This window comes from Gossypium hirsutum, chromosome D13 (assembly GCF_007990345.1).
Source record: "Gossypium hirsutum isolate 1008001.06 chromosome D13, Gossypium_hirsutum_v2.1, whole genome shotgun sequence".
Lineage (NCBI taxonomy): Eukaryota > Viridiplantae > Streptophyta > Magnoliopsida > Malvales > Malvaceae > Gossypium > Gossypium hirsutum.
This window is the reverse complement of record NC_053449.1, coordinates 14,818,447-14,890,535: the sequence shown is the minus strand read 5'-3', so window position 1 is coordinate 14,890,535 and position 72,089 is coordinate 14,818,447. Positions and strand designations below refer to the sequence as shown.

Sequence of the window (72,089 nt, the reverse complement as noted above, 5' to 3'; positions counted from 1 at the left end):
CGGATCTTCGAGCACCGTCGCATCACTGTAAACTCAAACATGCCTTAAAATTATCACAATTTCTCCCTAAAACACACACGCAAATAAATCTTTCTTCCCAAATTTTCAATGCCTAACAAAAAAAATAATTTTTAGAAGGAAGAAAACGCGTCTTGCTGAAAACGTTTTCAGCTGAGGTGGCAGTATAGAGGTTGAAAGCGCAACGCATTTTTGCAGCTAACAAATTTTTTTTGTTAAAATGAACTAACAAATTTTTGTAGCTAAAGGAGATCGCCGAGTATTAAAGTACGCCTTTTACCTTTTATTTGTGTGAATGGGATGATTAATTTAGAAAAGTAAGCACTTAGGACTAATTTCCTATATAAAATATTTTGCAATTGTGTGGTGTCTATGGTTGGTTGGTGTGGTTCATATGGTTTTAAATGGATAGTTACCTCGGTGGCTAATGTGATGTTCTAAATTTGGGTCGGACCATCGTGGTAGGGTTTGGGGCGTCACACTCAAAGACCCACACATTTCATTTTTGTGTGGGGAGTGCATCATCACCTTAGAAGATGTTGCATTGCAACTCGAGCTGCTAGTTCACAATGGTTATACAGTCACAGGTTGAAGTATAACTCAAGCTCCTAGTTGACAGTGGTTATACGATCACAAGTTCAAGTTTCACGTCACCAGGAGATGATGCTTTATAAACCTCATATATAAGTTTGAGATCGTAATTATAGGGGGAAAAGGTTCACTAGTATAATCAACTTATTCTTTTTCTCCATCAAAGTAATATCCTTAACCACATTGTCCAATACCTGTGGCAGATTTGGAGGCAATAAGACTTTCCGAGGGAAGAGTGATTGTGATTATGGAGAAAAGCTAAAATGTGACTCAAGTCGGTAACTGTTGCTGTGATTAAATAATAACTACACTCATTGTCACCGTGACTCAAGTTTTAACTTTTTCTCCACCGTCACAGTCACTCCCCCTGAAAGTTTTCTTACCCCTACCACTAACATAGGTTTCAGACAATGAGGTTAAGGGTACTACTTTGATGGGGAAAAAGAATAAGTTGATAATACTGGTTAGCCCCTTTTTCCCCTATAAATATGAACTCAAACTTAAGTATGGAGTTTATAAAGCATCCTCTTTTGGTGAGATGAAACCTGAACCCATGACCACATAACCATCGTCAACTGGGAGCCCGAGTTATACTTCAACCTGTAATTGTATAACCATCATGAACTAGGAGCCCGAGTTACAATGCAATAGTTTATAACTTGAACCCATGATCACATAACCACCATCAACTAGGGGCTCGAGTTGTACTTGAATCCATGACCGCATAACTACTGTCAACTAGGAGCCCTAGTTATATTTCAACTCGTGACCGTATGACCACCGTGAACTGGGAGCCCGAGTTGCAATGCGACATCTTCTAAGGTGATGGTGCACTCCTCACATGGTAAAGAAAATGTACGGATCTTCGAGCGCCATCGCATCACTGTAAACTCAAACATGCCTTAAAATTATCACAATTTCTCCCTAAAACACACACGCAAATAAATCTTTCTTCCCAAATTTTCAATGCCTAACAAAAAAAAACAATTTTTAGAAGGAAGAAAACGCGTCTTGCTGAAAACATATTCAGCTGATGTGGTAGCATAGAGGTTGAAAGCACAACGCATTTTTTGTTTCTCTCTCCAAAATCAACCCATCTCCCTAAATTTGGGAAAAAACAACTTAATTCCCTACTTAATTATGGAGATAAACCTTTTTAGCTAATTTACCCAATCATTCAACTTGGTCTTTTTTTATGGTTTTGGGAGTTGTGTTAACTACTTAAATTTATTAAGTGTTTTTTATAACATTATAATGTTTTTAGTCAAGGGTTTTTTTACCCAAATAATATAAAAATTAATTAATTATGAAAAATGTATAAAAAATAATTACGAAAATAGGCATTTGTTACAGTGTTCTGACGGTGTCGCTTGACATATTGGCAGCACTAGACTAAAATGTGATGATCTAAAAACTCCGAGGACCTTATATGTAAATTTCTCATTTTAATTAGGTGTTGAAAAAACACTTCAAAGGGTGCCGCTTGACATTATGGCGACACCAAACTTTAAAATGATAAATTGCACCCTAAACCCTCCTTATTTATTATTAATTTTTATCCTCTTTTAACACAAAAAATAGATTAGCCTCTTATCAATTAGTCTAAAAGTTTTTCTACCAAAAATTATTTTTGTAAGTAAGCCGATTACAATTAGAAATAAACTTTATTTACTTTTTAAAAAATATTTATAGTTTTATTATAAATTTGATTTATGAACATGGTATAAAATTATAATTATAAAAGCTTCAGAAAAATCTTATTATGTATAAATTATAATTATTAGTTAAATTTATGGTTTCCAAATATAATGAAAGCAAAAGAAAACTACTATACATACCGTTAACTGTTATGTGAAACATAATTTAAACATTAAAAATATTTTTTTGAAAAATAAATAAAATTTATTTCGAGTTGGATTCGGCTTACTTACAAAAATACTTTTTGGTAGAAAAATATTTTAGAGTAATTGATAAAAGGTCAATCTATTTTTGTTGTTAAAAGAGAATAAAAAGTAATGATAAATAAGGGGTTTAGGGTTCAATTTACCGGGCATTTTAACAAAAAAGCCCCTTTTTTAAAAAATTACTTAAATGGACCCATTATTTAATTATTTACCGGAATGATCCATTTTTTGGAAAATCGGGTCCACGTCAGCACGAGTTGCTGACATGGCAACAAATCGCGCCCTCTAGGACGCGATTTGCTGCCACGTCAGTAAAGCGCGCTGACGTGGCCGCGATTTCCTGGCACATGCCAAAGTCCGGGTGACGCGATTTTACCGTTTTTCCCACGTTAGGTTTTTTTAGCTTTTAGGGCTTAGGGCTTAGGGTCCAGGCTTTTTAGGTCCTGGAAGAAATAATTTCGAGTTGATGTTTCTGATCAAATAGTATAAAATCGCTTCTAGTAGGATGCTATTTGAGAAGAATTTGTGAAATCGCGCCCTAGTGGACGCGCTTTTGCTACAATAGGTCATGGAAGAAATAATTTTTTTTGACGTTTCTGAGAAAATAGTATAAAATCGCTTCTAGCAGGATGCTATTTGAGAAGAATTTGTGAAAATCGCGCCCCCGTGGACGCACTTTTTCTACAGTAGGTCATGGAAGAAATAATTTTTTTAACGTTTCTGAGTAAATAGTATAATATCGCTTCTCGCAGGATGCTATTTGAGAAGAATTTGTGAAAATCGAGCCCTCGTGGACGCGCTTTTGCTATAGTAGCATGTTTGGGCTGAGGCTATAAATTAGGCAGAAAATGTTCTCAGAATGCATAAGTCACAGCAGAAACAATTTAGAGAGGCTAAGAAGGTTAGAGTTTCAAATATGAGTGAACGTATTAGTGCTGTTATTTACTACGATGGTGAGGTTTGCCACACCGAGAATGGTGTTGTTTTTTTGTCGAAGAATATGGTGCGACTAGTTTTTAACCAGAACATAGATTTGACAGAACTTCGTAAAAGAATTAGGCGTAAAATTTTCAGAACGATGCCAATGAAAGTTCTGTCTATCACGTATCGATTTTGTTCTTCTGTTGATCCGGTGACATATGACTCGTTCGATATAAAAGGTGCTCGTAGCTTGGAGGCAATGGTGCAGACTCATCTTACTAGTGAAGCACCTTATATTGAGTTATATGTACAGTTTACATCGCCAACTGATGTATTTGCGATCGTTGTTCGAGATATATACACGACCCCTAGCCGACACTCGGTTAGCGGGTTACAAAATATGAAACAGCCCATGTTCGGCAACGGTGTCGAATGCACATCCCCTGCAAGACACTCTTTCGGTGGATGGGACATGTACGTCGATGGCTCGACGTTTGATGCTGGAAATACGTACTGAGGAGCGGCATCAAGTTCTAGTGGGTGGCAATTTACAAGTAATTGGGGACGTTATCAAATGCCTAGAAGAAGGGATGACATACTCCCTACGACGTCAACCGGTGAGGGGACCTCGTACGCTGCAGATGATTGTGGGTTAGAAGATGACTCCGATGTGGATCCACCTCGAGAGCCCAGGCTGGATGGTGCAGAAGTTGGCTTATTTTCTGAACCGGAGCCTATTCCAACAGAACCTGAAGATGCTGAAAGGAGTTCAGATGAAGAAGAAAATCCACGATTCAGAGCATACTCACCTCCAGCCGACATGCATAACGTCGATCTGTCTGCAGATGATTCGTTAGAGTTTCCAGATCTACGACACTGGATGCGTGATCGTACAAGTTCGGGGGTAGATTCCGGTGAATTTGAAGTTGGTAATCAATTTACCAACAAGGATAGTTTTATTGGTGCTTTGAAACAACATACCATCAAAAACGGTGTTAACTACCACGTCGCTAAATCAAAATCTGATAAGTTTGAGGCGAAGTGTGCGGTCCAAGATGGCACATGTTCATGGAAAATCTATGTCTCGTTAAGGAAAAGGATAGGGTTGTGGGAGATTAAAAAGTACAAAGGTCCACATACATGTGCTGTAGGTATAGTATTGACAGTTTCTGAATAATACTTTTATTTTGCAATGTTGCATTATTTAATGTAGTCAATTTATAGGTGTTTCACAAGATCATCCCAAGATGGATTCAGCTATGTTAGCTAGCTTGATACTGCCCACGGTAAAAGCAGATCTCAAGACTTCAGTGCCGGTGTTAATTGCCAATACCCGTAGCCAAATAGGGTACACGCCCTCTTACCGCAAGGCTTGAATAGCTAATGAAAAGGCTTTGGAGAAGATGCATAGTGGGTGGGATGCCTCATATTATGAAATATGGCAGTGGTGTCAGGTGCTAGAGAGATACGTCCCAGGTGCCATCACAAACCTTGAAACGGAACATGCGTACTACAACGGCCAATTGCTACGTGGATGCCAAGTGTTCAAACGCCTGTTTGGACCTTTAAGCAATTTCGAGACGCATTTCCATACTGCAAGCCGTTGGGACAAATTGACGGTACCTTTATGTTCGGTAGGTATACTCATCGGCCATTTCTTGCAGTGGCACAGAATGGCGATGGGAGAATTCTTCCAATTGCATTTGCAATAACACCGGGGGAGTCGTCTGATGACTGGGATTTCTTTCTCTCTAGGTTAAGGAGGCATGTGTGCCCCCAACCTGATATCTGTGTTATTTCAGATCGGGGCACCGGTATACTAGCTGCATTTGATCGACAGGGAAGCTTATGGCAGCGCACACACCATAGATATTGCCTAAGACACGTTGCTTCGAACTACTACAGGCAATATCCATCTAAGAGCGAACGACGACAAGTGACCAACATAGGTATTTAGTCTATATCTATGTTATTTCTTTTGTCAATTTGAATTAGTTTTATTGGTAGAAGTGGTATAAATTATTCGCTATGATCTTATATTTGCAGGGTATGAAATAAATAAAGATCGTTTTCACGAGATGTTGGCAATTTTACGTTCAATTAACGGAGAAGGGGCGGACTACCTTTGTAACATATGTTTCGAACAGTGGGCACAATCATACGACGGCGGCCTACGATATGGCCATATGACGTCAGACCTGGCTGAATGCATCAATTCTGTTCTTCAAGGAACGCGCCATCTACCGATAACATCGGTTCTGCGAGAGACATATTTTCGTTTGGCGGCGCTATTTCCAAAGTGAGTAGCAAGTTATGCAGGCTAGATGCATGGAGGACATGTATGGTGCAGTAAGGTAGTTCAAGAAATTAACAAGGACAAGGCGAGGGCAAACACCATGCACATAGTGCGTCACGATCGAGACAATTTATGGTTTCGCGTGACAGAGTTTGACAGACGGCACCAAGGTGTTGTTGGCGGGCAATATCGTGTACACTTGCGAAATAGGACTTGTGATTGTGGGATGTTTGATGCACTTCGTTATCCATGCACGCATGTTATTGCAGCTTGTCAGAATCTCCGTCTGGATCCGATGAGTTATGTGGACGAAGTGTACAAATTAGAAAACATGTACAACGTCTGGAGACACGTTTTCCCACCGGTCCCAGATGAACGTAAGTGGCCGCCCATATCTCTTGCTCCTTTTAAGCTGCTACCGGATAAAGAATTACGTCGCAAACTAAAGGGTCGACCTTGCTCGACTAGAATATGTAACAATATGGATATCTGAGAAACAGCCAGTCAAACGAAGTTGTGCGGATGGTGTAGGAATCCAGGCCATACAAGTCGATCATGCCCTAATCGCAATAGTTGAATGTAATTGTAAAAAAATTAAGTTTGTGAAATTATTAATTGATAAATTGTATTAATAGTTAGTAAAAATTATCAAATTATATAAAATTATTAATTGTTAGTACCAGTCAAAACATTTTTCTAAATCTAACATTATGTGAATGTAAAATTATTAAATGATAAATTGTATTAATGATTAGAAAAATTATCAAATTATATAAAATTATTAATTGTTAGTACCAGGAAAAAACATTTTTCTAAATCTAACATTATGTGAAAGTAAAATTATTAATTTAGTTTAGGGTTTTTAATTAAATTAGGTTAGGGTTTTTAAGTTAAGGGTTAGGGTTTTTAAGTTAAGGGTTTAGTGTTTTTTAGTTAAGGGTTAGGGTTTTGAAGTTAAAGGGGTTAGGATTTTTAAGTTAAGGGTTAGGGTTTTTAAGTTAAGGGTTTAGTGTTTTTAAGTTAAGGAGGTTAGGGTTTTTAAGTTAAGGGTTTAGTGTTTTTAAGTTAAGGGTTAGGGTTTTTAAGTTAATGGGGTTAGGGTTTTTAAGTTAATTAGGTTAGGGTTTTTAAGTTAATTAGGTTAGGGTTTTTAAGTTCAGGGGGTTAGGTTTTTTAAGTTTAGGGTTAGAGTTTTTAATTAAATTAGGTTAGGGTTTTTAAGTTTAGGGTTTAGGATTTTTAATTAAATTAAGTTAGGGTTTTTAATTTAATTAGGTTAGGGTTTTAAAGTTAATTAGGTTAGGGTTTTTAAGTTAAGGGGGTTAGGGTTTTTAAGTTAATTAGGTTAGAGTTTTTAAGTTAAGGGGTTAGGGTTTTTAAGTTTAAGGTTTAGGGTTTTTAATTAAATTAGGTTAGGGTTTTTAAGTTAAGAGTTATGATTTTTAATTTAATTAGGTTAGGGTTTTTAATTAAATTCGGTTAGGGTTTTTAATTTAATTAGGCTAGGGTTTTTAAGTTTATGGTTTAGGGTTTTTAATTAAATTAGGTTAGGGTTTTTAAGTTAATTAGGTTAGGTTTTTAAGTTTAGGGTTTAGGATTTTTAATTAAATTAGGTTAGGGTTTTTAATTTAATTAGGTTTTTTAAGTTAATTAGGTTAGGGTTTTTAAGTTAAGGTGGTTAGTGTTTTTAAGTTTAGGGTTTTTTAATTAAATTAGGTTAGGGTTTTAAAGTTAAAGGGGTTATGGTTTTTAAGTTTAGGGTTTAAAGTTTTTAATTAAATTAGGTTAGGGTTTTTAATTTAATTAGGTTAGGGTTTTTAAGTTAAGGGTTACGATTTTTAATTTAATTAGGTTAGGGTTTTTAAGTTAATTAGGTTAGGGTTTTTAAGTTAAGGGTTTAAGGTTTTTAATTAAATTAGATTAGGGTTTTTAAGTTAAGGGTATTAATGGTTAGTAGAATTCTCAAATAATATCAAAAATTTCTATTTCATTACATAAAATAAACTTCTATTTTATTACATCAAATAATATCAAAATGTTCAAAATATTTGTACAAATAAATTTAAATACGGCAATCAATGTCTATGCCCGAGGGATTCAGTACCACATGGCAGTCGTCGACGGTTACACGCTGGATTCCTCCTTTCTTTAGCTTCCGGCGGCGGTTGTTGTTCCTCCGGCGGGGATTCTGGTTCTTTCGGTACGGCATCTGGTTGTCGGACTTGGGACGATGATCCACCTTCAAAGAATATTGTATGTGGAGGTGTTTGCATCACGAACGGCGATGGTGCTTGAAACCCATACGTTGGTGGGGATTGGTAAAAAGGAGAGCTCCCCGACAGCCCCTCTTGCAATCCCTTGTGTGCCGCTGGCCTATACATCGACGGTCTACTCGGCATAACAGGAAATGGAGCTGAACCGGGCATTTGGCTCTAACTTGTCATAGGACTCGAAAAAGGATACATATAAGGGTTAAGATACATATAAGGGCTAGGAAATGCACCTGGCATCATTTGAAAAGGCGGTTGCGTGGGTATTATCGGTTGAACTGCTGTGTCGGGTGATTGTGTCGGTGCTCTCGTTGGGCTTGGTGATTGCATGGCCGCTGATGATGAGTCGGGTGAATGTCTATGCCTCGTTGAGGGGCTGCCTTCGTCGTCTTGTCGTTTTGGATTTAGAGGCCTGCGCCTTTCCCTTTCGAAACGTATTTGCCGCTGCCTCTCCTCTGGCGTCAGTAAATACGGCTTGCCATGGATCCTAAACCATAGCATGTATTTTGAAACGCACGCTAACTCCGGAACTATGATTGGTTCCCGAGTAGGTATATATTCATACCGATCTTCCCACATTTCCATGTACTCGGACCAGTATCTCATCCAATCCATATTCAATTGCCGAAGGTCGACTTTGAGTTGATCGTCAAACACCTCAAGATCCACGGGAATCGGTTGTCTACATCTAAACTGTCGTAGCACTCTGTCTGTCTGGTGCGGCTCCACGGTTGTGTAGTTGATCAACACGACTTTCACGTGCCAAGCTTGTGGATTTTGTAAGAACTCTTCCGGGATTACTGCTCGAATTTCCGGATCCTCGTATGGTGTCCATTGAAACTATATGAACATGATAGAAATATTAGTTATATACATAATACTAAATACTAAATACTAAATATCAATCGACTAGCGAATGTATGGAAATATTTATTTTATTTAAAACTTACTTGTGCTTCTGACCGTTGGTCCAATAGAAGCTGTATATCTTTAAGAGAGGACGGTAATCGAGCATGACTTGCCGGATGGTTCCACCGAATTAAATAAATTTTTAGCATACTTTTATTTTTAAATATGTACACAATAATTGTAAAATCTAATATAAAATTTACCTCGTTATGAGTGGGAATGTATATGGGTGGTCCACTCGAGGACGTAGAAATGTAAAGCGAAACTGTGCCCATGACTGCAGTAGTGATAGGTAACCTCCGATTTTTGCTCTCCTCGGTCGCGTCACCCCCCACATCTCCCGATATAACGTTGCCAAGATGGCAGACCCCCAACTCAATTCACCGGCTGCTCTAAAATCAACGAGTTTCAGCAGCCATCTTAGACGTACGCGGCTCCGTGATGTGTCGGGCATCAGATAACCTCCAATTAATTGAAGAATGTATGCCCGAGCATATCGGATTCTTTCAATTTCGGTTGAATCTTCATCCGGATCAGGGAATGTGTCACGTAACCAGCCCATCTCGATCTTACCTCCCTCCATTTTCTCCAGAATAGCGCCCAAAAGCTCGTAGCACACCGCCCCCCAATCGCTAGATTGGGCAGACCCAGTGACTGGGCTCCCGTCCACCGGCAATCCCAATTGCAGACTGACATCTTCTAAAGTGATAGTGCACTCTCCACATGGAAGATGGAATGTGTGCGTCTCGGGTCTCCACCTCTCGATCAATGCACTGATTAGTTTCGGGTCCACCTTGCATCCCTGGCCTACCATTGCCACGTGCCAAAAACTCGCTTCTCGCAGGTAGTTCTCTACCAACGGTGATGGAGGAGCATGCATATTCCGGATATTGCATTCCAATACCTGATCTACAGACTTTTATAACAAATAAAAAATTAATAATTATCTAAAAATGCATAAATAAAAAATTATTAAATAATATTTAAAAATTAAATTTAATACTTACCATTTTCATTTGTTCCACCAATATGTGATGCTTATCAAGACAAGTCAATTCTCCGACCATTGCTGAAATCGTACAAATTTTTACGATTTAAAAAAATTTTTAAAAATATTTTTAAAATTATTTAAAAAAAGGGAGTTAAGAGAAACTTAAGAGGAACTTAAGAGAATTTTTGAAGGAAATTGAGAGGAAATTTGAGAGAGGATTAGTTTGTGAAAAAAAAAGGGTGGGGGTATTTATAGTTTTTTTTTACCGTTGTAGGGGCAACGGTCAAATTTTTTATCGTTGGAGCACTGTTCACGCGCGGGTCAAGTCGCGGCCACGTCAGCAAAGCGCGCTGACGTGGCCGCGATTTCCTGGCGCGTCTCCTGACATCGCGCTAACGTGGACGCGATTTTCTGTAAAATGGACCATTCCAGTAAATAATTAAATAATGGGCCCATTTCGGTACTTTTTTTTAAAAAAGGGCTTTTTTCGGTAATTTGCCCCAATTTACCCTTTCAAAATTTGGTGCCGCCATACTGTCAGCGGCACCCTTCAAGCGTTTTTCAATTGCCAATTAAAAAGGAAAATTTACATATAAGGTTCCTGGAGTTTTTCGACCATCAAATTTTATGTCAGGCGGCACCGTTAGAATACTGTAGCAAATGTTTATTTTCGTAATTATTTTGTTTTCTATACCTTTTTCATAATTAATTAATTTTTATATTATTTGGGTAAAAAACCCTTTTAGGAAATTATTTAATTCTTTATAATATAAAGTATTTTTAAAAAAATTTATTCAATTTCTTATAAAATTACTAATAATTGAGTAATATTCAATCTCTAATAAAATTATCAAATCTCTTACAAAATTCTCTTAAACTAGTGGAAAGTTTATTTTTAAGGAGCTTTTTTTTATGAGAGTTGTTTCGTAATGCTTCTTGATTATGTTAATGAATTCTTATTAATTGTTTTTGATTTCTCGTTTATTTAACGACAAATATTCCTCTGTTTAAACTCTAAGCTCATTGTTCTTTATTTGGGCTGTGTTTTCACTTCCAAGCTGACTGTGTGTTGTATTTTCTATTTCTTTTATGTTGTTTACTTGTTTTCTTCTTGCATTTGCACTGCAATGGATTTATGTGCGTCTTTTACAATAATAATACAGAAAAGAAATAAAAAATAAAATGGAGTGAAAAAATAAATTATTTATGAGAATAAATTGTTTTAAACAGTAAAAAGCAATATCGTTAATGTGTCAAATGTATCATCTATAAAAATTAATATTTTAAACAAAAATAAATAAAATAATAAAAAATTAAAAGAAATAATATTTTAATTTCAAAAGGGTGTAGCCATAGAAGGGGGCGGCACCCCTTTTTCACTTCCAGTTGTCTTTTTCTTTTCTTTTTATTTTTTAACAAATGTTATATTTTTTAGTTTTCTATTTATATTTTTTAGTTTTTATAATTTTATTTTATTTAATAAAAAATTTTATTTATTTTATTTTCATAATTTTATATATTTTTTAAATATATTCAGGTTGGATATTGTTATGGAAAGCAAAATAACAAGTCTGACCCAATATGTCCACCCAAAACCAGGAGGCCCGAAACCGATAAAAACAAAGAAAAAGGAAAAAAAATGAAACTTTAGAAAAGAAAACAAAAATCAGACCAGCCTAGACAAAAACTCTTTAGATCCTCTGCATTCTAGAAGCCTCTTCACTATCCCTTTGTCGAATCAGTTCACTAAGTGCAGATCTCTTCACAAGCAATCACCATTTCTGTGCTCCTATACCGATTCAAAGCAATGATGCTACCATCTAGTCAGGTTCTCTTTCCCGATGTGACCCTAGACCCATGAGTCGTCCAACAAAGTCTAGCAATGCTCTCACTAGGTAAACCTCTGTTCCCCTTTTTAGCGATTCCAAAACCACCATATAAGCTAGATGATTAGTTGTTCTGGGTATATGCTTGAAATGAATTTCCTTGAAGTTGTTAGAAAGAAAAAAATAGGTGCTAAAGTATTTGATTGTAAGTACTACTACTTTTTATTCATGTGCTTGACACATAAATATAGTCAAGCTTACTAACAATCTGCAATAAAATACTTTGCTGATTTTTAGCAACTACTTAACTAAGAATAAGGAAGTAGCTAACAACTAAAAACAAGAAAATAGCTAACAACCTCCGGTAACAATTGGAGACTTATTCAAACATATCTAATATTCCCACCCTTAAATTGAATTATCTCAAACATTCAGTTTACATTTGCTACGACTCCTAACTTGCTTCGCATTCAAGCAAAATCTTCCAGCTTGAGTGGCTTGGTCATGACATCAGCTACTTGTTCTTGGGAATTACAGTGTTGCAGCACAATTGTTTTGTTCCTTGTAAGATCTCTTAGAAAATGAAACCGTACATCGATGTGTTTACTTCTCACATGTATAATTGGATTCTTTGATAACTTTATGGCAGAACTATTACACAATATATTACCATAGGACTTGTTTGATTTCTTCCCATTGCCTCAAGTATCCGTCTGAGCCACACGGTTTGACATGAGCTTGCTGCTGCTGCTATAAATTCCGCTTCAGTTCGTTGATAGACTCACCACTGGTTGCTTCTTCGAACTCCATCAGATAGTAGCCTCACTCAACATGAATACATAGCTTGATGTACTTTTTCTGTGTAACACCCCTAACCCGAGCCCGTCATCGGATTAAAGTTATGAGGCATTACCGATCAATACACATCATTATACAATTATTTCACATACATTTATCAATCATTACCACATCGTAGCCATTCAATCCCTATTATCATCAACCAAATATATGCTTATTTTCCATACCAAATTATACCAAATTCATATGCCACAACCATTCATTCATCTATAATCATCATCTCAATTTCAATATTCAATATCATGTTAATATTATACCAAATTCATAATAAAATTTCACACCAACTTACTCAAAATGACTATTTCTCATTAGGATGTATATACATAAAAACATACCAATTATTGTAACACCCCTAACTCATATCCTTCTCTAGAATAGGGTTATAGAGCATTACCGGAGTTTACAAATTAATTTTCAAACATTTCATTTCATGAAGCATTAATATTTATAACGAATCAAAATCACATTTATGAGCTAACATTAACCAATTTAACTTATACAAGTCATTATAACCAGAATCAAATCATCTAAAATTACTAAAATTACCAATAGAACCAATGGATAATGTGATATATCTCCAACAAGCTTCCAACCCAATCGAGCTTCCAATAATCATTTCAAAACATCTAATAATTATACCTATTACTAATAATAATTCAATTCCAATAATAAAACATACATATATATAATATTCATTACCAAATAGTATTCAATTCTATTAAAATTATACAAAATATAGTTCATACGAACTTACCGGGCTAAATTGCGGAAATAGCAAAATTCAAGGACATTTTGGAAAATTTCTATTTTTCTCGAATTTCCACCCAATCTTGATCTGAATTAATATTTCATTCAATTTACTAATTTAAATAATAAAACAATTCATTTCATGCAATTTGGTCACTTTTTGAAATTTTTACAAATTTACCCTTAAAGTTTCACATTTGTTCAATTTAGTCCCTGAACTTAAAACATGTAAATTGATCATTTTTAATGAAAAATCATGCTAGTTGAATAATCATATATTTTTCGTCCTCCTTCTATCCATTACACATCCTTAATGTATATAACATGCTTATGTGTAACATTATCTATAATTTCACCATTTATTTATATATTCATTCAAAGCTGTCCACTTGAGTCATAGTTACTAAATTATTTATATCTTGAGCTACAGAACTCCAAATTGAGATATGTTAATTTTCTCTGAAGCTAGACTCACATATCTTCTTACCATAAAATTTTCTGAATTTTTGGTTTAGCCAATAAGTACATTTTATTCTTTAAAGTCACATCTGTTCTGCTGTTTGACAGTTTCGACCCTTCTTCACTAAAACTCAATTATCTCCTTGTACAAAATTCAGATGATATCCCTATTTATTTCTATTGAAAATAGACTCTTTAATCATTTTAAAAATATAAATTATAACCCATAGTCTCCTTGTTATCTTTCTCTCTTGATGGATATGGAAATTCTTTTGATTTCTAAGTGAAAATGGTAAGTTTTTGGAGGAAGGACCAAATTGTAAAGAAAGTAAAATTTTCCTTCTTTCTCTCTTCTCCTCACGTTGGATGCATGGAAGATAATGGGTTGGTTGCTTTTCATCTTTCTTTCCACATATATATATACTAAATAAATTAATAATAAAATAATAAAATATCATTTAAAAATCAAATTAAAATATTAATAAACTAATATTCATTTAATTAATTAATCTAAAATATCACCAACATCATCATTGCCTTCTAGATTTCTCTCTCTTCTTATTAACCAGTTTGCCCTTTATGTTCTTTTAAAATTCCATCCTTGAGTCGTCACTTAATTTGGTAAAATTACAATTTAGTCCGTCAAAATTCTTCACCTTTTCAATTTGGTCCTAATTAATCCATTTTCCTTGGTTTCTAGATTATTCTACCCTTAAAATATTTGCACTATTGGTCCTTTAACTTTTCATATTTACACTTTAACCCCTTAAATTTTGAATATTTACTCTTGTGCCACAAAACTTTTCTCACTTTTGTGATTTAATCCTTTCTTGAATTAATATGTCATAATATACTTCTCAATGTTGACATAACTCAAAATTACCCTTTTTATCACTTTATTTCCTTATTTTACTATATTAGGAATATTATTTTATTTTCTTACTGTAGTAATTTTTTTTTGGGTATTACAATTCTCAACAACAAGTATATATCAAAATCAAACCATAATCACATTTACTATCATGCCATATCATATGCCAAGATTTACACCTCTCAAAACAAATCCCAAGTTCTCTAGTCTATACATGCCATGCTTTAGTATATACATTTCAAAAAGGTACCAAAATAGATGCCCGATAGTGTGATTGAGTCGCTGACGATCCCTGGATCCGAGCTAGCTTTATAACACTGTAAAATAGAGAAAACTTCACACAGTAAGCTTGGAGCTTAGTAAGTTCATAATATAATACATTTAACTCATCATTTAAAATGCTATATGACATATTTGCTAACACATATTTCACTTTATATCACTACTCAATCTCTTTCATAACTATTACTCATTTCATACCATTTCTTTTAGCTCACATACAAGTATATTTATTTCTACTCATTCCAACTTATTCAACCATGTTCATTCATTCTCATACTCTTGCTTCTATCACATACACAATATCATCAACCGCATAGGTTTTGTACATACATGTACCATCTCGTACTTATCTATTACATTTACAACTTCAACGTTCAATGTACTAATTCGTTCTATCATCTTTTAATGTTCGAGGACATCACACACTTAGTGCCAACAAATTTTACCAAAGCTATAAAATATCGCACACTTAATGCATTTACATTAACCCGAAATTTGGCTTAGTACCGCACACTTAGTGCCAATTATTTAGCCAACGCTGCTTTAGTCTCGCACATTCAGTGCCATTTTAGGTAGCCGTAGCTATTTGATATTCACACACTTAGTGCCGCATTTATTTGATCCACATTTCGCATACTAAATTTCACAATCTCATTTCTACTCATTTCATCTCATTTAAACATTATTTAAAACCATATGCATTATATCCAAACTTACCTCGGCAGTAGCAATAGCGAGATTAGTCGATCAATCGACCACTTTGTTCTTGCCTCGATCTAGATCCGAATTTCTCCTTTCTTGATCTATATACATTTAAATTCGCTTATCCAGTCGCACATTTCATTCACATAAATCCATAAACACATAGTTAGGCATTTCATAAATACACAAAATACACATAATTTCTTTGTACTCATGCTTGGCCAGATATTTATTGAGTCCCTAGCAACCCATATACTTTCTTTATTTCACATCTTAACCCCTCAATTTCTCATTTTCATAATTTAACCCATAATGCTCAAATTCATCAAAAATCCAAATACAAAACATATTTATCTATCACATATCCTTCATATTTCATCAAATATCATCACAAAAATTACAAAATCATTAATGACACATTTCAAAATCATAATCAAATTCTAAAATTAAGGCATGGGCTTGATAGATTATTAAGCAACAACCGCAAAAACATAAAAATTATTAAAAATGGATCAAAACACATATCTTAATCAAGCAAAATTCTAGCTAAAACCTAGCTAGCTTTTTCTTTTCTTTTCTTTCTTTGTATTTTCGGCAAGATGAACACAAAATGGCCACTAATGTATGTTTTGTTTTAATTTAATAAACATTAAAACATCAATTACTATTTTATCCTTAATGAATTAACATAAAAACCATTTAATACAAGCTCATTTATGTCCATTAACCTTATTAAAGGTATAATATCATCATAAGGCCTTTGGTTTAATAAACCATAGCCATTAAACACTTTTAAATACTAGCACACAACTTTTGCATTTTTCGCAATTAAGTTATCCTTTTTTAATCGAGCACACAAACGGTAAAATTTCTACACGAGACTTCCACTCATACCTTATCACATACCATAAACATCAAAAATAATATTAAAATTTTTTTTTTGACCTTGAATTTGTGGTCCCGAGACCACTGTTCTGACTAGGGTCTAAACTGGGTTGTTACAACTCTTCCCTCATTTGGGATTTTCGTCCCCAAAAATCTTACCAGTAAATAGATTCGGGTATTGCTCTCTCATAGCATTCTTGGGCTCCCACGTGGCCTCTTCAACTCTGTGTTTGTTCCACAACACTTTCACTAAGGCAATTTTCTTATTTCTCAACTCTTTGATCTCACGAGCTAAGATTCGAATCGGTTCTTCGCTATATGATAAAACAGACTGAATCTCAACTTCAGCAGGGGCAATCACATGTAATGGGTCAGATCGGTATCGCTGAAGCATCGATACGTGAAAAAAACTATGAATCTTTTCTAGCTTAGGTGGCAACAACAATCTATAAGCATCTTGCCCAATATGCTGGATAATCTCATATGGTCCGATGAATCTCAGACTCGACTTGCATTTTCTGTCGAATCGAAGTATTTCCTTCTACGAAGATACTTTCAAAAACAATTTATCTCCGATCTCAAATTCAATATCTTTCCGTTTCAAATCTGCGTAAGATTTCTAACGATCTGACGCTACTTTCAAACTGTTTCGGATCACTTTCACTTTTTGCTCATTCTCTCTGATCAAATCTATCCCGTGTATCTTATTCTCTCTCAGCTCAGTCCAGTATAACGGTGTTCTGCATTTACGACCATAAAGTGCCTCGTACGGAGCCATTTTTAAGCTCAATTGAAAGCTATTATTACATACAAATTCGATCAATGGTAGATACTTTTCCCACGTACCTTCAAACTCAAGAGTACAACATCTCAACATATCTCCGAGAATCTGAATGATTTGCTCGGATTGACCATCCATTTGCAGATGAAATGCCGTACTGAAATGTAATCTCGTACCCAATGCATCTTGTAATTTCTTCCAAAATCGTGATGTAAATCTCAGATCTCTATCCGACACTATAGAAATAGGCACCCCGTGCAAACGCACAATCTCAGAAATGTGTAATTCAGCTAACTTATCAAGTGAATAATCTATTCTCACCGGAATAAAATGAGCTGATTTTGTCAATCCGTCAACTATCACCCAGATTGCATCTCTTTTTCTCTGAGATAGAGGTAATCCCAACACAAAGTCCATCGTGATTCTCTCCCATTTCGACTCAGGAATCATAATTTGTTGTAATAAGCCCGAAGGTACTTAATGTTCAGCTTTAACTTGTTGACAAATTAAACATCTCGAAACAAACTCTGAGATATTTCTTTTTATGCTAGGCCACCAGTAAAATCGTTTTAGATCGTTGTACATTTCGTACTCCCTAGATGAACCGATAATTGATTACTGTGTGCTTTACTCAAAATCATTTGAATCAACTCTGAATTTCTCGAAACACAGATTCGATCTCGAAATCTCAAGTAATCATCATCACCAACTCGAAACTCTAATTTAAGATTCAATTCAGATTGAGCTCGTTTTGCTAACATTTCATTATCAACTTTTTAGCCTCGATAATCTGCTATAAAAATAATGGCCTCGCTTTCATCTCGGCTACAATCACACCATCATCACACAAAGCTATCTGAGTATTAATCGCTCTCAAAGTGAATAGAGACTTTCGGTTCAAAGCATCAGTGACAACATTAGCTTTTCTCGGATGATAGTCAATTACTAACTCATAGTCTTTTAGCAATTCTAACCATATCCGTTGTCTCAAATTCAAATCTTTCTGAATCATCAAATATTTCAAGCTCTTGTGATCAGTATAAATATGACATTTGTCACCAAATAAATAGTGTTGCCATATCTTCAACGCAAATACAATAGCTGCTAACTCAAGATCGTGCATCGAGTAATTCTTTTCATGCGGTTTTAACTATCTTGAAGCATAGGCTATAACTTTTCCTTATTGCATCAACACACAACCTAAACCATTCAATGATGCATCACTGTAAACTATAAATCCTTTACCTGGTTCAGGTTGAACCAACACTGGTGCCTCTGTTAACAATGCTTTCATTTGCTCAAAACTCTGTTGACACTTTTCTGACCACTCAAATTTAACATCCTTCTGTAGTAATCTCGTTAACAGAGTCACCATCATCGAGAAGCCTTTCACAAATCGTCTATAGTATCTTGCTAGTCCCAAAGAACTACAGACCTCTGAAACATTTCTCGGAGGCTTCCATTCTAAAATCACTGAAATCTTACTCTGATCGACTCGTATCCCCTCAACTAACATTATATGCCCCAGAAAACCAACCTCGCACAACCAAAACTCACATTTACTAAACTTTGCATACAATTGCTTATCACGCAGAGTCTGTAATATGATTCTCAGGTGCTCGGCATGTTCCATCTCATCACGAGAATAAATTAAAATGTCATCAATAAACACTACAACAAATCGATCTATATACGGCCTGAATATCCGATTCATCAAGTCCATAAAGATTGCAGGGGCATTCGTTAATCAAAAAGGCATAACTAAAAATTCATAGTGTTTATACCTCGTTCGGAAAGTAATTTTCAGCACATCTGGTTCTTTGACTCTCAATTGATAATAACCTGATCTCAAGTCTATTTTCAAAAACACTCTAGCCCTTTTCAACTGATCGATTAAATCATCAATTCGTGGTAGAGGATATTTATTCTTTATCATCACTTTATTCAAATATTTATAGTCAATGCACATTCTCATAGTGCCGTCTTTCTTTTTCACAAACAATACAGGAGCACCCCAGGGCGAGAAACTCGATCGTGCTAATGCCCTGTTTGTCAACTTTGCAACTAAGACTTTAATTCTTTTAGCTCTGTCGGAGCCATTTTGTACAGTGCTAATGAAATTGGAGTCGTTCCCGGCACTAACTCAATGCCAACTTCAACCTCTTGTATTGGTGGTAATCCCGGTAATTCCTCAAGGAATACATCTGAATATTCACACACAACTGGCACTATTTCAATTTTCTTTTCGGTCACTTTCGTATCAAGTACATAAGCAAGATAAGCTTCGCAACTCTTTTTCACATGTCTATGAGCTTTCTCCATGAAATCATCACTAGTAAACTATTTGGATCATCTGACTTAATTTTGAGAATTTCGTTATTCTTGCATTTCAACTCAATAGTCTTTCGTCTACAATTCACTATTGCATCATGTAATGTTAACCAACTCATGCCCAGAATCACATCAAACTCATCGAAGGGTAACAACATCAAATCAGCCAAAAAACAATGACCCCGAATCATTAAAGGGAAATTCTTACAGACTTTATCAACTAAAACACATCTACCTAGGGGGTTTGATACTTTAATCACGAACTCAGTAGACTTTACAGCCAAAGTCTTACTGGACACTAATTTTACACACACATACGAATGAGTAGATCCTGGATCTATCAATGTAATCACATCAGTATCATAAAAAGTGGAAGTACCGGTAATGACATCGGGAGATTACGCTTCTTCACGAGCGCGAATAGCGTAGGCTCTAGGAGGTATTATTACCTCGGATCTCACAGCTATATCCATTGTCCCTCTTTGACTACCACTCACATTACCAATGTTTCTGGGTGGTCTACCCCTAGTTGTTGGGTTACTCGATCTCATACTTTGAACATTATCTTCCTCAGTCAACTCCGGGCAATCCCGAATAAAATGATCTCGCGAGCCACATTTGTAACAAACTCTATTATTATATTTGCCCCAGCATTCACCAATATGATGTCTCTCACACTATCTACACTCAGGCTTATTGTTTCTGACACTGCCAACACTTGATTCCATTGGAGTTTGAGCTTTAGGACTTGTATATTGTTTCACATAATCTCTATTCGAATGTTCAACCGAAGCATTTGAACGACTAGGTGCATCTCTAAACCTTTTTGATGAAGATTGATACGGTTTACTCATTGATCTTTTTCTCTTGTCTCTAGCCTCTGAATCAACGTTCTTCTTTTCTTTACTAAGCTCTTCAGCTTTACAAGCTTTTTCAACTAGCACAACAAATTCTGTCAATTTAAGAATCCCAACTAGAAGTTTAATGTCTTCGTTCAACCCATCAACAAATCATTTACACATGATAGCTTCCGTCGAAACACATTCTCTTGCATATTTACTCAACCTCACGAACTCACGTTCATACTCTGTCACGGTCATACGACCCTATTTCAGCTCAAGGAACTCTTTTCATTTTTGCTCAATAAATCTTTGGCTAATATATTTATTTCTGAACTCTGTCTGAAAGAACTCCTAGGTAACTCGTTCCCTCAGAATCACTGATATTAATGTATTCCACCACTGATACGCAGCATCTCTCAGAAGTGAAATAGCACATTTAAGGCATTCATCAGGGGTACAAGATAACTCATCAAATACTCTTATCGTATTTTCTAGCCAGAAATCAGCTCACTCGGCATTATCATCAACAGTAGCCCTGAACTCTTCAGACCCATATTTCTGAATTTTATCAACAGGAGGTCTATTCAGACATATTGGATCAGTAACTTGTGGTACAACAGGAATTTGCGGGAGTAAAGGTTGTTGAGCAGCCATAAACCACTCATCATCATCTAGAAGAAGGCTTGCTTAGCCTCCCCCTCATGGCTACTACTAACTGGTCTAGAATCATTCTGCGCAACCCCTTGAGTGGGAGTAGGCGCATTACTTTGAACATCATCAGCTACAGCTCGATCGGGAACCATTACTATACGAAAAACACTTTTTAGCTGTCAGGAATCATCACACTATTACAGTCTATATATATGGCATGCATAGCTAGACTCACAAACACTACGTTAGTCCTAGAATCGACTAAGTCATAGCTTTCATACCAACCAAATGTAACACCCCTAACCCGAGTCAGTCACCAGATTAGGGTTATGAGGCATTACCGATCAATACACATCATTATACAATTATTTCACATACATTTATCAATCATTACCACATCGTAACCATTCAATCCCTATTATCATCAACCAAATATATGTTTATTTTCCATACCAAAGTATAGCAAATTCATATGCCACAACCATTCATTCATCTATAATCATCATATCAATTTCAATATTCAATATCATGTTAATATTATACAAAATTCATAATAAAATTTCACACCAACTTACTCAAAATGACTATTTCTCATTAGACTGTATATACATAAAAACATACCAATTCTCAACACCAAGTATATATTAAAATTAAACCATAATCACATTTAATATCATGCTATATCACATGCAAGATCACACCTCTCAAAACAAATCCAAAGTTCTCTAGTCCATACATGCCATACTTTAGTATATACATTTCAAAAAGGTACCAAAATAGATGTCCGATAGTGTGATTGAGTCTCTGACGATCCCTGGATCCGAGCTAGCTTTATAACACTGTAAAACAGAAAAAACTTCACACAGTAAGCTTGGAGCTTAGTACGTTCATAATAAAATACATTTAACTCATATTTCACTCCATATCACTACTCAATCTCAATCATAACTATTACTCATTTCATGCCATTTCTTTTAGCTCACATACAAGTATATTTGTTTCTACTCATTTCAACTTATTCAACCATGTTCATTCATTCTCATACTCTTGCTTCTATCACATACACAATATCATCAACCGCATAGGCTTTGTACATACATGTACCATCTCATACTTATCTATTACATTTACCACTTCAACGTTCAATGTACTAATTCGTTCGGTCATCTTTTAACATTCGAAGACATCGCACACTTAGTGCCAACAAATTTTTCCAAAACTACAAAATATCACACACTTAGTGCGTTTACATTAACCCGAAATTTGGCTTAGTACCGTACACTTAGTGCCAATTATTTAGCCAATGCTACTTTAGTTTCACACATTCAGTGCCATTTTTGGTAACCGTAGCTATTTGATATTCGTACACTTAGTGCCGCATATATTCGATCCACATTTCATATACTAAATTTTACAATCTCATTTCTATTCCTTTCATCTCTTTTAAACATTATTTAAAACCATATGCATTATATCTGAACTTACCTCGGACGTAGCAACGGTGAAATTAGTCGATCAATCGAGCACTTTGTTTTTGCCTCGGTCTAGATCCGAATTTCTCCTTTCTATATCTATATACATTTAAATTCACTTATTCAGTCTCACATTTCATTCACATAAATCCATAAACACACGGTTAGGCATTGTTTTCAAATTAGTACTCATATTTTCACCTTTGGACATTTTAGTCCCAAATTCATAAATACAAAAAATACACATAATTTCTTTGTACTCATGCTTGGCCGAATATTTATTGAGTCCCTAGCAACCCATATACTTTATTTATTTCACATCTTAACCCCTCAATTTCTCATTTTCACAATTTAACCCATAATGCTCAAATTCATCAAAAATCCAAATACAAAACATATTTATCTATCACATATCCTTCATATTTCATCAACTATCGTCACAAAACTTACAAAATCATCAATGACACATTTCAAAATCATAATCAAATTCTAAAATTGAGGCATGGGCTTAATAGATTATTAACCAACAACAACAAAAACATAAAAATCATAAAAAATGGATCAAAACACATACCTTAATCAAGCAAAATTCTAGCCGAAACCTAGCTAGCTTTTTCTTTTCTTTTCTTTCTTTGTATTTTCGGCAAGATGAACACAAAATGGCCACTAATGCATGTTTTGTTTTAATTTAATAAACATTAAAACATCAATTACTATTTTATCCTTAATGAATTAACATGAAAACCATTTAATACAAGCCCATTTATGTCCATTAACCTTATTAAAGGTATAATATCATCATAAGGCCTTTGCTTTAATAAACCATAGCCATTAAACACTTATAAATACTTGCACATAACTTTTGCATTTTTTGCGAGTAAGTTTTTTTTAATCGAGCACACAAACAGTAAAATTTCCACATGAAATTTCCACTCATACCTTATCACATACCATAAACATAAAAAATAATATGAAAATATTTTTTTTGACCTCAGATTTGTGGTTCCGAGACCACTGTTCCGACTAGGGTCTAAATCGGGCTATTACATTCTGTCTTCGACGTCATTAGCATAATCACTATCTGTATAACCTATTAGATCATTCCCTCTATTTCTCTGATAGAACAATCCAAATTCACAAGCTCCTTTGAGATAGCGTATGATTCGCTTTACTGCTGCAAAATGAAACTCTTTTGGATTTTCCATAAAATGACTCACTTGACTAACACTGTACATGATGTCTGGCTATGTGGCAGTTGCGTACATTAAGCTTCCGACCATCTGTTTGTAGAGTGTCTTGTCAACTCCTTTTCCATCTTCATCTTTGCTTAATTTACTTCTTGGAACCTTTGGATTATGAACTGATTTTGAGTTGCTTATTCTGAATCTCTTTAGAAGATCTGTCATGTGCTTCTTTTGGCACACAAAAATACCATCAACTTTTTATGTTGCTTTAAGACCGATGAAGTACTTTATTTTTCCCATATCAGTCATAATAAATCCTATCTTCATGGACCTTTTGAACTCCACCATGAACTCATCATTATTCCATTTTTCAAATCCATGGCTAAGAAAATATCCTTCAATACGACTGTACCAAGCTCGAGGAGCCTGTTTTAAGCCATATAAAGCACGCTTCAGCTTGTAGACTTTTCCTTCTTCCCCTTTTTTCTCAAACCCTTGTGGTTGTTCAACAAAAACATCTTCAGTTAATTCTCCATGCAAGAAAGCAGATTTGACATCCAATTGGTAAATAGACCATCCATGATGAGCAGCTATGGCAATGACCAATCGAATAGTCTCCATACAAGCTACAGGAGCAAACACCTCCGTGTAATCTATACCATATTCTTGAGTATATCCACGAACCACCAATCGTGCTTTATGCTTACTAACATCTCCATTCTCATCATGCTTAGTTTTGAAGATCCACTTGTCTCCAATCTTTTTAGCACCCCTTGGAAACTCAATTAAATCCTATGTTCTATTTCTTTCTATAACTTCAATTTCTTCTTTCATGGCTTTCCTCAAAAATGGATTCTTTTCAGCTTCTTCAAAGTGAACAGGGTCATTTCCTTTGCTGACCATAAGGTGTGATTCGAAATCATCATCAGACAGCCCTTCACTCGTTACATAATCTCGCATCCAAAAAGGTTTATTGTGTTGCTTTCTTGAATATTGTTGTCCTTGGGCTTCTTTTTGCTCGACAACTTCATCATAATCGTCATCAATATCTTTCTCTATTTCCTTCTCCTCCTGATCATCACCCATTTCAGCATTACTTTCACTAGCATTCCAATCCAACTCATATTGAATTGAGCTTGTGAATCATTTTCCCCAATTCCAACTTCTGTCCTCTTTAAATACAACATCTCAACTAATAATTATCTTTCCATTGTTTGGATTATATAGTCGATATGCCTTTGATTCTTCACTAACTCCCAATAAAACGTAGGTTACACTACGTTTATCCAAATTAGTTCGAAAGTTATCTCACACAGACACGTGAGCCACACATCCAAAAACCCTGAAATATCCCACAGAAGGTTTTTCACCACTCCAAGCTTCTTTTGGGGTCTTGTTCTGCACTACTATTGTCAGACTTCTATTGAGAAGATGTACTGCCCAATTGACAGCTTTCGGCCAGAAATTCTTGGGGATACCTTTTGCGATCATCATATTTTGAACCATATTCATAATGGTACAATTTTTTTGCTCGGCAACACCATTTTGTTGTGGCGAATATGGAGTAGTAACCTGCCTTTTATCCTATTTTCATCACAAAAATTTAAAAATTCTGATGAAGTAAATTCACCACCATGATCTGTTCAGAGACACTTAATTTACCGACCCAATTCACATTTGGCCTTAGTTTTGAATTCCTTGAAGAATTTAAATGCTTTTGCTTTCTCATGTAAAAAATAAATCCATGTCTTTCTACTATAATCATCAATGAAAGCGATGAAGTACCTCTTGTTGTTGTTAGACATTGGTTTAATAAGGCCACATAAATCAAAATGAATTAATTGCAGTGGCAACTCAGCTCCCCATAAACTCTTCTTAGGAAATGGATCTCATTGTTGCTTTCTATTCAGACATTCCTTGCACACTCTTGATGGTTTTGTCAACTGTGGTAGACCAAAAACCATCTCCTTATGTTGTAGAGTGTTGAGTCCATTGAAAATCAGATGACCATAGCGGCAATGCCATAATTGACCAATATATTCAGTTATTGTATTGAAGCAAGTTGTACAAATGGTAGAGACAATGTTGCAATTTTGAACATGTGATTTGAAGACATCACAAATTTCATGATAACACCCCTCTCAGGATGATAAACCTTGCAGCTGTTGTGTTGAATAAGAACAACTAAGCCCTTCTCTTGAAGCTGACCAACACTTAAGAAATTATTTTTCAAATCAGACACATAAAAAACTTCTATTATTACCTGTATTTGATTATTGATCTGTAGCCACGCATTCCCTTTACCTTTCACCACCAAGGTAACATCATTTCCTAGCTTCACATTGTTTGCAAATTGCTCATTGAAGTCTGTAAAATATTATTTTCTATTACACATGTGATTGTTACAACCGAAGTCTAAAAACCAATCGTCACTCTCGAGATGACCAACCTACGCCATGAGCAGCATTTCTTCAGAAATCTCTATATGATTGCTTTCCTTGCTTTGACATTCCCACTGAAGTGCCCTAGTTTATGGCAATTAAAGCACTCAACAGTGGATTTGTCAAAGTTTTCCCTTCTACGTCCTCGACCTCGTCCTCGATAGCCACCACGACCTTGTCCTTGAGTAGAAGATTCCTCATATGTCACTTTCAAAACTTGTTCCTTTTCTAAGCTAATCATCCTTTGCTCGTGCACTAGCAAACTACTTTGTAATTCATCTATGGATAGGTTGCTAGTGTCTTGTGCCTTCTTAATAGAACAAACCACATAATTGAATTTCGTTGTCATGGATCGCAATATATTTTCCACAACTTCTCTGTCACTTTTGTTTTCACCATTAACTTTCATTTTGTTCGCAATAGTAAGTGTACGTGCGAAATAATCATTCACAGTCTCACCATCTTTCATGTGGAGTGTCTCAAATTCCTTTCTCAATGCCTATAACTGAGCTCGTTTAACCTTCGTCGAACCTTGATATTTCTTCTTCACAGAGTCCCATATGTCCTTGGGTGTTTCCTTCTTGAGAATCATATTGAGAATGGATTGATCCAAAGCTTGAAAAAGATAATTCTTCGCCTTCAGGTCCTTAAGTCTTTGCTCATCCAATTGACACTACTGCACCTCCATAAGTGTCGTTCCAACAGGTGCAGCTGAAATTCCAGTTTCCACCAAACTCTAGTATTCTTTTGAACATAGAAAATTCTCCATCAATATTTCCCAATGATCATAGTGACCATTGAACTTAGGAATTGCAGGTTGCACGAATGTATTTTCTGTTGCCATTACTCTCTTTCTCTTTTAGTTTTAGCTAGTTGCGGCTATGCTTTACCAGGCCTAAACCTGGCTCGGATACCAGAATGTTAGAAAGAAAAAACAGGTGCTAAAATATTTGATTGAAAGTACTACTACTTTTTATTCATGTGCTTGACACATATATATAGTCAAGCTTACTAACAAATTGCAGTAAAATACTTTGCTGGTTTTTAGCAACTACTCAACTAAGAATAAGGAAGCAGCTAACAACTAGAAACAAGAAAATAGCAAACAACCTCCAGTAACAATTGGAGACTTATTCAAACATATCTAATAGAAGTCTCATTTGTTCTGATGGATATCTTTGATAATATTTCTAATTTTAGATTTGTCATTTTCTTTAGAATTACGTTTTCTAATGACTACTAATGAATCTCCTTTGACTTCAACCATGTCAACTCCCAAACTCCGACCCACCTCGACCGCCTGCGAGCATGTTAGTGCCTCCGCAACAAAAGAGGATGCAACCTCCCCATGCAATGTTGACTTGGTAAGTAGAACCTCCCCTCTTTCATTTTTGACAATAACACCTAAACTTAATCTAAACTCCTTTTGGTCAAAAGTAGTGTCGAATTTTATCCTGATAAAAGGATCTGCTGGAGGAACCCATTCTAAACTGACACAGTTTTTGGTAAGTTCCCAATCTATTAACCAATCAAGTTTGCACAAATAATTTTTTGTGAACTCAGTTGCCCACTGTCCTGAGTTTCTAATCCCCTCATGGAGGGCTTTATTCCATTCGTTCTAGATTACCTACAACGCACAACTAGCCAACGTGCAATCGTCATAATTACCAAACTAGAAAACCCAGGTCATCCATTCTTGAATATTTAATGGATATTGAGATGTTATCCAAGACAGATTAAGTTCACTCCACATCTTCTTTGATACAAGACATTTCTGGAAAGCATGATCAATTGATTCTGGGCCAACTCCATACCTAAGACAGGCTAAAAGAACACCCAATCGTCTGCTATAGAGATTAGCTAAAATAGGCAAATAGTTCCACAAGATTTTCCAAACTTGACTTTCTATTTTGTAGTTAAATTTAAATTCTATAATTTCTTGTATAAGCCTTTTGTGGCATTTAAAAGCACTGTAGATTCAGAATCTCTGTTACTGTTAAGAAGCAATTTGTATGCACTCCTCATCAGAAATGCTCTTGAAGGTTCCCCCTTCATACAACCAATTCCTCATGCTTTATTCTAGCCGACGGAATCCGCAAAATTTTATCGGTATCACTCTCCTCAAAGGTACTTCTAATAAAACCCCCATTCCATTTTCTACAAGAATGATCGATCAAGTCATAAACTTTAATTAAACTGTCGTCACTAATTTTCCCACCAACTTTTTAATTTACTGCCCCAACTAGCCAAGTGTCCTCTCGGATTAAAATTTGGTCCCTTCTACCTACCCGCTATCTAAGGCCCTTATGGAGTAGCCCCTTCGTTGACAATATACTAAGCCAGGTAAAAGAAGGTAAACTTCCTAGTCCAGCCTCCAAAAAATTACAACTCGGGTAGTATTTAGCTTTTAGTACATGATTCAACAAAGAATCTGAATTATTAATAAGACGTCAACCCTGCTTGGCTAATAAGGTAATACTAAAAGAGGATAAACAATGAAAACCCAACCCACCATACTCTTTAAGCTCACACAATTTCGCCCATTGACACTAATGGATACCCTTCCATCCGTGACTTTTTTGCCACCAAAATCGCACTAAAATACTTTCGATTCCTTACAAAGCATCTTAGGCAACAAGAAACATGACATTGTGTATGATGGAATAGCTTGCAAAAATGCTTTAATAAACACTTCCTTCCCACCTTGCGACAACAACCTTATGCTCCAATTATCTATCCTCTTTTCCACTCGATCTTTTAAAGCTTGGAATGATACTCTCTTTTTCCTACCCACCATATTTGGAAGACCCAAATATCTTTCAATCTTATTTGATAATTGAACTCCCCAATAAACTTGACACCCGATTCTGATTGTCTTCTAACACATTCGAATTAAAGTACGCAGTAGACTTGTCATAATTGATACACTGACTAGAACAAAATTCATATTCCATCAATATTTGTTTTATAGCATTGGCCCCTCTATTGTTAACTTCACCAAATAGTACACAATCATCAGTAAATAGGAGGTGTGTAATTTCTAATCCCCTTCTACTAGCCTTTACACCCTTAATCAACCCTTCACCTAAAGCTAGCTTCATGAGAGTAGATAAACCTTCACTACAAATTTGAAAAAGAAAAGTGCTTAAAGGGTTACCTTGTCAAAGTACTCAGCTTGGCACAATCCTCTCCCCCACCTCTCCATTCAATACCACAGAATAAGAGACCGAAGAGATACATCTCATAATAATATCTACCCAATTGCTTGCAAAACCCATTCACTCCATTATTTATTTCACGAAACCCCATTCCACTAGATCAAATACCATACTCATATCAAGTTTATGAGCCATAAAGCCCTTCTACCCCTACCCTTTTTTTATGAAAGGAATGCAAAATTTCATAGGCCAATAAGATATTATCAGATATTAACCGCCCTGGCAAAAAAGCACTTTGGGCCTCATTAATGCAATCCTCCAAAACCCTTTGGAATCGATTAGTTATCATTTTAGCAATCATCTTATAAAGAAACGTGCATAAACTAATAGGCCCAAAGTTCGCTAAATTCAACGGGAAAGGAATTTTAGGAATAAGCACAATATTTGTAAGGTTTAAAGAAGCTAAGGTTTTACACTCATTGAGGATCTCCAAACAGTATGAAGTAATATCCTTACCAATAATATGCCAGCATCTCTGAAAGAATATTGTCGGAAAGCCATCATTGCCAGATGCCTTCATAGGACCCATGCCATTCAAAGCCTCCAAGGCCTCTTTCTTAGTATAAGGCGCTATCAGCAAAACATTAAAGTCATCAGAGATACAATGTCTTACCCTAGAAAAAATATGATCCATCTCCCCTATCCCCTATGATTCAAAGAGAGATTGAAAATAATTCCTCGCGATAATTTCCATCTCCCCCTCCCCCTCACTATCCGTCCGTCCTCCCCTTGCAATCCATTTATTCTATTTTCCCCCTTTGGGAAGCAAAGTTATGAAAGAAAGTTGTATTCTTATCCCCCAAATCTCAGCCAGTTTTCCCTTGCCCTCTGTTCCCAAGAAAAATTCATCCTTATCAATCTCTAAGTTTAACTAAACTTTAGTATCAATCAACTCTGCAAGATTGTCATCATCTTATCTTCTTCTAATAGCACTTCCAGCTTCCTAGACAGCTCTTTTTTAACCCCTCTGTTCTTACATCTAATCTCTTGCGCCCACTTGTCCAAACCTTCCCGAACCCTGTCTAATTTAGTAAGAACATCTTCGTCACCCTCCCCCTAAAGGTCCCTAACTCTTAGTTCAAAAGTCTCCTCCAAAACCCACCAAGACTCGAACTGAAAACACTTAAATTGAGGATTACCTACGTCAATCTCTGTCTGAATAAGAAGTGGGCAATGGTTAGAGAACAAATGTGGGAGATGACGTACTTGTGCATTGGGAAACAGAGCCATCCAACCTTCATTAGCTACCCTTTGTCTAATCTTTCCCTAATATTAGTTTTTAGGAGATTACCTTTCTCCCAAGTAAACCACAGTCCACAATATCTAACATCCATCAATCGACAATCACTCAAAGCTTCTCTAAAAGCCTCCATTCACCTTTCCTTTCTAGGAATCCCCTTTTTCTTTCAAAAGAATATAAAATTTCATTGCAATCACCTCCCACAAATAAGGAAGGTTATGAGACTGACCTAATAATTATATAATTTTTTAATATTTTATAATTATAAAAGTTTAAATATTTAAAATAATAACCAAATTGATAAATTTTTTGATAAAAATGACATAAAAATGTTAGGGTACCTAAATAATCAATTAAGTATTTTTAGCGAGTTCCTGTTTTGATCATCGAATTTTTTAATATTTATAAAAAAATGGTTGATTTGTTTTATTTTTTAAAATATTTTATAATTATAAGTTTTTGAAAATTTACAATAATGATCGAGTTGATAATGCATAAACTTTGAGGGTGAAATTTATTGAATTTTTTAGAAATAGAATCAACTTGATAGAATGTGTAAAATATTAGGGGGTAACTTTGTTATTATACGAATCAAAAGAAGGCCACATCGACATTCTGTTTGGTAACCAAATACATCTTAATGGTGGAGTGAGTAGAATTAGAAATTCACTTAACGGGAGTGATGAAATTAACAAAAAAAATTCCGGTGACCAAAATAAGACCTCACTAAAAAAAAATTGAATGGCTATTTAGGTAGCTTAACCTAATGTTTTTATGTCAATTTTACCAAAAAATTATCAATTTGGTCATTATTCTTTTTTTTTATACAATGCCTAGAACTACATACAATCTCTTCCCACTTGTAAATAGGAGGATAAATGCACTTTAATGCGCTTGAACTCATATCTTCCTGCTCTGACAACAATGTTGATATAAATCGAGTTAAAACTCAGCCGACCAATTTAATCATTATTCTTCATATTCAAAATTTTTTAATTATAAAATATTATAAAATTATGGAAATAAAAAACTTAGCCTTTTATTTATTAATATAAAAATATAAAATATAAATATAAAAGTTATTAAGGGCAAAATACCAAAAAAAGCCACTTTTTTTTTAAAATTTACTGAAATGGGTTCGGTATTTTATTATTTATCGGAATGGGCCCTTTTCCCCTAAAGCGCATCCACGTCGGCGCGAAGTCAGGGGACGTGTCAGCAAATCACGTCCACATCAGCGCGTTTTGCTGATGTGGACACAAATCGCGCTTACGTGGGCCTGATTTGCTGCAACGTCAGCAAAGCGCGCTGACGTGGACGCGATTTGCTGACACGTAGCGCGCCCCTGGGGATGCGTTTTCCCCGTTTTTCCCACGTTAGGTTTTTGGTTTTTAGGGTTAGGGTTTTTAGGGTTTTAGAGAAAAAAGTAAACAAATAAGGGATTAGGGTTTAGGGTTTCCTAATTAAATTAATTATAATTTATTCAAAATTGGATTACGTTTCGTGTTTATGAGTTTTTAAGATAAAATCAAAGCAGGATGCTTTATCAGAAGAATTTCTGAAGTCGCGCCCACGTGCCAAAAACCCGCTTCTCGCAGGTAGTTCTCTACCAACGGTGATGGAGGAGCATGCATATTTTGGATATAGCATTCCAATATCCGATCTACAGACTTTTATAACAAATAATAAATTAATAATTATCTAAAAATGCATAAATAAAAAAATCTTAAATAATATTTAAAAATTAAATTTAACACTTACCATTTTCATTTGTTCGACGGATATGTGCTGCTTATCAAGACGAGTCAATTCTCCGGCCATTGTTGAAATCGTACAAATTTTTACAATTTAAAAAATAAAAAAAAAATATATTTTAAAATTATTTAAAAATAGGGATTTAAGAGAAATTTGGAAGGAATTGGAGAGCAAATTGAGAGGAAATTGAGAAAATAATTGAGAGAGGATTAGTTTGTGAAAAAAAATAAAGAGTGGGGGTATTTATAAATTTTTTTTGACCGTTGGGGGCGCAACAGTAAAAAAAATGACTGTTGCACTGTTCGCGCGAGGGGAAATCGCGTCTCCAGGGGCGCGCTACGTGGCATCAAATCGTGTCCACGTCAGAGTGCTTTGCTGACATGGACACAAATCGCGCTTACGTGTACGTGATTTGTTGCCACGTAAGCAAAGCGCGCTGACGTGGACGCGATTTGCTGACACGTCCCATGACTTCGTGTTGACGTGGACGCGCTTTAGGAGAAAAGGGCCCATTCCGGTAAATAATAAAATACCGGGCCTATTTCGATAAATTTAAAAAAAAATAGGCTTTTAATAGTAAATTGTCCGGTTGTTAAAAAGAAAAAATAAAAGTGCATGTGAAAAATGGGTGCGACTCTTTGTTTGACGACACCCTTTTTTAAATTAAAATAATATTATTTTATTTATTTTTATTAAAATATATTTTACAGGTGACATTCCTCGACACATTTACAATGATTTATTCTTGTAAATAATATACTTTTTACACTATTTTCGTAATTTTTTTCGTATTATTGACGTAAAAAAGTTTATGTTTGTTGTGATGCTTTTCTCTAGTTATGAATATAGCATGTGGATTATTTACTTAAAAAGTTGTACATAAGAATTTATATATATAAGTATATATAAACATGTCTAATAATTGGTGGATCCAGAAATACGACTTAGGGATAGGGGCAAATTTAGACATTTTTTTAAGGGTCAAAATTAAATTATATATTTTTATGATAGTAAAAATGTAATTTTGTCATTTTAATAGCCTATATATTTATAATTTTTAAAAGATGAAATTAAATTATTATTATTTTGGGTCTAATTTTACCATTATTAATTTAAAATCTTATAAACTATAAATAGCCTAAATGGAAAATTTTTCATTTTAGAGGACTTAAATCCTACCAGCTCCTAGATCTACCCTTGTGTCTAAATTCATTCGTTTTAATTTCTTTTTCATAAAAAAATCTAAGAAACTTTTAACATAATATATATATTGATTTTTTTAAAATTTAAATAAATGAATATAAAATTAAAATTAAATTATTATAAAAAAATTATAAAAAATATGAATGAATTAAGAAGGACACAAACACACTATAATAAATTAATTAATATGTAACATGAATACAATTCAAAAGTTAAAATTTATATAAAACCAATAATTATTTGTTACACTACCTTGAGTAAGCAAGCGAGAGAGTTTAAAGAATAATAAAATGAAAGTGCCAAATCTGTCCAACTAAAACATGTTTAAAAATTTTAATTAAAGAAGCTATAATGAGTGTTGAGTTAAAGTCGTATCCTAAAAAATTAATTTAAAAGCTTTACTTATTTGTCAACTGTGCAATGCGAGAAACATTGGAAATTAAGATCATTCGTATAAGTTGAAAACAAAATTTTCATTCTAACTAACATTAATAGGATTCTTTATTTGGTGAATGAAATTTGAATAATTTTCATTTAGACTAAACTTTTTGGTATTGTAAAATTAACTTGCTTTATTTATAGTAATAATAATAAAATATTTACTAATAATAATAATAAGGCTTTATTTTCCTTATTTATTTATTTCAACCTGCATGATCATTATTTAAAAGAAAAGCTACTTACGATGTATCAAAGACGAGCAAACTACAAAGACAGAGAGATAAGCTTGCATGCGTGAAATAAATCAAGTTCCTCTACTGTTGATCCTAGCCGTCAGTCCATGCTTCATGTGGAAGACAACGCTACTCTTGGGTTCAGCTGGGTGATCCTCCTGTATCTCAATATCGTAGTTATAGATAATCGTTGCTGCGGTTGCCTTCATCATCATAAATGCTAACTTCTTCCCTAGACAAATCCTCGGCCCTGCACTGAATGCCGGAAACTGATAATGTGACACGCGTTTAATCTCTCCTTGCTCGGTGATCCATCTCTCTGGCTTGAATTCATGACAATCGTCTCCCCATATCGATGTCATCCTTCCCATTGCGTGTACTGCGATCACAACATTCGTGTTCCCATTGATTCTATGGCCGCTCGGGAGGGTGTCAGGTTCAACAGCTATTCTTGACAGCACTGGTCCTGGAGGGAACAGTCTCAATGTTTCGCATAATGCTGCATGTAGATACACCAATTTGTTCAGTTCTTGTGGGTTATTTTTAAATATTTCATCTCTGATTTTAGCTTCAACAGATGGATGCTTGGCAACACTGTAGAAGAACCATGTAAGAACTGAACTAGTTGTGTCTTGTGTGGCAAATATGAAACTGACAATGTTGTCCCTCAACCCTTTACGAGTAGCAGCTGATCTGAAGGCCTTATCCTCCCCGGTAACGCAGTAAACACCTTCAAAATTGCAGCCCTCCTCATGATCTTCCCCTTTGGCTGATTCTTCTTGCTTCTTAGATATGCAATCTGCAAAGACACGATCAATGGTTTCCCAAGCATGTTTTAGTTTCTTTTCTTTGCCAATTCCTAGCCACCTATGTAACTTCCACAAACTATGGGGCATTAGAAAACGAGAAAAAGCCGCTTCACATGCATCTTCTAAAGCCACGGAGAACGGATCTTTCCGAAACTCGATCCCCAGAAAGTTGGGATTGTAGCCGATGGATATCATCCAAGCAATGTCAAGGATGAGTTTTTGAAACAAATCTTGGAGGTCAACCAGTAGAGCCAGTTTCGAAGCATGTTGAAGCACAGGGATGAGCCCTGTCTGTATTCTGTCCCAAACAATCTTGGTGGTGGCCTGATGGAATTTGTGGTAACTAGTGAGAGAACGTACCAGTTTTCTTTCTTTCTCCCACTCTTTAAAATCGGCACTGAAAAGGGTGTCTCCAAGAACATCTACGTGTTCTCTCCATTTCGACCCCTTGGGGTAGTTGGAAAAGTTAGTGCTTAGTACATGGCAGACGTTTGCAGGGTCACTGGTGAGCAGGACTTTGGTGCCAGTGAACCATGAATATTGATGGATGTGTATTGTTCCCTTGCTTCTTTCAAGCATTTCAGCAGTTCTATCGTGAACGCTTACGTCCAGGTTCGGAAACAATAACGATAACATCCCTAGCAATAGCCTCTTCTGAGGGACTCCATTGCAGGATTTAGAAGAAAAAAAGAGGATTAGTCTTATAATAATAAAAGCTAAGATTGAGATGATAAGAATACTGTAGATAAAGGAATCCATATTGCTCTATTTTGATCCCAAACTTGAGCTGTATTTATAGTCGAAGGTTTCAATTGTAAAGCTGAAACCAACCGAAATAGACAGATAAGGTAATTAATAATGTGAAATAACTTTTCTCAAGGATTGAATAAAAGGCATCGGCTATTAAATAAGATGTGTGCTAAATGGACTCTATATGACATAAATGCAATAATGATTCAGTTGAGGAGAAGGCATGTAATGCAAAGACGGCACAATGCAAAAATGCTTTAATAACGTTCCTATCCCTATATACCCTCTCCCCCTACCTATCCCTATATTCCCCCTCCCCCTACATAAATTAATTAAAACTTGTATCTCTATATGCCCTTACCAATTAATTATTGCTGTTTTGATTTAATGAAATTATTATTTCTCAAAAACAAAAAGAAATTGCCAAATAAGGCATTGATAAGATTGGTTCTTCGGACAAAGCTGATGAAATTCAAGTCTTTGGCTCTTGAATTACTGCAACAACTTATGCAAGACAAAGAAAGTTTATAACTTTATATGAATCTAAAACTTCTTTAAAACACTATAAAAATACATAAACAAAACATGGGTATACAAATTATCACTCTACTTTTGGCTGCGAAAAGCCATTAGTAACAATAGCTTTTCTTTTTGGGTATTAAAAAAAAAAAAGCATTTACTACATCTTTCTGACACTGAATTTGTGAAAGGTATCAGGTTTCTGAAGATTCTTAATGCTGCTGGATTGTCTTCCAAGAAGCTGGATTCAGATTTGCCTTACCTGCTTCTAAGATAGAGATGTTGAAGGTGCTTAAAGCTTAATCATCCTTGCTTGATTCCTCCTCCTCCTCATCATAATTGAAAGGAAGCGGAACCGATTTGAATGCTCGGTACTTGCCAACGTTGTTCAAGTGTTCATTCTCTATCCTAAATCATGGAAACAAAACAAATCAAGTACGCAATTTTCAGACTATGGTAAGGGATGTGAGAAACTAGACATGTTAGTTGATTGCTACATTATGTACCTGAAGAAGCTCCAAATACCGCGACGAGTGATTTCCAGACAAGAAACTACGGTTGTTATTGCCATTCTATGAAGTGAGTGCAACTTAAATTCCAACACCAACTGCATCCAGGCAATTCTCAACACTACATCCAGGGCCTGTTTGCACCGAAGCATCCAGTTATTAGTACTATGAAGAAGATCATAACATCTATCGATAATCCATATTAGTAATTACCATTGCTGCAAAGTAGACACTTTTGTATGGAACTAGAAGTTTATCTCTGAGATAAGGATTCTTCGAATGCCGTCGTAAAAGTCCCCAGTCGAAGACGATATCCCAATATGTAGCGACTATTACTACTACAGATGAGCTTACCAAAGCCAACACCATCCAAGCCATTCCCTTCTTTAGTTCACAAATAGTTCTAATGATAGCTGCAACAATTGTCAAGAGGTAGTTCACGCTGCTGTATCCGTGCATAGCTTCTTTTTCCTCGAACAATCGACGAATGCACTACGAAAAAACGGCAATACGGTAAATGAATAAATGAATCCCTTTTTTCAAATAGGGGTTACGAGATGAAATAATACCTGTAAGAAACGGAGCCAGAACGGTATCACCGGCACGGCGAAATAAAGGACATTGTAAATGCCGTGACCATGACATTTGCTTTCTCGTTGGGAGCGTTCTCCTAAACCATAGTAGCAAATATAAAGGTCGAGACTCCTTATAGCTGTGACCTATTTTCGAATGATCGAAACTTAGTTAACTATATAAACTTAGTTAACTTAGCAAATATAAAGTTCGTAAAATACGATCGGAAACCTGGCTGGTGACATGATCTGCCAAGAAGAAATCTGGTAACGTGACCTGCAGAGAAATGAACAAATTGAAATCCAAGGCTATCAGTTGCCATATCCAACTAATATCATTGTGATTTTTTAACCATTTCATTACCTTGTAAAGAGGAGCGCAAAGGCAGCGAAATAAGGACTTAATGAAGAAGAAACGCGTCGACCGATATATGATGTTGAAAGGGCAAAACAATATGATCATAACAATCTGCAATGTAGAAGCGAAATCATCGGATGTAGCTTCGAGCATGCGTAGCGAGTCGATAATAAATACAAAAATATGAAAGATACTTATAAAATCTTACTGCAACTAAGCCCAAAGGGAAAAGACCAGTTAATGTCTTGTATCTTTGAGTTGTAGAGCCCAAATCTAAGTACAAGTTCCCCAGGAAACAACTTAATGAAAGTACAGCAAGACCTGTACCGAGGAGGAAGACTTCTCGATAGCTTAACTCAGTTCCCGGCTTGAAACCGAAGATAAACGGATAGTTGATTTTAAAACGTCTCCAAAAGTATATGTCTGCAGCATATATGAGCAAATGCAGGACAATATATGCAAAAATACTGCAAAGATATTCAAGTAATTGGTCTATCAGGATGGGGAAGAAAAAACAATCGAAAAGCTAAAACGAATTCGAATAATTTGATGAATATTTAATCAGAAAATTTTATTTATTTGCCTGTAAAGTGGGAAAATGTTAACCGTGTAGGAGGCACCCTCCTTCTCCATTAGTTTCTTTGTCTCTATTCTTAAAGCAACAGCAATGAGCAATGCTGCTGAAAAACCAGAAAAACATCCTGAACACAACAAGTCAACAATTAATAGATGAATGTTTTAATCTCAGGTTTCCATAATATCGGTGTAATCAGCTTACAGAAAGGGCTTCTTGATTTGCAAGTTAACACTTACCAGACCAGAATGTTACACTGTGCTTCTCTTTCTTAGTTTTTGGCCTCAATGATTTCATGCCTTTTTGTATATTTGAATTCGAAAACTGCTTGATAAAGGTAGCTTCAACTCTTTCCAATAGATTATTCACCTAATACAGAACAAAATTTGGTGTTTTAGAAAGTAACTGTGATAATAATTAACAAGATAAAGTATGTTAGTAAGGCAACTGAGACAAAACCTCATCAGAACTTCCGATATAAGAGTTATCGATTTTTTTCATGTATAGTCTTGCTTCCCTTCTTGATGTAATCTGCATCAATGTGGAGTAGTCAGTTTGGGACCAAATTGAATCTAAGCTTCTAAATGCAACATGGATATTTTTAGAAGCATTTGGTCTCTGACCTTTTCATATGATTTCATGATCTTGGATAATGCTGAGAGATTCATGAAACTGGTTTGGCCATATGAAACACATATGTCAATGACAAAAAAACATACGTACAAGTGGTAAATTAACAGATGGTTAAGCTGTTTATTATCACCTGTATTGCTTTACAAGCCTTAGCTTCTGATAGAACTCAATAAAGGCCAGTCTCAGCTTTGCTTCAACTTTCTTCAGTTCATCTTTCTTGAAACACAAGTCATCATGTTTGGAATCCTTGAAAACACCTTTTATGGTATCTAGAGGAGATTCAAGGGTGTTTCTTATCTTCACTCTCTCAAGGATTTCTAGGGGATCACCTTGTTGGTTGGTAGAGTTGTTGCCTACTTCCTCCGGGCGACCATTACTCTTCACAATCGTATTGTTCTCCAAGACACTCGTTGATTCATCATCTTGGTTTATCCCTTGGAGAATCACATCCGTGATTTCACTTCCTGCGAATTCGGACTAAGTAAGTTCTCGAGCTCGATAGTTCCCCCTCGAGTATCAGAAGATTGTAATCATATGATGCATACCACTAAGAGAGTTGGAAGATACTTCTAGTGCACGATGTTCACTCATCTCCACTTCAGAACTTGAATTCAGAGACCCCATTTCTACACCTTTAGCATACCGTAAACATACAGAAGCATTATAACTTATTAGGCTCCATGCACATACACTACATGATATTAGTTACGGTACTTACCCTGATGTTCCGGTGAACAGGCACCATTACTGCAAGAGCTTCGTACCTTGAGCCGCAAGGCAATCAAAGCGTCGAGTTGTTTATTCAGCAAAGTTGATTCATCCATCACTACTTCTATCTGTTCCTTATAAAATGTATTGATCTTGTTGAGTTCTTCATCAAGTTTCCTAAAGAACTCGATCTCGATCTCTCTTCCTTCTCTAGTCACTTGGTTCTCCACATCTCCGTTGGTGTGCCGATGTAAACCGCTAAGAGTTCGATGCAGGGATAACTTCTTCTCCAAGGATTTCAAGGGTGTTTCCCGTTTCTTGCTTAGGTTGTAATGCAAAATCTCTCGTAAAATACGTTTGAGGCCATCGTAATCCACATAGGCTTCTATCCATTCAGGTACCATTTGCCTTTTGAAGTCTTTGCTGAACTTCATCTTTATATTGCAAAAAACGGAAGCTTCACTTCACCCAAATGCTTGTTGAAATCAACAATGGCAGATATATAATAAGACAGCTACATACACATATATACATATACACTTTGTTTAAAATAAGCAAAAAATAGAAACCGTGAGCTGTCATATCTGATGACAAAACATGTCAATGCCTGTTAATGTAGCAATATTGAGGTCTTGACATGTGACAAAGAAGGTGATGTGTATGTTCACATATCATGGAGGTGGTGTCGGTCAATAAATATGTTGTGCTACTTTTTGCATGGTTTCTGCAGTCATCTCATTTGCTTGCAGTTTTACTGGATAAAACAAAGACATAGTATGAGGTGGAACAAATGGAGCAACACGTGTCTTCGCCCTAGGCCAAAAAGGGTGATGATGTGCTACGATTTTTGCAACCTTGCGTAACAGAAAATACGGCATTGGTTGGATTATTTGTATTGTACGATGAACCCCAGTTTCCAATCGGTTTGGTTTTCTTTTTGGGTGAAATCATACTTGAGACAGGATATAGGACAAGTGTTTCATCAACGTTAGCATACAGCCTGGTATGAAAGAACATACCAGGAGAGGCTGCAAATCTTGTCATTATTGGACATCAAGAAGAGATTTTGTAGATGATAGTGACAGACTGAACATGGAAATTTAATGTAATTGGTGTTTTTATATGAACAATTAGACAAGTTCTTGATCTCGAAATTAACGACTTATGAATTAAAAATGTTGAGAATCCTTGTTGTAATATTGAAGCAGAACATGTTACTGGTTCTGCCGCCTGTATCCTTTCTTTACTGGTGATTTCATTAAACTTGTAGAATACTTGACAAGACATACAATAGGCACTAAAATGCTTATGTGACCGTAGTGCATATGATTTTTTTATGGTCCAATGTTCAAATATTGAAAATTATAGAGTTTGATGCTATAGCTATCCATATGTATTATTATTGTTTGATCTTATATTTAAGACACTCGTATTGAATACTCATCTTTATGTTCGGGTAATGCAATTTTTTTTTTATGGTTTGTATGAACAGACTCAAAAGTCAGATGCTGCAGTAAGATAGTAATAAAGTAAAACATATGAATTGATTAGTAGCAAACAGCAGATTTTTTAATTATATAATACAAAAATAAGAAATAAAAACTTAAATGGTATGCCAATACAATTATTTACCAAAATATTATGTTTGCAACAATATCATGTTTGCAACAGTACTAAGGGCTGGTGGACATGAAAGAGGCGGCACCCAATCTTTTTCTGTCACAATATTATGTTTGCAACAGTACTAGTATTTTCTAACTGGAGGGTGAGAGAGAGGGGGCACCAATATTTATTTTTGTATTTATTTATTTTACCATTTGAGTTATTAATTTTTTTTTTGTATTTTTGGAATAACAAAGTCAACAAACAAATATATAATAATTACAAATAAAAATTTAAAAAATTCAAATTCTTGGACATAATAATCGTCTTTATAACAATTAAGTAAATAGCAAAAAAAAAAAGCAAAAAGAACTCTCAAAAATTTCAACACAATGGTATCATTAAGTACATAAACAACAAAAAATTAATGTTAAAAAACAAAACAAAACAAAAAGGGAAACATACATGCTCCCTTTCTTCAAAACACCCTCTCTACAAAATAAACTATCAACAAAAGTTTAACTAATACCTTTCTGTTATTTGCATTTAAATTAAAAAAAAATAGAAACATACATATCTTTCTTTCAAACACACCCTTTCTACAAAATAAAAAATCCAATTAAATCAAAACAACCATTTGTAAAATAAATAAATACAAAAATAAATATTGGTGCCACCTCTCTCTCACCCTCCACCAATTAAACCGTATTTCTACACTAGAAAATATAAGTGCCGCCTCTCTTACACCCTCCACCCTTAAAAAGTATTAAAAAGAAAAACACACATAATTTTGTAATGATGTTTCAATGATTGTGTTAGAAAAAAATTGGGTGTCGCCTCCTCTATGCCCTCCGCCCCTTGGTACTATTGCAAACATAACATTTTGGTAAATAATAGTATTGCCATACCATTTAGGTATTTATTTTTTTATTTTTATATCAAGTAGGTAAAAAAGCCGCAAACATACAACAATCTAGATTTCTACATTTTTACAAAATACATAGATTTATGGTTTTTTTTTAACATTAAAACCTGGGACTTTTCATATAAAAATGGTCCAAGGCCAGAAAACAAAATACAGTAAAGAAAATAACAAGCATCCAAAAAAAGCAAAAACCTAAATAACCCCTAATTCCTAACCCATAATGAAACTAGCAATAAAAAGTCATCCTAAAAGCCTAAATGCACTCACTTTAATTCCTATGCCTAGTTTCTAAAACAAGTCTCTTCTCCTGCTTTAAAGACCAAACATTTGTATTCCATTCCCAAGACTCTCCATTATGCAAACAGAACTTTTAATTTTTTTAATCGGTTAGGGTTCCCGAAGCTTCCTCCCCCTAAACCTACCCAGTCCTCTTCCGTCATATTCAATCGCCCTTGCCGCCGCTACTGGCAGCCAATCATCCAGGTAAGTTCCCACTTGTGTCCTCAAGCCTTCCCTTGCTAGTGCATGTGCTGCTCCATTTCTAGATTTTGAGATTTTCTTGAATTGAAATTCATCAAAACCTTTGCTTATCTCCTTAATGTCCAATAGATATACTCCTAGTACTGATCGATCCTCTTTTTTGTTTTGAGCTCTTTTATTGATGCTGAGCACGTCCCCTTTGTTAAGGATATAGTTAGCCTGTTAGGAATTAGTTAGTGTTAGCTAAGTTTGTTAGCTAGCTGTTAACAAAAGTAGTTTCTTTATATATATGCTATCTTTGTATTGTAAAAAGGAAAGTTAAGAGTTTAGATACAGAATTGAACAGAAAATTTTTCCTAAGCCAATTTAGTTTTTTCATTTAGTTTCAAAATTACCTGTATTTCTTCATGGTATTAGTTGCTCGACGATCCTTGGTCATGGCAACCACAAATTCTGCTACCTCCGATTCTGTTGAACCAAATGGATCTGTGTTTACTGCAGATCGAATCATAAATACATTTCCTCAGCATGAGGTAGTGAAGCTTGATGAGGGAACCTTTGTTCAGTGGAAACAACAGGTTCATTTGATTGTGGCTGGCTGCGATTTGATCGGTTTTCTTGATGGTACTCTTTCTGCTCCAACGAGGTTCATGCAAGCACCTGACGGTGCTCTTGTGCTTAATCCGACCGCTTCGGCTTTTCAACAGCAGGATCATCTTCTAACATCATAGCTGCTCTCCACGATTAGCTCCTCTTTCTTGTCTTCTTTTACAGATGTACACACAGTTGCTGATGTGTGGATGACGGCGAGTGCATTGTTTGCGGCCGATACGGATGCGAAGCAGTCCTGTTTACGTCACGAGTTACATTCTCTCAAGAAAGGGAATCTCTAGAGTCGAGACTATGTTGCGAAATTGAAAGAGCTATGTGTTCTCTTGGAAGCGTCTGGCACTCCAATTTCGGTGGCAGAGCGAAAAGTAGTTTTGCTTGAGGGCCTGCCCTCTGAGTTTGACGTCGTGGTGTCTTCGGCATCTCTGTCTCTGACTCCCTTGCCTCTTCAACGACTTGTTGATGCCTTTGTTGAGTGTGAAAATCATCAGGCACGGACGGTTCAGGAGATTGTTTTTGCTGCAAATCTGGTGGAAGGCTCTTCGTCGTAGGCTTTGGACGGATCTACTTGTGGTGGCCGTTTGTTCTCACGTGGTCGTGGGAGGAGTTTTTGACCTCGCCTCCAGTGTCAAATTTTTTCGAGGTTCGGCCATGTCGCCCAACGATGTTATTATTGTTATCATCGATGTCGAAACCAATTTTTTTTTTAAAAAATGGGGTCAACTTTGAAAATGAAAATGGGGGTCGCCATCGATCTTTTATTAAGGTGTGATCGGTTCACCATTAAAAATAAATTTTAGGTCTGCGAGATTTGAGAAAATGGTCCGGGAGTCGGTTACGCACGAGGAAGGGTTAGCACCCTCGTAACGCCCAAAATTGGTACTGAATTGATTGTTTAATGTCTTAATGTCGAAATTTTGAAAAGATTTTAAAATACGATCCTTTGAAAAGTAAATTTGAGTCAAATGAATTGGACGACGAGACTCACTTATTTTAAAGAAATAAATCGTCACACTCAGTAAGTTAGAGTGCAACATTTTGAATCCTCAAAATTAAATTTATCTCCTTTTTTAAGAAGATCATATGTTTTAAGAAGGTTATTTGATCATCTAAGTCAATCGAGAAATTAGAATCCAGTAAGTTAGGGTTCAATTTCTCGATATTCCTAAACATCAAACATTGCCTTTATTGAGATAACAAAACGTTGTATTAGGATTCGACATTTTAAAATCTTAAGAACTTTATTTTAACAATTGTATAGTTTTAATAAAACCAACACTTGATTATCTAAATTCATCGAAAAGAATTGAAGCCTAGCAAGTTAGGGCACGATTCTCTCGAGAATTATAAATGTTAGGCCCTTTTAAAAATTATGAAATAAAAATGATTTTAGGGTTTTAGTGGAACCGAATATTAAAACATGCAATGGGATGTTAATATACAACTCAAAATAATAGGCCAAAATATACTAATAATCATCAGTAATCAAGAAATACGAATAAACAATATAAAATCTATGCGGAGAATAATATCTAACACACATTATGCAAATACAAATATCAACATTCAACAACTAAATGAATTAATAGTCAATCTTAAAAGAAATGCCAAGTGGAATAACATAGATAAAATATAATAAGTTTTCAACTAAACCAACATGAATATGGAAATATATCAAAAGGTTAAAAGGAATACTATATGAAGTAATATAAAAATAAATTTTAAAATAAATATTGTACGAAAAGATACTCAAAATAATGTATACGCTAATTTAAATAAACAATACCTTCAAAGTAAAAAAAATTTAATAATATATGTATGATAATATACGTAAAAAAATTGAAATAAGTAAAGTATATAAGGGAGTATTTTACAAGAAATAAATTATACATAAGGTTTAAAACATATATACAAATATATTTCAAAATAATTTACTAAAGTTACATGCATATATATAATAATGTAATATGAAAGTATCAACGCATAAATTTTTACATTTGGATTAAATACTAATGTACTAAAAATTTTATGTAAAACGTTTAATGAATAAGAAAACTAATGTATGATGAATTTACATAATATTAATAACAATTTTTTAAAAAAATAATATATTGTATTTTAAAAGTTGTATTAATAATAAGTTTAAAAATGATATCAAACTTAAATATTAAAATAATATATCAAAATAAGATCTAAATATATTTAAAAATTAAGTACAACAAAGAACAAAATTAAAAATACAACCAACATTAAAAGAAAGAAACAAAAATCAAACTAAATTAACAATCGATTCAACACTCAGGGACCAAAACAGCAAATGACCACATAAATCAAGAAGTTCAAATCTCATCAGCGAAAACGACGCCGTCTCACCATAGATTTAGATGAAATTTAAATCAAATTCGAAGTAATAATTAAAAAATGAAGAAAAACTGGATTGGAATGAAAACCGAATGTGAAAGGGCTTATTGCGCAATAATCCTATCAGACCCAAAACGCGCGGATCCTCCTCTTGGGTCGGGTCACCGCACTGGTCGAGGGCACTCAGACGACGCTATTTTGAAGCTATCACATTAGCTACAAACGGCGACGTTTCAAAACCCACAAATAAAACAAAAATAAACCTAAGAAAACCCTAACACATTCGTTAGAAATAATAAAAATAATAATAAAAACTAAAGCCCCTTCCCCGCCGCTCTACTCATCGATCCTTCAAACGGATCTCTAAACCCTCGCTCAAGCTCCGATGGCGATAGAGAGAGCGAGGATTCGACGGCAAGGTACTTTCTTTGCACTTTTTGCTACCACTTTACCTCTTTAATAAACACCTGATGGAATCTTAGATAAAAAAGAACTACGAAAGAAAAGAAAAAGAGAAGGAAGAAGGACCCAGAAATCACCTTTTGGTGTTTTTGATTTTTTTTTTGTATTCAGACCGCCTTTTCTAAAAGGGTACATCGATGGGGTTTTTATAACCCAAAAATAAAAAGAAAAGAATACAAAATTTATTTTTTCTGTTTCTCCTATTTTCTTTTTCTCTGTCGATTTTTACCCTTCTTTTCGTTTGTTGTCTATCTTTTGCTGCTCATTTGTTCGTCTCTTGCAAGTACGGAGAGCAGGGCTGGGGACGTGGCATGTATAGAGGCAAAGCAAGCAGCGGTGGCGCACGTAAGAAGGCGCGCACGCGGGTGGCGGCTCGACACATGGGGACGAAAGCCTTGGTGGTTGCGGCGCTGGAAGCCAAATGCTGCTAGGGTTTCAGTCTCGGTTAGGCTAGGTGTTGGGCCATTGGGCCATTAGGTTTAGGTTAGTGGGCTAGGTGTACTGGGCCTCTATTTAGTGGGTTTCGGGCATGTAATTTTGGTTTTTCAATTTGGGTCAATGTAATGGACATCTGGACTTTGGTTTTTTTCTATTGGTTTTATTTATTTTTAGTGGGCCCGGGTCAAAATTGGGCATTACAATCGAGATGAGTCCTCTCCGGCGGTGCTTCCCACTTCAAATCACAGTAATCCTGGTTCCCATGGGTGGTCTTCGCAGAATACACGACCTAGGTTTCAAAGTTTTGGTCAAAGTTCTTTTGATGATGGTCAAAGGTGGATGGGCCATTATGGTCAACCGAATAGTGGGCTGCCAAATGGTTATGGGCCATATGCGTCAAGTGGGCATATGATGCCATATGCATCTAGGCCTCAATGTAATGGGCCAATTTGGTTTGGTCATAACGGTGGGCCGTATGGTTTTGGCTTCAATAGTAGGCCATCTAATTTTGGGCTTGTTCATGGGACTACAAGACTGCATGCCCCTCCAATGTCGAATGAGCCAGTTTTTAATAATGTTTAATTTGATTCTTCTCTTAATTTTAGGCTGCATAATGGACCATCGGGTGGTGTAACAGTTCTGTGGCGTACTAAACCACGAGCTCGTGTTTACTCTGGGTCTGATCTGTGCATCGGGCTTCCTCGACTTAGTGATATTCATGCATCTGATTACTCTAAAACTTCTAGCTCTCATATCAACACCGCACAACGTGGGACTAGTGATGATGGCATTGACTTATTTATTCCTGTGTCGGTTGGCACTAGGTCTTGGTACCCCGATTCTAGTGCTAGTAATCATGTCTGTCAAGATCCTTCAGTGCTGCATGACGCTACCCCATATTCAAGTATGTCTTCTCTTTTAATGGGTGACGGAATGCCTGCTATAATTTCATCAATTGGTCAGGGTGTTTTACCTATGCGGTCTAAGTTGCTTCGGTTATCTAATGTTTTGTGCGTCCTGACTATACGGAAAAATTTATTGTCGGTATCTCAGTTTGTAACTGATAATGGTGTTTTTTTTTAATTTCACTCCACATATTGTGTTATTAAGGACAATGTAACACAGGAAATCTTGCTGACGTGTCATATTCATAATGGGTTATATCATTTTTCTTTACCGGGAGCATCTGTTTAGTGTACTGTAGATCCGTCTGCCGCTCAAGTTGGACTTCAAAATCAGACTGATGACAGTGAGGTTTTTTTGTTATGGCACAAACGTCTTGGTCATCCGTCTACTTCTGTTGTCAAGACTGTTCTAAATATGTGTCATATCAATTTGAATAAAGTATCTCTTGATAGTGTTTGTACTGCTTGTAAAAAAGGGAAATTTCATAAGTTGCCATTTTCTGCTTCAACTACTGAGTATACTGATCCTTTTGCGTTGATTGTCTCTGATATTTAGGGACCTACGTCAGTTGCTTGTGCTAACAACTGTTACTATGTGTCGTTCATTGATATGTGTAATCGGTTTACTTGGATTTATCTGATTCGACAAAAATCTCAGGCCGTGGATTATTTTCATCAGTTTCAAAAATTAGTTCAGACTCAGCTTGGCAAAACTATAAAATAATTTTAGAGTGATTGAGGTGGCGAGTATCGAGCATTTAGTTCGGTTCTAGCTTCTCAATGCATCATTCATCGCTTAACATGTCCACATACTTCTGAACAAAATGGAGTGGCTGAATGTAAACATCAGCACATTGTGGATATGGGGATTACTCTTCTGGCACAAGCAGGTCTTTCCATAGAGTTTTGGGCTTATGCATTTTCTTGTGCGGTTCATCTGATCAATCGCCTTCCCACGTTAGTGCTAAGTGGACAAACCCTATATAAAGCTCTTTATGGGCATGATCCCAATTATGATCAGTTGCATGTTTTTAAATGTTGATGTTATCCGTACCTGTGACCATTTCAGCATCATAAGTTAGAATTCCGGTCGCAGCCCTGCACTTTCTTGGGTTATAGTTCTCAACACAATGGGTATCAGTGTCTCCTCCCTGATGGTAAGCTTATAATTTCTCATCATGTGGAATTTGATGAACGACGGTTTCTTTTTTCGTCATTTGGTATACAAGGGTTTGATTGTGTGTCGATCGCTATACTAATGTGTGTTCCTCTGGTTAAGATAGTCTCTTCTCGATCTGCAAATTTAACATCTGTACCTGCTTATTGAGGTTCATCTAGTAGGTCTGTAGTTCCTCAGGATGGAGTGGCTATTGATCCGACACTTGTCAGTTCTAACCTGCCAACCGCTGATACAGATGATTCATCATCTACTACACCTACTACTGATGTTCCATCCACTACACCTACTATTAAAGTTCAGTCTGCTCCTATAGGTTTGGAGATTGTTTTGCATACTACAAATGCTCATTCAATGCTTATTCGATCAAAGGTTGGCGTTTTTAAACTAAAAGCCATGACTGGTGAAGCTGTGGAACCATCTACAATTGAGGAGGCTTTTGCTGTTTCTGAGTGGCATGCCGCAGCTTAGGCTGAGTACGATGCCCTTATTCGCAACTCTACTTGGAAACTTGTTCCACTACCACCATATCGCAAGGTTATCAGGTGTAAATGGTTGTTCAAGGTCAAAATAAATCCTGATGGCACTAATGATCGTCATAAAGCTCGATTAGTCGCCAAAGGATGTTCTCAGGTTCTGAGTTGTGATTTTCAGGAAACATTTAGTCCAGTGGTGAAACCTACCACCATCCGAGTCATTTTGTCTATTGCAGTCTCTAGAGGTTGGTCTCTTCATCAAGTCGATGTGAACAACACTTTCTTAAATGGTGATATTAATAGTGAAGTGTTCATGCAACAACCTCCGGCATATGTTCAGTATGATCCTAATGGAAAATCCCTGGTGTGTCGTCTAAAGAAAGCTCTGTATGGTCTCCGTCAGGCTCCTCAGGCCTAGTTTGAAAAGTTAAAGCAATTTCTTGTGTAAGTTGGCTTTGTCGGTTCGAAATCAGATGCTTCCTTGTTCGCTCATGTATGATCTGATTCCACACTCTATGTTCCTGTGTATGTAGATGATATTATCATCACTGGAAGTCTATCTACCTCCATTAACTGGTTTGTTCAATTATTGAATGATGAGTTCTCATTAAAGGATATAGGAGATCTTCATTATTTTCTTGGGATTGAAGTTACTCGTTCTACCTCCGGGTGTCTTCATCTTTCTCAAAAGAAGTATATACATGACCTTCTTGAACGAAGCTCTATGTTTACAGCCAAGAGTGTTCACACACCAGTGGTTAGCTCGTCGAATCTCTCTAAGGATGACGGTGATCCTCTAATAGATCCAACTGCATATAGAAGTATTGCTGGAGCACTACAGTATGTCATTCTTACTAGGCCTAATATTGCATATGCGGTAAACCGAATTTGTCAGTTCATGCATAGTCCTACCATCGTTCATCTGGTTGCGTTGAAACAGATTTTACGATACCTCTGCGGCATACTTGAATATGGGGTTATTTTTCGCCCATCTACTTAGTTGTCTCTGGTTGGGTATGCTGATGCCAATTGGGGGTTGGATTTTGATGATCGGTGATCCACGTCACGGTACTGTGTATATTTTGGTTTGACTCCTGTGTCGTGGAGTTCCAAGAAACAACAAGTGGTTTCTAGGTCTACAGCTAATGCTGAATATCGAAGTCTTGCTGGAGCCACCAGCGATGTCATATGGCTACTGCCGTTACTTAAAGAACTACACGTTCAGTCTGATGATACTCTGAATATTTGGTGTGATAGTTCCAATGCGGTAGCTGTTGCTGCCAATCCTGTGGTACACTTTAAGTTCAAACATGTAGAGCTGGATTTGTTTTTAGTTCACAAAAAGGTTACCGATGGCTCGGTTCTGGTTGGTGAAGTTCCTGCGTGTGACCAAGTTGCTGATGTGTTTACCAAGCCTCTCTCAGTATCTTCTTTCACTCATTTTTAGAATTTTCTTTGGGTCTTACTAGAGGAGAAGATGGATGAATGTTAAGGATATAGTTAGTCTGTTAGGAAATAGTTAGTGTTAGCTAAGTTTGTTAGCTAGCTGTTAACATAAGTAGTTTCTTTATATATATGCTATATTTGTATTGTAAAAAGGAAAGTTAAGAGTCTAGATACAGAATTGAACAAGGAATTTTTTCTAATCCAATTTAGTTTCTTCATTTAGTTTCAAAATTACCTCTATTTTTTCATCCTTCAAACTCAACTCGCTGGAATCTCCTCTCCCTTCCTTACTGGACAGCCTATAAAAAGGCCAATGCTTCTACCGCGAAAGGCGAGGCCACACGAGAGTTCGTCCGTATACAAGTTCCCAAACACATCACCTTTGAGTTTCTACTAATTATACTCGATCCCGATAACTGTCTTTGACTATCAAAAACTTCGTCAAAGTTTATTTTTATTATACTGCCCTCTGGTAGTCGCCAATGCTCCCCTTCGACTTGCTGACCAGGTAATAATGTATTGGCCCTGTCCCATGCCCCTAAATATTTTTGGGTAAATTGCATTGTTTTCCAAGCTTTCTGATGGATTCATTTGTTCAATGCCTTATTTCGGACAAACCAAATAGCCTAGATACAACGAAACAAAATCTTCTTCTGCGCTCATGTGAGTCTGGTAAGCATTTCCTCCATCCATTGTTGGAAGCTTCTATTCTCTCTCTCATCAGTTCTTTGCAAGCCTAACAATCTCCAAATCCCCTGAACCGCAGGATTGTCCCTGAATACATACTTTAGGGACTCTACTCCATTCTTACATTGGAGATAGAGTCGAATTACTAACATGTATGAAGTGTAGATTAGAGAAAGTAGGGATGTAATTATGATAGATTTTCCAATTTGTAATTTTTACTTTCCTTGCTAAATCTGTTTTCCAAAGTTTTTTGTAAAAGTATCTTCATAGATTCTGAGGCATCTATAACTTAATTTAATTCTCCCTGTATTAGCCTCCTGTAACCGCTTCTGACTGTATAATCCCATGTCGACTCGCCACTCCAAACTTGCCAATCATCTTGCAGATTCCTCGCTAAAGGGATGTTTAGAATAGCATTAGCCTCTACTTCATTAAACACTTTGGTAATTACTTTTCTCGTCCATTGTCTTACATTCGGGTGAATAAAGTCATCAAGTATGATAAAGTTATGATTACAAGCTGATTCTTGTATTTTATGATTTTCCAAACTAGAAACCCAAGCATCTTGCCATATCGAGATATTGTCCCCTTTACCAACCCTCTAGATCATCCCATTAAGAAGCACCTTCTTTGCTGCCCAAATACTCCTCCAAGTATATGAAGGGTAATTTCTTAAACATGCATGTTCAAAATTTGTGTTTGGGAAGTATTTGGCTTTTAACGTTCTAGATAACAATGAGTTAGGAAATTCCATTAAATGTCAGCCCTATTTTGCTAAAAGGGCTTGTAGTAGCTTGATTTTCAGTGGTGTCGAAAATAATGGTTCGAGACCACCAAATTTGACGAGTAAGCTTGTAAATTTTATTATTTAATATTTACGAGTCAAATATGATTTTAAAATATTTTTGAATTAATAATTTATGTCTTATAATGAATTATTAGATTCGATTGATAAAACTCTAGTTCAAGTGGTTTTGGAAAATGAGGTATCAGGATCTTATTTCTATCAACCGAGTTGTAAATATTTTATCAATATTTACGGAGTTTCATTAAGTTAGTATTAAAGTTTTGATAGTGAATTAAGAGAAATTAGGTATAATGACTAAATTGCATAAAGGGTGAAAGTTGAGTTATAGATTAAAAAAATTAAAAGGATTAAAGAAGCAATTATACTATTGTTTCTTTATAAGGCGGTATAAGGTAGATTTTTTGTAAATTTATTATATATATTATAAAATAAATCAAGTGTTAAGTATATATATTATATTATATAATAATATATTTATGTATAATAAAACGAAATAATAAAATAAAAGAATTAAAAAGAAACAAAGCAAAACGAAATAGAAAGAAAACAAAAGAAAGAAAGAAAAAGAAAAGGGGGAAAGGATGAGACGAAGGCCTTAGGGGTTTCAAAGTTTCCAAGTTCAATTGATTAGTCAATTTAGTCATTTTTTTGAAATTTTTATGTTTTTGAGATTGTTACAATTAGGTCCAACTAAACATTATCATTGTTTTTGATTTTGTTAAAGATTTTGGATGTTGTCATTGATGAATCTATGTGATTTTTTATATTAAATGATGAATTTGAGATATTAGTTGTTAATTAAAAGTATTTTGTCAAGTGATTTTGATGAATTTTTCGATTAAGGATTAATTTGTTAAATTAGTAAAAATATAAGTGTTTGTTGTAAAATTATTGAAAAAATGGGTTGTATTGAATGCCATGAATATTCAGCTACCATGGGTTTGCATTAAAAATGGTTAATTTGCATGTTTTGGTTTCAAGACTTAAATTGAATAAAAGTAAAACTTTAGGGGTAATTTTGTAAAAATGTCAAAAATGACCAAATTGCATGAAATGAATTATTTTATCGTCTAAATTAATATATTGAATAAAATTATTAATTTAGATCAAGATTGGGTGGAAAATCAAGGAAAATAGAAAAAATTTAAAATGTCCCTAAACTTTGTTATTTCTGCAATTTAGTTAGGTAAGTTCGTGTAACTAAATTGTATGTCTATATTTTTAAATTGAATGTTATGATTGTGAAATGTATGATTGCCATGTATGAACATTGATTACATATTCAAAAAATATATGACAAGTATAAAGTCTCGTTTGAACTTAATAAATTCGATGGATACAAATGACATTGTCATTAAGGGTTCCCAAATGGTTGTGATCCTGTATGTGTTGCGGACACACCACAGCTCTTATGAGCATCCTGATAATAGGCTCTCACGAGCTTCGCATTATTTAGCTCTTATGAGCATCCCGTTATATGGCTCTCTTGAGCTTTTTGTTTATGGCTCGTATGAGCTTCCTAATAATTGACTCTTTAGAGCTTCCCGATAATTGGCTTTCATGAGCTTCCTGATTAATGGCGCTCTGGAGCTTCTTGATATTGGCTCGTATGAGCTTCCCGATTACGACTCTTATAAGCTTCCTGCTATACAGCTCACATGAGCTTCCCGTTATACAGCTCAAATGAGCTTCTCGATTATATACTCGTATAGGCATACCTGTATATGAATTGACAGATTATAGAATCATGTAGTTTATGTGTACTACTCGTGTATCTATCGATATTTAAATGGTTCAACGGACAAAGTTCTGGTATGAGATAATCTAAATTCGAGATGAATCATTATGAAAATAAATTTGAAATATATGGATATGATTTGTACATGTTATATGGACACGTAATGTGGAAAGTATATGTATATGAAAATTTGATTATTATTGAAATGATGGTACATGATATATTGATATAATGAAATGAATGGTATATGATTATGAAGAAATGACAAGAGAATAATATGCATCACGATATGTACATTTAAAGGGTTGGGTAATATGTTTATTTATATGATGCATTTAAAGGGTAAGTACTCAAATGAAAATATGCTAGTGCTCATGAAAGAGTGGTAAGGTTTAAGTTCTGCAATTTCTTATGAAACGACTTATCATGTGATTAATTCTAAAAAAGGCTATGTTTAAATGCACTAGCTTGTGGCTATGGTTGAATGATATGTTTATGACTGGTGTGTTATGCATATGGAATGATTGTGGAAAGTAAAGAAATGCAAATGAAAATAAAGAAATTTGGAAGAGTTAAAGTTGTTTAAAATCCAACCATGCTAGAAATAATATGTATAAGTGATGCTGTGGATTTATTCACCTTGTGAGTTATTGAATATAACTTCACAAGTATTGCGGTGTCAATATTGGATTATTCTTGATATGGATAAATTTCATATTTGAAATGAATTGATATGATTAAAGTTTATATGGGCTTACTAAGCATTCATTGCTTACGTAGTTGTTTTCTTTTACTTTCTAGATTATCGGAAGCTTGATCGGGTTGGTAGTTTGTCGGAGATATATCACACTATCCATCGGTTCTATCGATACTTTTGAATATTTTGAGTTTGGTTATAATGTCATGTATAGGTATTCTGGTTAATATTGACCCATATGTGTTTTGTTAAAATTAGTCACTTATTTGGCTAATGTGTTGACACATTTTGGTTTGGTGCATATTTGCCTTATATGATTGATGTGTGATTTGGTTTTTATGATTGTATGGTAAAAGGTAAAATGTTAGCTAAAAGTGCATTTATATACATGTGTTTTGGAATGTGATAAATTGATCAGGAATCGGTACCTTAATATATAAGGTATAAATATATTTAAATATATTAGTATATAAAATACATTTTGGAACCAGATGGTATGTTTTGGTGGGTAAGTGACTTGGTTTAAAATAATGCAAATTAGCTTGGTAAATCTTGAGTACAATTATACATATACGTTAGTTGTACATATGGATCTATTGAATACATGAACACACATGTTATAATATGTCATCTGAGGTGCCTAAAGAAATATTGGTTGTATGTTAAGATATTGTATATTTAAGGCTTGATTTTTACTTGTTTTGGATGCCATAATATGACTTGTTTGTATGTATGATGATAACCATAGGTACATCCTTGTTGGGTGAGAAAAATGACTTATAAAATAGCCTATTTTCGTTCACACGAGCAGAGACACTTGCGTGTGTCTTAGCCATGTGTGACATACGGCCAGGTGACATGGTTGTGTGTCCCCTGTATCTTTTAAAGAGTGAAAGTTAACATGCTCACACAGCCTAGCACATAGGCATGTGGCTTGGTCGTGTGACCTAAGTTACAGAGCTTCCAAGTTTGGATACAGGCCGGGGCACGGCCGTGTACCCCTATTTCGAATGTCCACACCGCCTAAGACACGAGTGTGCCTCTTAACCGTATGAGACACACGGTTTGACCACATGGGCGTGTGTTCCCTGCATCTTGAAAAAAAATTGATGTTTTTTGAAAAATTCTCTGAGTACTCGATTTAGTCCCGACTTATTTTTAATATGTATTTTGGGCCTCGATGGCTCATATAAGGAACTTTATGATTGATTTCTGATATGAATACTATATGATGTGAAATACTGTTTACTTGATCTGTAAATTTCAGTAATGTTCTGTAACTCTATTTCGGCGACGGATACGGGTTGGGGGTGTTACAAGGCTAAATTGAATTTCGTAAAATCCCTAAACCCCATTCCCCTTTCTTCTTTGCAAATGCAAAGCATCTTCCAACACGTTTTCCTTTCTGTTTTTGCCACCAATACTTACTAATAATTTGTTCCATCTCAATGCATAAAGAATTTGGCAACAAAACGCATGACATAGTATGGGTGGAAATTAATTGTAAAACACTTTTAATAAAAACTTCTTTACCTCCCTGCGATAATGTTTTCACACACCAATTGTTAATGTGTTCCACCATTTTTTCTTTTAGCCCCTGAAAACTTCTTCTCTTTTGTCTCCCAACAATGTTTGACAATCCCAAATATTTTTCGGGATTCGCTAAGCATCTCACGCTCAAAATTTGCATGACTAACTCCTTCATCTATAATGAGCTATTTGAACTGAAAAAAGTGCAAATTTATCATAATTAATTCTTTGTCCAAATATGCTTTCATAACGGCCTAGGCTTCCTTTTAATTCGTTTGCTCCTCTTTCCGTCGCTTCCCTAAATAAAATACAGTCATCTACGAACAAAAGATGGTAATCATCGGACCCTTCCTACTCACCTTAACCCTTTTACTTCTCTTTTCCCTCATTGATACTCTTATTAAAGTCGATAGACCTTCTCTGCATATTAAAAACAAATAAGGGCTAAGGGGGTCTCCTTGTCGAAGGCCACTTGTAGGCTTGAAACTTTCCCATCTTTCTCCGTTTATATATACTGAATGTGATATTGAGTTAACACATCTCAAAACAAAATGGAAACCCATCTTCAGCATAACATCTCTCACAAAGCGTCATCCCACCCTATCATAAACCTTGCTCATATAAAGTTTTAGAGCAAAAGCCCCTTTTTTGCCCATTCTCTTATTTCTCAACATATTCAAAATCTCATAAGCCAATAGTACAATATCTGTTATCATTCTCCCATGAATAAAAGAACTTTGTGCTTCATCTATACATTTATCAAGAACCTTACGAAAACGATTTACCACTGTTTTCGAGATAATCTTGTAAAGAACCAAACATAAGCTAATGAGTAAAGTCCTTCAAGTTATTAAGGTGAGCAATATTTGGAATTCAAACAATAAGGGTTGATTTTATACCTTCTAAAGAAACCCTATTATTTAGCGCATTGAGGCAAAAATCCCCCAGTTCTTTGCTGATGATATGCTAGAATTTTTGAAAGAAAAGTACCGGAATACCATCTTCTCTGGCTGCCTTTCAAGGGGTCATCTCTTTTAACGTAGCTTAGACCTCTTCTATTTTGTAAATCTTTAATAAATTTTGGTTCATCTCATCCGTTATACATTTGTTTACTATTTCCAAACCTTCTTCCAACATCCCTTCCCCTCTTGCCGTGAGCAAGTTAGCAAAATATGTTTTCACAATTTTAGCCATCTCGTTCGTATCACCCGTTATTGTTCCATCTCCTCGTATGAGCTCCTTTATATGATTGATTCTTCGTCTTTGTGAACCGAATTTATGGAAGAAAGTTGTATTTTAATTGCCATTTTTAACCAATTTGCTCTAACCCTTTATTCCCAATATAATTCTTCTTTGTCTATTTTCATGTTAAGGTCCAACTTTGATTTAATTAAGTCCTCGATCGTCTCATTTGTTTTTTCTGATTCAAAAAGTTTCATTACCCTTTCTTCTATGTTTCGCAGTCTACCTCCCTTTTTCCTTTTTCAGTCTTCTCGCCCAAACTTGCAAACCATCACCAAGGTCCTTAAGCCAATTTGGAACTTCTTTGTCACTCCCAATCCATAGTCGATGAACTTCCCCTTCGCATGACTCTTCTACTAACCATCTTGTTCAGAGTGAAACCCTTGTGCTCTAGGACTTTGGATGCTAACGCATGTGTTCACTAACACTGGACAATGATCTGAAAATGAATGTTCTAGATGTTTAATTTTGTAATTAAGGAAAAGAATCCACCAATCTATATTTGTTACAAAACGGTCTAGATGTTCCCTAATATTGTTATTTTCAAAATTTCCCTCTCCCAAGTAAACCACGCTCTAGTAAACCCTAAATCTTCCAGTTGTTAATACTTCAAAGTTTCTCTAAATTTCTCCATTTGCCCTTCCTCTCTAACCACCCTAACTTTTTTTTAAAAGAATATAAGATTTCATTAAAGTCCCCTCCAACCAACCATGGTAACCTGCAACCACTTCTTAGGGTTTTTAATAATTCCTAAGTTATCTCTTTAGTTCACATATCAAGAGACCCATAGAACCCTGTAAATCTTGACTTTGCAACAATATCTTCCTTTTCCACTTCCACATCAATATGGTTAAGTGAGAAACTCTTCAGACTTACTTTAACTCCCTTCTTCCATCCTCTACTCAAACCACCCATTATACCTTTACTTGGTACATCAATTCCATTAAGAAAATCGCATTGAAGACGAACTCATTCCATCCTCTTACCATTCAGTTTTGTCTCCATCAAGAAGACTACATGGGGTCGATTGGTTTTCATCACATGTTGAAATCGTCTTCTAGTTTGAGGACTCCTCAATTCTCGGACATTCCAACTTAAAAGTTTCATTGCTGCCGGTCAGTCTGCTTCATGGCAACCGCCGATCTTCATTGTTGACTTGCTACCTCCTATTCCCTCGTTCATTCCATTGACTCCACTCTATTCTCCAAATCTGTCGCTCCCCTCAAGACTCCCTGTCTCTTCTTCTCTTCCTTCTCCTCTATAGGCATATCTTCCATGTCGGAACAGTGGTTTCGAGACCACAAATCCGATGAGAAAAAATTTATTTTTACTATATTTTTATGGCCTACAATTTCATGGAAAGATTTCGTGAAAATTTCGTTCAAAAATTTTGACGTTTGGGCACTCAATTTAGTCAAAAGGACTAAATTGTAAAAAGTGCAAAAGTTGAGTTTTATATGTTAAAGGTATTTAATTTTTATGGAACTATAAATTAGGGGTCCTTATATGGTAATTAGACCATTAGTTAGTGATGGACAAAAATGGACATGAGATAAGTGAAATAGGATTTTTTTAAGTAAAGGCATTTTAGTCATTTAGTAAATAAATAGAATTAAAAGGGAAAAAGATGTAAAAATTGTGTTCATCATCCTTGCTTGCTGCCAAAACTTGAAGGAAGCCATAGCTAGGGTTTCTTCACTTTCTCAAGCTCATAGTAAGTGATTCCAAGCCCCGTTTTTAATGTTCTTTACGTTTTTGGAATCTCGGTAGCTTATTTTAGCAAATAATTTAACCTAGGGTTCATATTTGAAAAAATACCCATAGGTGAAATATGTTTATTTTGATGTTTTATGGTAGAATATGAAGCTAGAAATTATGTTAAACAACTTTTGCTAGTCGATTTTAAGTGAAAACAAGTATATTGACATAATCGATAAAAATACCTAATGTTCATAAGTGTTAGAGTAAGAATTTGATGTTGTCATAGACGGGAAAAATGTTCAGCATGTTATAAAACATAAGAATAAGAGATGAAGTTTAATTTTCGAGCTTTGGGGCAAAAGTGTATATATGTAAAAGTTTAGGGGCAAAACTGTAATTTTTCAAAATTGAGTCAAGGACTGTTTTGATGAATGTGAGTATTAAATAAGCTAAATTTTCTATTATATATCAAGAAGCACAAAATTTGGAGCTAAACCGGGGAAAGAAAAAGATTGAGGACTAAAGTGCTAGATTTGATCACATTTTTGTACCGAGGTAAGTTTACGGTAAATAAATGCAATAATTCAATAATTATTATTAATGCTGCTATTTTCCAGCAATTATGTATTTATTTAATGAAATTATTTAATGTTGACTTAAGTATGAGATGACAGATAATCAGTGATAAAAGCCCCGTTGAAACATTAGGAGTGTATTGGATACAAATGTCATGACATTTGGGTAAAGAGATCCCATGTAAGACCATGTCTGGGACGTGGCATTGGCATCATTGAGGTTATGAGAGGTCCCATGTAAGACCATGTCTGGGACATGGCGTTGGCACCGAGATGAGAGGTCCCCCGTAAGACCATGTCTGGGACATAACATGGGCACCGATATGAGAACTCCCATGTAAGACCATATCTGGGATATTGTATTGGCAGTACAAGAAACATCCCATGTAGGACCATGTCTGGGACATGGCTTTGGCATGTTATTATCAGAAAAGGGACCCAAGTATCCCTATTATTCCAATGTGGCTCAACGGGCCAGAAAACAGATTATGTTCTATGGAAGTTCAAGTAAAAGTATAATTAGCAACTTCAGGTGAGTTATAAGAGTTAAGAATATGTTATGATATCAGTGAGAACCAATATTTCAGCAAGAGAAGAGTAAGTTGTAATCTTAAGCTATCTAAATAGGTAAGTAAATAAACAAGTAAATGAGAGTAAGTAAATAGGAAACTTAAGAACATGATACTTGCATATCATTATTTGTGTTAAATGTTGTTATTTATTTACTTGTAAAATTACTAAGCTTTATGCTTACTTCTTTTATTTCTTTTTCTTTCATATAGTATTATCAAGCATAGTCAGGATCTTGAAGACGTCGGAGAGCGTTCACACTATCAACCACCACAACTTGGTATTTTAAGACGATAAATGTTTCGAACTATGGCACGTATAAGGACTTAGTCATTTCGATTGAATATTCTTAAATTATGACCAAAATATGATATGTGAATATTTGATGATGAATAGTTATTAAAATGGCTAAGTATGAAGGTGTTTGTTGTTATAAATGTCTAGGTGATAAATTATGCATAGAAATCATGAAAAAGTAAAAATTGGTAGTGAATCAGTTTTGAGACAGCAGTAGTGACATGATTTTGAAAAATCACCAAGGATAATAGAAAATGAATTAGAGGATGGATGAGATATATAATTAAAGCTTATTGAGTCTATTTTCATAGAAAAATAACAGTGTAGACAAAAGAATTATGTATTCTGAGATATTTGCATTTTAGCTAGACAAGGTCAAAGTGGTTTTCGGAATCCCCTGTTCTGAATTCGGAAAATCATTAAAAATTGTAAAAAAATATTTATGAGTTATAATTTATATTTATAGATTCCTTATTGAGTCTGTTTTCTGTAGAAACAAGTTAGAACACCATATTAAGTCTGTACAAAGAGATAATTAAATTTTAGTGACGAGAGGTTAGGACAGTCGAACAGTGAAACAGGGGAGACTTTAACTAATAAAATGTACTAATTGGCTGAACCAAAAATTCTAAAAAATTTATAGTAAAAATATATATGAGTGTAGTTTCAGGAAAAATTTACGGATCTAAATTTTGAGTTTCGTACCTCAATTTATAATTAATTTAGTAACTGCTGCGCAGGTGAACAGCTTTGTTGTGAATAGTGAAATTAATTTCAAAAGTAAAATTTTATGCCCGAACTTTTAAGTTAAGTCAAGTAACGCCTCATACTCGACTCCGGCAACTGTCTTAGGTAAGGGGTGTTACATTCCATCTCTTGTGCCTTTTGTTCCCCCATTCCTTCACCCCATAGTACCTTTTCTTTTTCGAAACTCTCCTTTAATCTCCCTTCGAGATTAAACCCTAAGATAGGGTTAACATGTGACCCTTCCCATGGACGTTGGGTATTCTGTTCTCTAACATGTCCTCCTCTTCGGCTATCCCCTGATTCTGTTTTTCTTCCAAAAGGCCCACTTCCATCATCTTCCCTCATCTATATACTTGGCGTTATCACTGCTTTCTTGCCTAAGGCCTTTAAAGAAAGATCTCACCCTAACGCAAGCTCTTGTTCCTTATGTTGCAGTCTCAAAGAACAAAAGTTGTCTCCATGACCAAGTCGCCCATATAGGAAACAAAATAAAGTCAATTTTTCATATTGAAATTTAGCGTAAAACTGCTTGCCAGCTGATGTAATCAATTTCTTCCTTCTCTTTAATGGGCTCTTCACGTCTAACATAACCTTTATTTTCATATAGTTTATATTTCCTCTACTAATTAATCTATTTTGCGTCATATTTGATGAAAACTCCAATAAAATCCTCGAATTGTTTGGCTATAGACTCTAATATCATACTAGGAGCCAAATCATGGAATTGAACCTAGAAGAAAGAATTTATCAATGGAACTTCCAGCGGGTCCTCATTCTCTTGTAATCTATGAAAAACCAGTAAGTGACAATTAAAGGTCTACGGGGCACCATTAATCACCCTATTTATATCCACCTCATGATAAAACTTGAATAAAAATCGCTTCTCCCCTAGATTTGAGATTACCACCCCTATAACTGGGTGCCACATATTGGCTAAAGTGTTTCTCATAGCATGAAAATTCACCAAGCTAGCTGTCAAAAAACAACCCACCATACTGAAAACTTGACTCATCTCTTCTTCCTTTGAATCCTCATCAACTCCCCATCCTGGCTCCCTCCATCATCGATACGCAGCCCTGCTATGCCATCTTCCATTACTGATTCAAAATTCCTATCCATTATCGCAGCAAAACAAGACTAACAAAAGCACATTTTGCCCAACGTCACCCTAAATCAAAGTCAAAACCTAAAAATCCTATTCTTGGACAAACTACTAAACATAATAAAATTTCAGAGAAAACTACCAGTACGACGGACAACTGACTCACTCTTTGGTAGATTTATGGTACTTTTAAGTAGTATGTGAAAATAACAAATTGATATGTCATTACACATATGATAATTTGTAATAAAAAATTATAATTAATTTAACGACCATTTTTTAATTAGGACTAAAATTTCAAAAAAAAAAACAAAAAAAAATCAAAGTATAACAATTAAATCTACAACTTGCACAGATTAATAGTAAAATTTAATAAAAAAATAACTCATGCATTGAATTAAGAGTTAAATTTGTAAATCAAACGGATTTGAATTTGAACTTAAACGCTTTCATGATTTTAAATTTTAGAAATCATTTCAAATTTAGATGATTTTGTTGATATAACAAAAATAAAAAAAGTGAGAGTTGAATATTTTGAATCTAAATAATTTAAGTTTTTATTGGGTAAGTTTTGGTTTTGTGGTTAGAATTTGATAATCACAAAATAATCGCAAATTACTTAATTGACATGTCCAAACAGAGCGGTTGACTGCTAGCCGATCTGCCCCACCTTGAATAGCAGTAATAGAATGGCAGAACGTAAATACAACCACAATCAAAGCCACGTTAATATTTGGAGGCCATGCGATCCTTGGAAACGTTCAGGATTGGAGGCCATGCGATCCTCCAAGACCTTACTTCTTGCTCTACCCTTTCTTATCATGCTCACCTTCCTCCTCCGCCACAGGCCCTCCGATCGCTTCACCGACGCTACACCCTTCTTCAACAACCTTACTACGCCCCCTTTACTAGGTACTCGCCTTTCTTTTATTTTACATTACTCTGGGCAATTTTGGGGGGACTGGAACCGGTATTTTGCTATGAAAATATAACCAACACCATAATTGATCATATATGAATGACTATTCATAATAAATGTATTTACATGAATATCTGTTTACTTCTGAATTTTCAAATCAGCATTTCGTTTTCCTTATCGAGGAATAAAAAAAATCTACAAGTTAGATATTAATATGAAATAGCTTATCACAATTTATTAAATTAAGATATCAAAGTGAAAATTAGGGCTCTAAAAAAACTGAGCTTGAACTATCCTGCCTCTATTCATGTTTGTTTTTATTAAGCTTCTTTGTGTTTGGTTTTATGTTTCTTAAGAATTTTAAGATTATGTTTGTGTTTGTCATTAGTATTCAAAAAACATGTTCACCAACATACAAAAAATTAAAATTTATTCATGAATAATACATAAACATATTTATAAATATTACTGATTATAATATAAAAATAAAATAAACATTAGTTCATTTTTACCGGATAAAAAGAACATACAAACAATATCAATATTAATTATATAATTGAATAATAAACGAGTTTTGAACGAGCTTTAAACAAAAAGAAATGAATTCATTTATGAACATAGATCAAGTGAATAATGTCCTTTTCATGCTTGGTTTATTTAATAAACGAGCTTTAAAATCTTGCTTATGGTCATTTATCTAACTTGATAAACGAATATAACTATTCATAGAAGGGTATGTTCGTTTACAACTTAAACGAAAATAAGGCAATATGATGTATAAATGAATAAATGTTAGCAATGTCATGTATGAGTAATTTTGTTTTAGTTAGGATTAAGGATTTTCATGAATAACATTTAAAAATAATAGTCCTATTCAGTGTTAACAAGTGTAATAATTTAAAGAATTTCTTTAGTATATTAGTGAATAGATGATGTTACAGAAAAACAAAGAAAATCAATTGGTTGTGATTAGTGAGTGATATTGCAGGAATGTATGGATTTTATTAGCATGTCTGAATTTAATATCTTTGGTTCAGAAGTTGATGTCCTCCAACATGTTGACATTGCTGAAGACAAACTGCTTGGAGGACTGCTTGCTGATGGGTTCGATGGACAATCATGTTTAAGTCGATACCAGTCGATTTTATATCGCAAAGCTTTACCTTACAAGCCATCTCCATACCTTGTTTCTAAGCTAAGAAAATATGAGGACCTTCATAAACGTTGCGGACCCAACACTCCGTCCTACAATAAAGCAGTGGAACAACTCAAGTCCGGCAGCAATGTCGTTGGCACGACAGACTGTAAATATGTTGTCTGGGTATGGTACAGTGGGTTGGGGAACAGGATTTTGACTCTGGCTTCAGTGTTTCTCTATGCTCTTTTAACCGAAAGAGTGTTGCTTGTGGACCGAGGGAACGATATGGCCAGTTTGTTCTGCGAGCCATTCCCAGAGAGATCATGGTTTTTGCCCATGAATTTCCCGATTGCTAAAATGTTCAATAGCTTTGATCAAAAGTCTGCTGAATCCTATGGGAACTTGCTTAAGAATAACATGATAAAGGCTTCAATGGGATCATTGCCATCATATGTGTATCTGCATCTGGCTCATGATTATGATGATCATGATAAGCTGTTCTTTTGTGATGATGATCAAGCTCTGTTAAAAAGGTTCACTTGGTTGGTTGTTAAAACAGACAACTATTTTGTTCCATCCCTCTTTTTGATGCCATCATTTGAGGATGAACTGAAGAAGCTGTTTCCCAACAAGGAAACCATATTTCATCACTTGGGTAGGTATCTTTTTCACCCTTCAAATCATGTGTGGGGAATAGTCACAAGGTATTATAAAGCATACTTGGCCAGGGCAGATGAGAGGATTGGCATCCAGGTAAGGATTTTCGATAAAGGACCTGGCCCGTACCAATACGTGAAGGATCAAATTTCAGCTTGTACTATAGGAGAGAAGTTGTTGCCTGAAGTGGATACTAGACGATTGGCTGTGAATCCGTCAAAAAACCCGAAGGTGAAAGCTGTCTTGATGACTTCTCTGGTTTATGGATACTATGAGAACATGAAGAACATTTACTGGGAACACCCTACGGTGACCGGTGATATAATTGGGGTTCATCAGCCAAGTCATGAAGAACAACAGCGGAGTGAAAAGCCATTGCACAACATGAAGGCTTTGGCTGAAATGTATCTGCTTAGTTTAACTGATGTGTTAGTCACAAGTGCATGGTCTACATTCGGGTACGTAGCTCAGGGTCTTGGAGGTTTGAAGCCATGGATCCTTTACAAATCCGAAAATCAAACGAGCCCAAATCCACCTTGTCAACGTGCCATGTCAATGGAGCCTTGTTTCCATGCTCCACCATTTTATGACTGCAAAGCTAAGGAGGGTATCGACACAGGTAAAGTTGTTCCACATGTTAGACATTGTGAAGACATTAGTTGGGGTCTTAAAGTGGTAGATAGGTATACTGAGTAATAGCTCTTACAGGGATTTTTATTTTCTACCCAAATTTCTCTAGAAGATTTTGATAGAACTGCAATATATCTCATTGAACTGTGAAGTTACCTTATTCTGTGTGGTTTTTCTGTAAATAAGCTTGCTTTTTTTTTTCCTGTATAAGATTTGTGAGATTGAGGTTCATCACTGCATATCAGATTCCGTTCCCTTTTTATCATTAGCTATAGTTCTCTGAGACAATGATATTGCTTGTGACTTAGAGACATTTCTTTTATGTTAAGTAGTGTTATATATAGACATTACTTGGCAGATGAAAACTTGTTGAACATGTCTTTATTTCCACCATTGGTTATTGATCGAGCATCATCTTTTACTTTTGTAGTTTGAAAACGAAACCGTAGTTTTGCTTATACTGGCCGAAAGATTGAAAAAGGGAAAGTAAACCTAAAAGAAGATTTGGCTCAAAACTAAAAGAAGATTTGGCTCAAAACCCAATATGTTTCTTTAGATGAGAGTAAATAATCTCCTCTTTAGATCTTAGATTTTACTAAAAGAACTGAGGCAAACTTTAACTGTTCATGTTCTGAAGGAGAAAAAAGAAGGGGCAAAAGGAAGGCAATGGTCGAAATTCCAAAACCCCAATACTAATGTGGGAAGTGACTTTACCTTTGGAAATTAGTTTCTTCTTCACTTATGAAAACAACAAAGACAAGCCCTCCTGTCTTCAATGTGTGTCAAGACCAAACACCAAAGCCTTCCCCTTTTTTTTTTGTCTCTATCGAGAGCTAATTCAACGTGTGGTATTGTAATTGGTTGGTAATCCAACAAGGTACAGCTCACCTAATCTTTTTAACAATTCCCCCAGCCATGGAAGCTGTATCAGCTACGATGAAAGCCATTAACTTCCCTGCAACTTCCACCGTCCCCAGAGCAACTGTTTCTATTACAGTGGCCTCACCATGGTCACAGACCAAACTCAACATGCTTACCTTTTATGCCCCAAATCCCAACACCAGATTCAGCTCAATTTGTCTCCCTCGCTGTTCCAGAAAACCAAACACTGACACTAACAACGAAACTGCCCAAAATCCAACCTTTGAACCGAATCCCAGTCTAACCACTGAGAACCCATCAAGCGCTGTTTCAGATGAGGAAATCCCCTCTTCTTCAAATCCCCCTTCTGCTCTTTCTAGAGGTTTGGTGCTTGATTTGGGTCCTGTTGGTTCTTGGGACTGCACAGATATTGGTTCACCAGTGGTTAAAAGGTTCCTTAGTGATGAGGAAGAAAGATGGTATATGTGGTACCATGGAGTTTCCACTGATTCCCAAGGTTCAGATTCCATAGGGTTAGCAGTTTCAAGCAATGGGGTCCATTGGGAGAGAGGTAAAGGTGCAGTGAAATCAAGTGCAGATGTTGGTTTGGTCATGAGTTGTGGCAATGATTGGTGGGCTTTTGACACACAGAGCATTAGGCCTGGTGAGGTAGTCATCATGTCTAGTGCTAAAGTGAGAGCCTCAAGTGCTGTTTATTGGCTTTACTACACTGGCTACAGCAATGAGAAGGTGGATATTTCAGCTGATTCTTTAGGATTCAAAGTGCAAAACCCTGAAAATCAAAGTAGCCAAACTGGGGAAGTGTTGAGGTCTTTACCAGGTTTGGCAATCAGTCAAGATGGAAGGCATTGGGCTAGGATTGAAGGGGAGCATCATAGTGGAGCATTGTTTGATGTAGGGTCCGAGGGAGATTGGGATTCATTGTTCATATCATCACCACAAGTTGTTTTCCATGGGAATGGTGATCTAAGAATGTACTATCACTCATTCGACGTGGGAAATGGGGTTTTTTCTATTGGGATGGCAAGGTCAAGAGATGGGATGAAATGGATAAAGCTAGGGAAGATAATGGGAGGTGGGCCAAAGGGATGCTTTGATGAACTTGGAGCAATGAATCCCTATGTAGTTAAGAACAAGAAAGATAGAAACTATGTGATGGCATATGAAGGTGTTGGTGCTGATGGGAGGAGAAGCATTGGACTGGCAATGTCAGCTGAAGGATTGAAAGATTGGAGAAGGGTTGAAGATGAAGCAGTGCTGAAACTAGCAACAATGGAGGATGGATGGGACAGTAAAGGGATTGGATCACCATGTTTGGTGGAAATGGATGGTGATGTTGATGAATGGAGATTGTATTACAGAGGTATTGGTAATAGTGGCCGATGTGGGATTGAAATGGCTGTTTCTGATGGAAGTGATATTACAAGGTTTAGAAGATGGAAAGGGTTTCAAGTATAAAGTTCAATTTCAGTGCTATGATTTTGGACCATCTTTGTCCTGTTTGTGCTCATTCAAGTTACATCTTTTTTATGTAATGCTATTTCATGTAATAATCTTAATATATTTCCATTTACATATGATGAAACCAATGATGTCATCTCAAATTTTGGACTTTTTATTGCTTTTATGTCAAAATCGAGTTTCTCCGCTTCTTACAATCAGTTAGTTTTAGATAGAATATTTAAGTATTGGTTAAAGTATGTTGTCACTCATTGTAGTTTGACAAAATTTAATATTTAGTCCTTGTAATTAAATTTTTTTTTAAAAAATCATTTTACATTTTCAATTTAAAAATCATACTCTGATCCTGAAAATTGTCAGTAATTGCTGTTAAAATTGCCAGGTTAATTAGGTTGCTTACATTGATTAAGAGTAAATGAATATGTTAGGTAAGAAAGTTTTGACAAAAAAATATTAATGATATTAATAATAGGGTTATATTTTGAAAAAAAAAGTATTGGATTTTAATTTTTGACTGAAAAAATAAGAATATATATATATATTTTTTAATATTTTATCTATAATGAATTGATATCAAATTTAAGACTGCTCTATTAATTCATTAGTTTCACTATTTAGTAGGCCCAACCAGCTTTACCTTCCCATATTTCTTGGCCCATATTCTCTTGCTGGGTTTGAAAGTTTACCTTATTCTTTGTATTTTGTTTTATTATAATACTATTAATAAAATCCCTTATGGAGTTGATATCACGGGTTAATTGGATACCGGATACCAAATCAGTTAGGAAATTATTAATATATGTTTTTATTAAATGACTATTATTATTTTGATGATTTATTTTATTTTATTTTACTTTTATATAGTTTTTAAATAAAAGAACTAAAATTAACATATTTAGGGATTGAACTCATGTTTAATGGATTTATAAACAAAATTCTTACCACTACATCAATAATAATTCTTGAATAAAATTGAAACAAATTAAATTTTAACATAAAATGTTTTCTCTCACCAAATTTGTGTATCTATAACCCTTGACTGTGTTGGTGTCACGGGTTAACCAAGTACCAACTTGGTTAGAAAATAACTAATATAATATTTTATTAAAGGACTACTATTATTTGTCTAATGACATTTTTGTCTTTTCATATTTTATATAGTTTTTAAATAAAAGAACTATAATTAATGGAAACTCGATATTTCCTAACCGAACACGTACATAAAAGTATATAAAAACTATATAAATAAATTTTTTAACATAAAATGTTATCTCTCACCAAATTTTTGTATCTATTCTATTATTGAAGCTCTTTCTTGAGTTGGTGTCATGAGTCAACCGGGCACCAACTCGGTTAGAAAAATTACGAAAATGTCCTTTTGTAATTAAAATAAGTTATATTATTCAAGAATATTTTGGTTTTTTCATTTTCATAAAAATCAATAAAAATATGCATATGGTGGAATTTGAACCTACAATAATTGAATTAATAAAACCTTAAATTTATCACTCAACCAAGCTTCATTTTAATATGTTTTATACATTTTTATTTTTCATGCAAAATTTATTACTTAAGCTTCTGACTGAGATTGTTTCATGAATCAACCGACCACTAACTTGGTTAAAAAATTACAAAAATGCCCTTCCATATTTAAAATGAGCCATATTGTTTGAAAGTTTTTTTTTCTTTTCATTTTAGCAAATACCAATAAAAATATGCATATGGTAGAAATTGAAACTGTGGCAATTTACTAAATCTTCATTTTACTATATTTTATACATTTTTCTTTTAATATGCACAAGTGATTATCTCCATTAGTTGTATACAGCTATCTATACTTACTATTTATTAAGTGTTTTACCGAGTTGGTGTCACCTCAACCGGGTCACCAACTTAGTTAGGAAATTATGAAAATGTCTTTTTGTAATTAAAATAAGTTATATTGTTTGAGAGTATTTTAGTCTTTTCATCTTAACAAAAACTAATTAAAATATGCATATGATGTAACAGCCCGATTTAGGGTTTAGTAGGAACAGTGGTTTCGAGACCACAAATTTGAAGAGGAAAAATTTATTTTTACTATATTTTTATGGTCTACAATTTCACGAAAAGATTTCGTGAAAATTTTGACGTTTGGGCACTCAATTTAGTCAAAAAAACTAAATTGTAAAATGTGCAAAAGTTGAGTTTTATTTGTTAAAGGTATTTAATTGTTATGGAATTATAAATTAGGGGTCCTTATGTGGTAATTAGACCATTAGTTAATGATGGACAAAAATGGATAAAAAATAAGTGAAATAGGATTTTTTTAAGTAAGGGCATTTTGGTCATTTAGTAAATAAATAGAATTAAAATGGGAAAAAGATGTAAAAAAATGGGGTTATCATATTTGCTTGCTGCTGAAACTTGAAGGACTCCATAGCTAGGGTTTTGGCCACTTTCAAGCTTGATTTTCAAGAAAGACGTGGAATTAACCTCGATAAGGGAAAGGAAAAGATTGTGGATTGAATTGCAAAATTCCTATATTTTGCACCGAGGTAAGTAATATTTAATTAATACATTGTTTATAACTATTTCTAATATTTTGTTATAATATATGAGAAATGGTTGAATATGAAATAGTTATATAACAATTAGAAATTTAGAATTTATAGTTGAATCGATTAAAATCTGCTTGAATTGTGGATATATCATTGACAAGTAATAGGTGAAGTAGTTGAATTGAATTATTAAATTTGTTATGGGATTGGACTGAAAAATTAAAATTGTGATTTGTGTACGGATAAATTGTAAATCTCTGAAAAGTAAGAATCTCTGTGGGACTGTCGAAATAAGAAAGGCTTGAATAAAGTGCCTATAAACACATGTGTAGTACTAAGTGCAGGCTACTGTGTGTACCGGAAGGTTTTGGTCACGTGTGTAATACTAGGTGTCGGCTACTACGTGAACCGGAAAGTTTGATCATGTGTGTAGTACTATGTGAAGGCTACTACGTGTATCGAATGATAATAATTACACGGGTGGTACTATGTGCAAACCACCGAATATTCGCTATTATACCGACGTGTTCAATGGGATATGAGTATTGATAAAAAAATATGAGTATGTGATTCAAGTGTGAAAATTTGCTAAAGAGTTACTGGAGTGATGAAGTTTCATACTATGCTTACAAAATAAATTGTTGTATTGTTATGTACATGAGTGAAATTGAAACAGAACAGATTCGAAAAGTGGAAGTGATACCAAAAATTGTAGAAATTGAGTTATTGGTTGAATGAGATATGAAATTAAAGCTTAATGAGTCTACTTTCATATAAAAGAAGCAGATCAAGCAAAAGACTTGTATATTTTGAGATATTTGAATTTTAGTGAGGCAAGGTCAGATTAATTTTGGAATCCCCTATTCTGACTGGAAAAAATCATTAAAATTTATAAAAAATAATTATGAGATATAATTTATATGCTTAGAATCCTTAATGAGTATATTTTAAAAAAAAGAAACAAAAATATCATCTGAATTCTGTATAGTGAGATAATTTACTTTTAGTGAAGAGAGGTCAGAGATGTTGAGCAGTGAGATAGGGGTGACTTAAAAGAATAAACTGTACTAATTTGCCAAGTAAAAAATTCTTAAAATTTTGGGATAAGACGGTATATGAGTCTAGTTTCAGGGAAAATTTATGAAACTTAATTTTAAGTTCCGTAGCTTCGGATAAAAATAATTTAGTGACTGTGATGCGGAAAAACAGTTTGCTGGAATTTGAATAAATATCAAATTTATGGTTGATTAAAATTATGTTATCTATGGAAACATGTTTTAAATTTGTTTATCAATTACATACGTACTTACTAAGCTATATGATTACTTCTCTTTACTAAGCTATATGCTTACTTCTCTTTCTTTTTTCTTGTTTTATAGTGTTATAAATTATCTCGGAATTCGGACAGAGTCGGGGATCATCCACATTATCTACATCTTTTGGTATTTTGAAACCAATATTTCTGAATTATGGCATGTATAGAAGACTTAATGTTAATGTGATGTATATATATACTAATTACTACTTAGCTTA

At 35.0% G+C, this 72,089-nt stretch overlaps 5 protein-coding genes and 1 long non-coding RNA gene across 9 annotated transcripts; 3 read left to right on the top strand and 3 right to left on the bottom strand.

Annotated features, from left to right (window-relative positions):
• Positions 1 to 26,272: 26,272 nt before the first annotated feature.
• LOC107919360 (uncharacterized) lies at positions 26,273 to 26,701 on the bottom strand. Its single transcript, XM_016848834.1, has one exon. It carries the CDS (start codon positions 26,699 to 26,701, stop codon positions 26,273 to 26,275), a length of 429 nt encoding a protein of 142 aa, XP_016704323.1.
• A 7,545-nt stretch (positions 26,702 to 34,246) lies between these two features.
• LOC107918711 (phosphate transporter PHO1 homolog 10) lies at positions 34,247 to 40,238 on the bottom strand. Of its 4 annotated transcripts, none has more exons than XM_041108773.1 (15): positions 39,765 to 40,238; positions 39,592 to 39,678; positions 39,177 to 39,510; positions 39,037 to 39,085; positions 38,873 to 38,944; positions 38,653 to 38,782; positions 38,423 to 38,540; positions 38,048 to 38,306; positions 37,846 to 37,950; positions 37,714 to 37,758; positions 37,479 to 37,628; positions 37,123 to 37,401; positions 36,907 to 37,043; positions 36,663 to 36,808; positions 35,652 to 35,785 (listed from the first exon to the last, which is right to left on the bottom strand). In XM_041108773.1, the coding sequence occupies exons 1-14, from the start codon at positions 40,186 to 40,188 to the stop codon at positions 36,700 to 36,702; spliced, it is 2,298 nt and encodes a 765-aa protein (XP_040964707.1). In that variant the 5' UTR covers positions 40,189 to 40,238; the 3' UTR covers positions 35,652 to 35,785; positions 36,663 to 36,699. The 4 variants fall into 4 exon arrangements, with proteins under 4 accessions (XP_016703785.1, XP_016703786.1, XP_040964707.1 ...); XM_041108772.1 differs by having other exon boundaries at positions 35,658 to 35,793; XM_016848296.2 differs by having other exon boundaries at positions 34,247 to 36,808.
• LOC107919359 (alkane hydroxylase MAH1) lies at positions 34,394 to 35,767 on the bottom strand. The gene has a single exon (XM_016848833.1). It carries the CDS (start codon positions 35,765 to 35,767, stop codon positions 34,394 to 34,396), a length of 1,374 nt encoding a protein of 457 aa, XP_016704322.1.
• Positions 40,239 to 42,455: 2,217 nt separating the features above from the next.
• Positions 42,456 to 44,135, top strand: LOC121225043 (uncharacterized). Its single transcript, XR_005922764.1, has 2 exons — positions 42,456 to 42,764; positions 43,263 to 44,135. It is a non-coding gene; the product is annotated as an uncharacterized lncRNA (long non-coding RNA).
• Positions 44,136 to 62,945: 18,810 nt separating this feature from the next.
• LOC107918274 (galactoside 2-alpha-L-fucosyltransferase) lies at positions 62,946 to 65,941 on the top strand. Its single transcript, XM_016847796.2, has 2 exons — positions 62,946 to 63,241; positions 64,286 to 65,941. The coding sequence occupies exons 1-2, from the start codon at positions 63,019 to 63,021 to the stop codon at positions 65,737 to 65,739; spliced, it is 1,677 nt and encodes a 558-aa protein (XP_016703285.2). The 5' UTR covers positions 62,946 to 63,018; the 3' UTR covers positions 65,740 to 65,941.
• Positions 65,870 to 68,159, top strand: LOC107918275 (uncharacterized). The gene has a single exon (XM_016847797.2). The coding sequence runs from the start codon at positions 66,589 to 66,591 to the stop codon at positions 68,011 to 68,013; it is 1,425 nt and encodes a 474-aa protein (XP_016703286.1). The 5' UTR covers positions 65,870 to 66,588; the 3' UTR covers positions 68,014 to 68,159.
• Positions 68,160 to 72,089: the final 3,930 nt, after the last annotated feature.

Bases quoted from the DNA above. Each gene is read 5' to 3' on its own strand.
- LOC107919360 (XM_016848834.1), bottom strand. From the start codon at position 26,701: ATGAAAGATGGTGAGACTGTGAATGATTATTTCGCACGTACACTTACT.
- LOC107919359 (XM_016848833.1), bottom strand. From the start codon at position 35,767: ATGTTATCGTTATTGTTTCCGAACCTGGACGTAAGCGTTCACGATAGA.
- LOC107918711 (XM_016848296.2), bottom strand. From the start codon at position 40,188: ATGAAGTTCAGCAAAGACTTCAAAAGGCAAATGGTACCTGAATGGATA. The intron at 39,511-39,591 runs GTATGCATCATA...CCGAATTCGCAG, and splicing joins ATCTTCCAACTCTCTTAGTG to GAAGTGAAATCACGGATGTG. The intron at 38,541-38,652 runs GTAAGTGTTAAC...TGTTGTGTTCAG, and splicing joins CAGTGTAACATTCTGGTCTG to GATGTTTTTCTGGTTTTTCA.
- LOC107918274 (XM_016847796.2), top strand. From the start codon at position 63,019: ATGGCAGAACGTAAATACAACCACAATCAAAGCCACGTTAATATTTGG. The intron at 63,242-64,285 runs GTACTCGCCTTT...TCTTTGGTTCAG, and splicing joins TACTACGCCCCCTTTACTAG to AAGTTGATGTCCTCCAACAT.
- LOC107918275 (XM_016847797.2), top strand. From the start codon at position 66,589: ATGGAAGCTGTATCAGCTACGATGAAAGCCATTAACTTCCCTGCAACT.